This window comes from Haliotis cracherodii, unplaced genomic scaffold, assembly GCF_022045235.1.
Source record: "Haliotis cracherodii isolate W230 unplaced genomic scaffold, xgHalCrac1.p SCAF_4, whole genome shotgun sequence".
Lineage (NCBI taxonomy): Eukaryota > Metazoa > Mollusca > Gastropoda > Lepetellida > Haliotidae > Haliotis > Haliotis cracherodii.
In genome coordinates, this window is record NW_027266297.1 from 473,153 (window position 1) to 545,241 (window position 72,089).

Below are 72,089 nucleotides of genomic sequence, written 5' to 3' on the forward strand. Positions count from 1 at the left end.
CTCCAGTGGAAGTGGTCCAGAACCCCTATTACCTATACTACTTTAGAGTAACCTCCCTTTAAGAAAAGTGGGATCGCGAAACACATAATTCTAGTAGGGGAGTAAGGTTTATTTGGTGTGCAGATATTTTCGTTCTGCAATGTGGTACGTTTGGAAAATAGTATTTTTACCAAATGAAGGTGTTCTGGTATATAACTCAATATTGTTTAATGCTAAATGAGGTATTATCCTTGTCCTACGTGACGATATGAACTGGATCAAACTAGCTACCACCCCCTCTGTCAACAGACAAGTCCCAACGCGGGAACTTGTGTCCAAACACGTGGTTATGTCCCTTTCTCAGAAGAAAATGTCAGGGTGCATATTATAAAAGTTCGGGTAAGTCGACAACTGTGAAAGAGGAATGATTGTTTTTGAGTATTTGTCTGTCTCGATATATTTTTGTAAAATGTATGTTTGCAAGTTGGCGTTAGTTTGAGGGTCCCAGTGTCATTGTCACGTGTCTAAAAGTGTGATATCAACACATGAATGCCAAGATAAACAGGGGTAGGCACAGTTGATTAACTCCACACGTCATCAGCAAGATGTGAAGCTGAATGAAAATATTGACCTCTTCAAGTTATTGGACCAGCATACTCAAAATCATTCACGGTAATCTGAAGTACACGTATTGCCTTGTTAAAACATTGCTGATGTGTGAGGAAGTAGTTATTAGATCTAAATGTATTCAGTTTTACCAGGCTCAAAGAAATTACCTTTGCCAACGCATGGGAGAGAATTCCATTGCAGTTCTACAGAAGGAGAGGTAAAACTTGAAATCAAAATACACCTTGGACAATGTGTTACAGTAAATGTCTCTCAGAGGAATCCAAAAATAAATCAGTTGTAAACTTTAGAGGATATAAGATTTCCTGATATTTATGAGTCTGTCTTGAATTGTTTGAAACAGGAAGGTATTTTTGTTTTTATGAATATGTTCAGTGATTAGTAACAGACTTACTATAATAGCCAGATTCAGGTCAGACAAATGTGCTAAAAATAGTTATTAAATCGCAAATACTGGTAACTTTATCCCCTAATGAAGTCATGTATGTTACATAAACACCTGGCACTGACTTATGGAATAGTTCACTATATAGCTCACAGTGTCACCTCCTGGATCCTGAAAACTGACCCTAGTATATTCGTTCAATGTTGGTTTTGTGTGGGACAGTTCGTTCTAGTGTGCCGGTGTAAGTTTTGTGTGGGACAGTTCGTTCTAGTGTGCCGGTGTAAGTTTTGTGTGGGACAGTTCGTGCTAGTGTGCCGGTGTAAGTTTTGTGTGGGACAGTTCGTTCTAGTGTGCCGGTGTAAGTTTTGTGTGGGACAGTTCGTGCTAGTGTGCCGGTGTAAGTTTTGTGAGGGACAGTTCGTTCTAGTGTGCCGGTGTAAGTTTTGTGTCCTATGCATGCATGATGGGTCACGTCATGCCAAGTTTGATGTTGCTAGAATAAACTCCTCGATGATACCGAGTCATCCTGTCACCTTGCTTGCTCCATCCTAGGTCAGTACAGACATTGAAGGAATATATGAATATCATTGGTTATAGATTTCGTTAGTGATTCCTTGAAATCTGAAAACAACAAATCGTCAATGAAATCAATCAGTTGCAAAATGACTACGAGAGACAGCAATGAATATATCAGCAGTTATCCATTAGGAAGATGTCTCGTCCAGGGTCAGCTGGTGTATCACAATTGTCTACTGGCCCCAGGTTGTTCCTGGTAGTCAAGATATGGACAGTATGTTGGACAGCTTGGCCAAGTGTCAGGGTTGATCCAGGCCTTCTTGGAGGCTGATATTCTGCCTAAACATTGCCCAACTTTCAGTTAACAGTGGTTAAAGATGTCCTCATTCAGGCTATTATAAATTCCATCTTTATGTTTTATTGCCTTGCAGACGTGACGTAGTTTGACATTATTGAGTGCAAAGCAAGAATTTGAACCTCACCAAAATAAGAGCATGATTTCAGAGCATGTGTTTACACACGCATATACTTGTGTTATTGACGGCTATATACAGTAAAACTTGTGGTATTGACGGCTATATACGGCAAAACTTGTGTTATTGACGGCCATATACAGCAATACTTGTGTTATTGATGGATATATACAGTAATAATCGTCACAATGGCAGCTTGGGCCAGCACTGAGTAAGAATCTGCACTCTTCCAATTCAGAGAGTAAGCACTTCTAAGTATGCTTCAGGGTTGATGATGTTGGAACAATTGATGGATGGTTGACATCTTAATAATCTCGATTTAACATTGAGCTGTGCAGTGTAAGCACAGGGCAGTCCTGAGATGGGCACTAAGGCTGTTTATGACTTCCAAGACTAGTTGCCTCACCATTCTCAGTCTTAGACTGCCCTCCGCGTCTCTCATACTGACAGCTCCCTGACTGCTATGATGTACGTGCATCTCTCATATTGACAGCTCCCTGACTGCTATGATGTACGTGCATCTCTCATATTGACAGCTCTCTGACTGCTATGATGTACGTGCATCTCTCATATTGACAGCTCCCTGACTGCTATGATGTACGTGCATCTCTCATATTGACAGCTCCCTGACTGCTATGATGTACGTGCATCTCTCATATTGACAGCTCCCTGACTGCTATGATGTACGTGCATCTCTCATATTGACAGCTCCCTGACTGCTATGATGTACGTGCATCTCTCATATTGACAGCTCTCTGACTGCTATGATGTACGTGCATCTCTCATATTGACAGCTCCCTGACTGCTATGATGTACGTGCATCTCTCATATTGACAGCTCCCTGACTGCTATGATGTACGTGCATCTCTCATACTGACAGCTCCCTGACTGCTATGATGTACTTTCATAAATCTGTTTTATTTACGAGTGTTTCATGCAAAAGAAAATTGTTGAACATCTACAAATGTCTTTGAATTTTGAGTCCTTGGCCTTGTGTCACAAAGTGACATTACTATTGCTAGAATAATATTTCTGACTGACCAAGAGTGCTGTCTGAACTGGGCCGGTCTATGCAAGTCCGCTTTCAATAAATTCCACTGTATATTAGATCCCTGTTGGTTAGGGCTGTGTATTGACCTGGATTTTGTGTTGCAATATATTGCCATACTTTAGCCTGTATTGCATTACGTATTGCAATATATTGGCAATTTACATTTTCATGAGTTAGTCAGAGTTATAACTTATACCCTGTATCCTTCCCAGCGCATGACACCTTCGTTATATTATACTCTTGGTATAGAGAGCTCGGCGGACGGGCTATCGCTGTGAGCAGATGATGAGTGCCCCTTGTACAAGTTGGCTGCAGGCATGAGCGAAACTGTCTAGGGGGGTTTCAGTGTTTGCATCGGTCTCCCAGATTATGGGGGCCCCTTGTACAAGTTGGCTGCAGGCATGAGCGAAACTGTCTAGGGGGGTTTCAGTGTTTGCATCGGTCTCCCAGATAATGGGGGCCCCTTGTACAAGTTGGCTGCAGGCATGAGCGAAACTGTCTAGGGGGGTTTAAGTGTTTGCACTGGGGGGTTGGAGCATGCCCCCTCGTGTAATCTTTTCAAATGTAGAACTTAAATGGTGTATTTTAAGCCATTCTGAGCACAAATGAAGTGTCTGGTTGAAATGTTGAAGTGTCTGTGTATCACATGATTATTAGGAGGCGAGAGAACCTGGAAATAAAACAATGATAAATAAGAGTAAAGTAAACATTTTTTCAAAATGTAAAACACATGTGGGTTTCTTTTTTTGCTTCCCATACTTTTTCAGTGCATATTTTTGTATATGGGACGCCATTAACCGAACACTGGATTTGTTTACACAGATGAGTAGACATATTTTATGATAATCATGCAGGAAATGCTATTTCATGTGACTTGTATCTGTTTGTAGTTTTTCTCTTAAACTCGCAACAGAGAAACACATGGCTAATTAACAATAAGCCGGATGAAGCACCTTTTTCATGCATTATTCACAACGGTAGACATGGTAGAGTTCTGGTATGTGTGTTACCTATGCTAAAGATCTGTAAGAAGTACAGGTACCCAAGTTGATAAGATTCATGGGGTAATGACGTAGTGTTGTTATACTGTTGGGTTTTTTAGTTTTCCTTCATATGCAACACAAAGTTAATGAGGTAATTCTGTGTGATGCGCATATTTGCAGAGCTAATCTGAAGCTCTAAAAAACATAAAGCAACACAACTATATTTTATGTGTCGTTTCCGGAACACCATTTTTGAAAACTATGAAATACTTTTCATCCAAATCTGGTACATGTATTGACCAATGGCTGAAGTGGTGCCTTTTGTTATTTAGGAATTTTTGAAAATTTGATTTTTCCTGTTTCCATGGAAACAAGTTAGACTTTGACTCTGTTCACAGTGGTGTGTATGTCTGGACCATATCTCTAAATCCAATAGATATTCTTTCTTGAAACTGTGCACACACAGTGACCAGGTTGTCAGCTTATGTCTTTTGCTATTTAAGGATTTTTAGAATTTTTCTGTTTCCATGGCAGCAAGTTTGATGATTTTGACACTGTTCATAGTGTTGTGTACCTGACAGAGAAATACAAACTTCACAATCCTGATTCCATGGTATTGTTTTGAAAAGTCAGTAACTACTCTTGTATACGGACAGACATATTCAAGAAATTCTCTCATCAAGTTGGACTTAAGTAAGTCAGATGATTCGTTCTTTCGAATTTGTGGGGGCTGGGGCGATTTGTCATGTTCTGATGGATCTTGTTTAGATTGGGCAAAATTGTTTTTTGAAGCTGATAACTGATTGGCTCAAGAGACCATCAGTTTAGATTGTGTTAGAGTTTGCACGGGTTCACTGTGTACGTAGAGAGTATTGTATCAGAGTAAGACCTTGATGTGTTTAGTGCACGGCGCCATGCACCATTTGTTTTTGGTTGGAGAAAGTTACATGGTCATGAGCAATTGTGGAAAAGATGTAAGACCACATTTTTGTTTGTATCTTGGTTTATGGATGTGCCGCTCTTTCAAAGTCCAAATGTTGAATAAAAGCAAAGGGAAGTTACTCTGATATTTCTTGCTGGGATCCTTCTGTAATGCCATCAGGGCGTGTCACTGCAGAGCCAGAATGGTGGCGTCTTAAAACATTTCACCATGACATGAATATTGTTATATTGTCATTTGTGCACTAACTTTGTGCCAGGGATATAATAAAATGTTCTTGAAAAATTGAGTTTTACTATTGTTCTCCAGAATATTTTTTTTATATACCTACCGTATTCGACGTAATAAGCGCCCACTGTGATATTTGCTAATATATTGGCTCGTGAACAATCCCAATTGGCACCCTTTCCGACTGATCAATGTACACAATACTTATTTATTAGCGTATAATACGCACTTGTGTGTTCTATGCACCCTTAATTACGGGCAATTAAATTCTGGAAAAATATATCTCTCGTATATAAACATTTCAGGCTGTCAGCATAAGCCACAGAATTTATCTTTGAACGCTGTTTTTTTTCTGACAAAATAATATTCTAATAAGAGCCCCCTATTTCTTATTTTGGGAGCGCCCTGGGCGCTTATTACGTCGAATACGGTACCTAACTTTTTAGGACAAACAATCTGAGAGTTTTTGTTTGTTTGTTTATTTTGATTTGCCTATCTCACTTTTGAAATGAGTTATAAATCCGTAAACCAAGAAATAAAAAAAATGTCACCTAAACAATCTTTTATAAGAAACACTCAGCTTGAATAATTGACGTGTCAGGCTACAGGAGTAAACATATAGTACACTAAGCATAGGGAGGTAACTCTCAGAGAGAAGTGTGATTCATGGTTATATAAAAAGCACGCACTCAGAACAATGTGGGTTTCAATTTTAACAATATCTGCATGTCTCTTCTGATCTACTTCATTATGAAATAATATTATAACAATGTAACTATTACTTTGAAAAGATTAATAAGGAATTTTTTTTAATAACTTTAAAACATTTTAGTCCCATTCCGGTTCCGTGTCACTGCCTAAATTGTTCGTTTAGTTCTAAACAAGACTTCATATGTTGCTAACATAAAATGTGCCAACAAGAGAGTTGTTATGTCATTCCATTCAGTTAATATTTAAAAGGCATTGATCACCCATGCCACTACATGATTGTGTCAATTTAATACCTCTTGTACCTCTTAATACCTCTGAAAACAGTTGGGGCATTGGTGGCCCAGTCGTCTAAGGCGCCGCGATTTGCTGTGCAGAGTTGCGTCTCTTGGGCACACCAGAAACCTATATTTTTTACTTATCCTGCATTACTCCTTAATGCATTCACTGCTTAGCTTGCAACTAAAAAACTGGGTGAAGATGGTCCTGGGTGAAGAATCCCTCTTTTATACCACGCCATCGCCATCCCTGTGACTTCACGTGACCTAAGTCACCTCTTCACATCACTGCCTGTCGCGCTACAGCTAGGACGTGTACCAGCAGAGATCTCATTTTCGATTTATTTAGACCTTCAGTTTTCGTCAACTATTCTAAAATTCATCTGTGATGGGTGATGTATTCCTTTCATATTACTTTTAACGTTGTGAAGTTGTATGTGATTTATTTAGGCGTAAAAAGACTTCGTCTTTTTTCCCCGCAAATTACTATCTGTTCACCGCCATTTTGAATTGTGTTACAATTGTTTGCCTGCCAGGGTAGTCAATTTGTTTACAGTTCTCAGCTCTGTACATATGACATATTTTATGTGTTTTTGAATTCTACTAGCTTAGATGTTTCATTGAGTCGCGTATATACAAATCATTGACTACACTTTCAACTCCTTACTAATCAATCAATCAGTTTATTCATATATAACTGTAAGGCCACAGGCCCATAGTGCAGAATACATGACAATGTGGAAGCGGTTAGGAATGTTACAAGGATTCATTTCTTAATAACATGGCATGATATATAAAGAGAGAGAGATTTTATACAGCCGTTTTGCTCACATGTGAAATTAAAGAGATAAACTTGTATTTATTTGGATGTACATAGTATTTCTTTTCAATATATTTTTTCCTTAAATTATCATATTTACAACATACAAGTAGAAAATGAAATTCATCTTCGACAACATTGAAAGAACATTGTTTACATAATCTTAAACATTTGGGTATTTTGGTGTGCCTGCCAACTTCAACCATTAACTTGTGTGAGCTGCATCTAAATTGTGTTAATGATATTCTGCATTTTCTTATATTTACATCAGTTAAATATTTTTCTGCGCATATTTGCATTTTAAAATATCTATAATATTCGCATTTGCTAGAAACATCTACAGTAGATCTCCATATTTGAAAGTACATGTCAAAAAGCGTCTGCCTTATTTTCGATATAAACATGGCATGATTCTCTGAGAAACATTGGTTCTCCCAGATGTAACCATACCCACATTTATACAGTAGACTTTTAACATTGTATGCCCAATTTTGATCTCCATTCTTTTCATACAATAGCATCATATTATAACATTTTTTGGGCAATCTACTTACTGGCATTTTTAGTAATTTTGACCAGTATCTTATGATTTTTAAGTAGTGATATATATACAAGGGCATGCGACCACATTCACCATAAACCATTACGTTAGACGTACTATGTTTAACACCAAGAAATCTTTTGCATGCGTATAAATGTACGGATTCAATTTCTTTAGCCTCTGCAAAACCCCGTATTTCTGAACCATAGGAAAGAATAGGAGCTATTTTCGTGTCAAAGATTTTGAAAAAAGATTTATAAGCACACTCGCTAAAATGTTCAAACGTTTGTAAAATGCCCAATAGCATCTTTTTAGCTTGGATTGCTGCATTACATATATGTCAGTTCCATGATAATTTACTTGAAAATATTACACCAAGATATTTATATGAGGTTTCAGTTTGGAGTAATTGTCCCCGAAAGTACCACTTTTCGTTTTTTGACAGCGTATTTCCTTTGCTAAATACAACAATTTTTGTCTTATCTAGATTAACATTAAGTTTCCACGTATCACAGTACAATTCTAGCTGATTTATCAAAGTTTGTAAACCTTTTACAGTACTTGAGAACATGATTATATCATCTGCAAATAGTAACATAAATATTTTAATAAGTTCAGGATGTAATTGTATACCATCATCATAATTTCTTTTGATTTGGGCTGCAAGCTCATTAATAAAAAAACAGAACAAAAAAGGGCTTAATACACATCCTTGGCGTACACCAGTATGACATATAAAAGAATCTGAATACATGCCATTTTGTTTAACACATGATTTAACTTCCTTATAAATACCACAAAACAATTTACCCAATTTATTACTGACACCATGTGAATTAAATAGATACCATAACTTATCTCTACAGACTAAATCGAATGCTTTAGAAAAATCTACAAATATAGCATACAATTTTCCACGTTTACGTTGAATATACCTATCTATAAGAGCCTGGAGAATAAACATATTATCAGTGGTTGAGTAACCTTGTCGAAAACCTGCTTGCTCTTCCTCAATCTTATCAAGTGCTTCCGACCACAATACCAAGCGTTTATTAATAATGCTAAGAAATATCTTACTGAATATACTGGTAAGTGTAATCCCCCTATAATTTTCAACATCAGTCACTGAGCCTTTTTTGTGAATTGGAACGATAGTTCCAAGTGTCCAACCTTTTGGAATGTAAGAGGTATCCATTTTAGTGTTGAATAATATTTCCAAATACGACGGGGTATTATCAAGAGAGTATTTAAAGAATTCTGTTATAAGTTTATCAAATCCCGGGCTTTTCAAGATTTTCAGATTTTGAATAACAGATTTAATTTCTTCTTTTGAGATTGGGGAATCTAATATTTCCGTTGCAAAATTGATTTCATCATTATCAAAAGAGTTCAACTGGAAGTTATTTGTGGAATCATCACCGCTGAAAAGATTTTTGAAGTAATTAAACCACTCATGCATTTCTATGTTACTTTTAGTTTCCTTCTTTTTGCTGATGTTTTTCAAGGTCGTCCAAAACTGTTTTGAAGAGCTGATACTTTCTTCAAGTTTTTCTCTGCTTCTATCCATGAAATTTTGTTTCTTTTTTCTGCAAGTAGCTTTATACTTATTTTTCGAATCAGTGTACTTAGCAAGTGAGTCTTTATCCTTTAATTTTCTGAAATGGTTTAAAAGAGTGCATCTTTCCTTTTTTAACAACTCACATTCCCAGTCAAACCACTGTTTACTTTCTCTGTTAGGGGTTACTTCCCTTTTCAGTACATTCCCTGCATATGTAATAGCTTCTGTAAATAACAATACACTTTCATCAATATTTGGAAAAACAGAATCAATAGCTTCTCTTAGGAGGCATGCAAAGGTGTTTGATAACAGTCGTTCTTGGAAAATATCTGCTTTGCTGTTATCCCACTTAGACATTGAATGACTATGGTAGGCGTTTTCAAATGATGTTTTTCCACCTGAATGAAGCGCTCGTAATGACATTGTGACAGGCAGGTGCTGTGATTCGTGGCGTGACTCAATATCAAAATTTTGGCACAAGTCAAATATATCTATGGTGCTAATAATGTAATCGATAACACTTGCTCCAGCATTGCCAACAAATGTAAAATCACCTTTCTCGGAATCACTTCCACAGCCGCCATTCATAATGTGTACATTTAAAACAGCACATAAATTGATAAAACATTTTCCAAAGTTATTAAGAATAGTATCGTTTGAATATCTACACAGATTAAAACTGTCTAAGAGGAAGTCCCAGTATGAAGTATCCTGGCCATGGAGATATTCAAGTATATCATCCTCTACATAATCTGGCTCTTTGCCAGTTCTTGCATTAAAGTCACCCCCTAAAATGCACGAAACGTCACCAACATCACCTAGGATGTCAAGCAGTTCATCCTGAAATAGCACTATACCGTTTTTAGATCCAACATTACTGTCGTACCATGTAGATCCTTCTGGGTGGATATACACACAGCAGTATAACACGTGTTTTCCAAGTCCAAACAGTGACCTGTCTAGTAATAGATATACACCATTTGCTGTGATCCATGAGTTTTTAACATAAGCTAAAAGATGCTTTTTTACGAAGACACAAATTCCACCTGAAGGTCTTCCAAAATTTGCTATCTTGTCTGCTGTCTTAATAAAGTCGGTATATTCGCAGAACGTATCATCAAAATTTAGTTTCTGGGTCCATGTCTCTGTCAAACCAATTATGTCAAATGTTTTTAAAAATGATAGACACTCACAGTCTGATAACTTTGAGAGCAACCCTGAGATATTCCAAAACACTAGTTTCACAGCATTAATGATACTACAAGTAGGTTCAGACGACGCCCCCTGTATATCCGGGCCCTGGCCACACCCCTATCTCTTCTGTGTCGGTCTCCCACCCCTGCCTGCGTTACCTCTGTCGGCCCGACGTGGGTTGTTTCCGTCACGTGACTCGGATCAAGTCACCTCTGTATCTGCACGTGAAGCGTACGTATCACGTACAGGAGCAGACGACAGTTTACCACCTTTATAGAAATAATGTTTGCTTGGATCTTGTTCTTTGCATTGTTTTATTTCTTGTCTCTGGTTCCTCGTCAGATCGTTTGCTATACCGTAGCCTCTGGACTTAAGAGAACCTCTCAAGTTCAGAGTCTTTATTTTATCATCCCAATGAACCATTTTTGCAATAACTGGGCGTGGTTTATCGGACGTCGTGCATCCTATCCTGTGTGCCCTCTCGATATCCCTCCGAGTTAGTAGTTCATTGTCATCAGTTCTAGCAGAGTTCAGAACATCCAGAGTTTTATTTTTGCAAACAGAATAAGATTCGTTTGCGCTCTCTGGGATACCATAGATAATAATGTTGTTCCTTCTGCTACGCCTCTCAAGATCCTCTATGCGTGAATCAATAGCATCAAAACCATTATGGATCTCACCAACATTATCATTGACAGCATCAATATCCAACCTCATGATGTTATTTTCTTCTTTGATCTCATTGAGTTGTTTTTCAAGATCTGTGACGTCACCACGTAACAACTGAATGTTAAATTGTTTGATAGGCATTACTTAGAAGTTGACGGATGACAAGATAGACACAATTTTTATGGATAACAACTTCTTTAATACTGTAAAAGGCAACGTTTCGGTATAGATCCTTATACCGTTGTCAAGCAAGACTGAATGAGGGTACTTACTTACTTACTTACTTTGGAGATTTAACGTGCGCTTTCCGACTGATGCGTATTTCGCACACGGGCCCGGCCAGGCCATTTAATGTGTATCCGAAAGGGGCGAGGGTGGTCTGTGCAACCCAAGAGGGGGCTTTAGGGGTTGCTTATATATAATTTGGGAATTTTGAGATTTGGAATAGATGCCGATGGGGTTGGGGAGGAGAACTAAGGGAGCTGGGTATGGTGGATGTTTGTTTGTTTATGTGATTTTGATTTGGTAGGTTATTATGGTTTTAGATGCGTTTTATTAGTTCCGTTTTTATTAAGAATACGCCTAAGGCCTTGAAGTTTTCTAGTTTATTTTGTGGGTTTAGTATTGCTTCTAGAGTGAGAGCCTTGTTTAGATTGAGGGTGGTTTGTAGTGCGGTTCGATGTGTTAGGTAGTGTGTGCAGTGGATGAGTGCGTGTTCTGGGGTTTCTGGTTGTTTGCAGTGTGGGCAGTTACCTGTAGTGTGTTTTTTAAGTTTTTTTAGGTGGTTATTTAGGTTGGTGTGTCCTGTTTGGAGTTTAGTGATTACTCTGTCGATTTTTTTTGATGGATGGAGAATTTTTGGTTTTGTTAGTGGTTTGCTGAGCACTCTTTTGATTTGGCTATTTGAGTTTAGATATAGGTTATGCCATTTTTTTGTGATTTTTTGTTTGTTTACACTTTTAATTTCTGATTTTGAGATGGGTAAGTTTAAGCTTATTTCTGGGATTTTGAGTGATAGTTTAGCTGCTTTATCGGCGTTTTCATTACCGTATATTCCTACGTGGGCGGGTATCCACAAGAAGGTTATTTGTTTGCCTGCTTTTGTTAGGTCGTTGGAGCTTTTAAGTATTTGATTTATTAATTTAGGTCGGTTTTTGGTATTTTTGTTTTGGAGGGCTTGTAGTCCACTTAGGGAGTCAGTAAGTATTAGGATTTTTTGGTTGTTTTTGGATTCTTGATTGTGGAGGGCTGAGGCCATGCCCATTAGTTCGGCCGTGAATATTGATTGGTTATTTGGGAGTCGGAAGGATTGTGTGGTTTTAGTTGGTTGTGTGGTATGGACTCCGAAACCCGTGTGTTTGGAGGTCGGATCTGAGGATCCGTCCGTGTAAATGTGACACCAATTTGGCCAATTTTTGTGTATGTATGCTAGTGTGGTAGTTTTAGCTATGTTTGGGTCGGTTTGTTTATTTATTTGGCTAGCTAGTGTTGTGTCTATTTTGGGTATTTTAAGTTTAGGGGTGAAGATATTTGATTGTTTGCAGTTTTGTTTAAGATTTTTAATTTGGTGTTCATTTAGGTAGTTTGTTATTCTTTGGGATATTGGGGTAAGTAAGGGGTGTTTACGAGCTAGAGCTTGGTTTTTGGGGCTGATGTTTTGGTTTATTAAGTTTTGGATGAGAGGGTTTGATTGGGACGCGGCCCAGAAATTTAAGCTTAGCTGTTCCCTGCGTAGACTTAGTGGCATTTCTCCTGTTAAGGCCTGAAGTGAGGTGTAGGAGGTGCCATGTTGGGTGCGTGTAATGAGTTTGAGAGCCTGATATTGTATTGAGTCAAGTTTTTTAGATAGAGAGTTGTTTAGGGTGTTGTATATGGCGCAGCCGTAGTCTAGTTTTGATCTAATTAGGGATATGTAGAGAGAGAGGAGAGTATCTTTGGAGGCTCCCCAGTTAGAGCCAGTTAGGCATCTTAGGGTGTTTAGGTCTTTACTGCATTTAGTTGTTAGGTTTTGGATGTGAGCATCCCAGGTGAGATGTTCATCGAAAATAAGTCCTAAGAATTTGGTTTGTTTTTGAAATTTGATTGTTTGATTGTTTAGCTGGAGGATTGGGGAGGCGGGTTTCATGTTTTTATGTTTGAATACTATTCCTGTTGTTTTTTCTGTATTAAGGGAGAAGCCCCATTTGTCAGCCCATTGTTGTATTTTATTAAGAGATTTTTGGAGTAGATTTTTGGCCATTTTCATGCTTTTAGTGCGGATCCAGATGGCTCCATCATCCGCGAATTTTGATGTGTTTACTTTAGGGGATAGACCCTCGAATAGATCGTTTATCATTATATTGAAGAGGGTGGGGCTGAGGATACTGCCCTGTGGAGTGCCATTTTCTAGGGGACATTGGTCCGATAGAGTTTGGTCTATACCCACGGTTATTTTACGATTGTTTAAGAAGTCCTGGATGTAGTTTATTATCTGACCTTTGAGCCCTATTTTTTTAAGTTTTTGTATTAGCCCATCGTGCCATACCATGTCGAAAGCTTTAGAGAAGTCTAAGAAGATGCCTGTGGTATATTGTTTATTTAGTTGTCCTGTCTTAATATCTTGTTCTAGTCGGGCGAGGTTATCTAGGGTTGAGCGGCCAGGAGTGAAACCGCTTTGATCTGGGTTTATGATTTTATTTTGGGTTAGGTAATGTTGTAATCTATTTTTAGCCATTGATTCCATTACTTTACATAAGTTTGAAGTTAGGGATATTGGTCTATATGAGTTAGCTTGATTAGCTGGTTTATTAGGTTTAGGGATTGGTATGACTAGGGCCTGTTTCCAGGGAGTAGGAACCTGTCCGTTTAGGTAGATGAGATTGTATAGTTTGAGTAGTGTCTGGAGTAGTTTTAGGGGGAGTTTTTTAATTATTTGGTAAGAGGTTAGGTCTAATCCTGGGGCTGTGCCCTTTTTCCTGTTTTGGATTACGTAGAGGAGCTCCTCCATTGTGTAGGGTTGATTTATTTCTAGATTGTTATTGTTTGGTTCTTTTGTGGGTTTGTTTTCTGTTTTAAGTTTATCTTGGAATTTTTGGCTGAAGTTGCTGTTACTGCTAACGGCCGAAAAGTGGTTGGCGAGATTATTTGCTTTTTGGGCGGGGTTGGTTGAGTTGTTAATGTTAGGGTTTTTTTTATGTCGTTTTAAGCCTCTAATGGCGTGGATTTTGCGCCAGACCGTTCTGGCATCTGTACGGTTATTTATACCTTCGCAGAATTTTTTCCAGTCTCTACTTTTGGCTATTTGGACTAGTTTTTGAACCTGGTGGTTTAGTTCGTGGGCTATGTTTAAATATTTGTAGTCGCGTTTTGCTTTATTGAAGGCTGATTTACGTTTTCGTCTGGTCTGTTCTATTTCCTCATTCCACCATGGTACCGTCGGTTTGCCTGTCTTAGATGTTTTGAAGGGGATGGAGGTTTTGGCTGCGTTTATTATATAGTCTGTTAGGTTTTTACAATAGGTTTCTGGATCATTATTTTCTATTTCGTTTAAGTTAGCTTCGTTGCAGATATCTTGGAATTGGTCCCAGTTAGCTTTATTGTAATGGAATTTTGGTTCTTGGTTTTCTGTTTGGATTGGTACGTTTGTATTTCCTATGGTTATGTTTATGGGGAAGTGGTCGCTACCTAGCGGGACGTCGTGCACTTCCCATTGAGTGCTTTGGGCTAGATCTGCGGTGCATATGGTTAGGTCGATAGCCGACATTTTTTGGTTTATCTTATCGTACCTCGTGGGTTGGTTGCTATTAAGGAGTACTAGGTCGTTTGTTTCTATCCATTCGGAGATTAATTTGCCATGATTATCTATTTTATCATCTATGCTCCATGTAGGATGGTGAGCGTTAAAGTCTCCTAGGAATATAGTAGATTTATCGCTTATTTTGAGTAGTTTGTTTAGATCCTCAGGTTGGACTTTTTGTTCCGCCCAGTGGTAAATATTTATGATGTTTATGTTTCGGTTATTTAATGTGATTTTAATGCCGTTGGCTTCTAGGTTTGGCGTGTCTATTTTTATTTCTTCGTAATTTATATCTTCCCTGATAAATATGATTAGTCCTCCTGCGGCTCTTCTTGTTTTCGGTTTAGCTCTGTCAGTTCTAACTGAGTTGTAGTTAGGTAGTGTGAATTTCGATTTTTTTGAGAATTTGGTTTCCTGTATACAAGCAATGTGAGGGCCTTTATTTAGTTTAAATTTAGTTTTTAGTTCATGGCCGTGGGAGGTGAGTCCGTTGGCGTTCCACTGAAAAATATTTAGTCCTTCCATTATTGGTTTCGGGTGATTGGTGATTTAGTTTTTAGTTTTTATTTTATTCGGTGAGTTCTTTTAGATGGAGGTTAAAGAGGTAGAAGGGAAGATCGGTTAATTTTAGATTGAAAGCTACTTTGTGGAAGGATTCCATACTAGCTTTTGGTGAGTTTTGACTATGCATATATGCTAGGAGTAAGGTGAGGGACATAGTGTAGAATATATATAGCAAGTGGATGATAACAATAGAGGATTAACAGTAACAACAAGGGCATACATGAGTGGGATAACAGGTAGGTGTGACAACAAAGGGATTATGCTGTCACAACACGATGGGCAGAAAACACATAGCTAGAAGCCAATAGGGGCATGAAGCCAATAAACAGGTGATTATTGGTTGATGAGTTCATAGTAGGCGGATGGGATGAAATAGCCTTGATCTCTGTTGATTGATGGCTTGTGGCGGCGAATATGGACTGCTTCTGTTAGTTTTCTTTTGGTGAAGTCATGGAGGTTGTTGGCGAGGATTTGGACGTTGTCCCAGTTGATGATGTGATTGGGACAGTTGATGATATGGTCCGAGATGGCTGATTTGCTGTCGGATTTGGTGGTGGAGGTTTTATGCTCTTTGATTCTGGTGTTGATTGGGCGGGATGTTTCACCTACGTAAGATTGCCCACAGTTGCAGTCAATTTTGTAGACTACACCTTTAGCCTCTTGGGGTTTAGATGTGTTCCTGCCGTTGGCTCTTAACAGGGTGTTGAGGGAGTTGGAGCTGGTGAAGTGGGTGTCGATGTTGGCTTGCTGTTTGAGGAGGCGGCTGATGATGTGGGAGGCTTTTCCTATGAACGGGAGCGCGATGCGGAAGGGCGCTGATTCAGGTTTAAGGGTTACAGGTCTGGGTGTGGGATGGAGTACAGAGGCGATGATTTTGTCGACTAGTTTGGCTGGATAATTGTTGAGGTGGGTGAAGACTTGGCGGAGGTGAGCGATCTCAGGTTTGGGGTCAGCAGAGGAAAGGTTGATGGCACGTTTGGTAAGGGTGGAGATGATGCCAGTCTTGGTTCTAAGAGGGTGGTTTGAGTTGAAGTGGATATACTGGTCGGTGTGGGTGGGCTTCCGGTAGACACTGGTTTGGATTCTGTTAGCTGAGTTTCTACAGACGAGGACATCTAGGAAGGGTAGTTGGTTGTCCTTTTCTGAATGTTGTTCCTCATCGAACTGATCTCGTTTGTTAGTTTATCCTCCGAATCTTTTATTTGCTGAATGATTGCTAATTTCATGTCTTCTATGTCTTTATTTAATGGCCCAGGGTTTAACTCTATGTTTCCTGACAGATATATAAGAGTACATGCACATGGATTACACATCCAACTGTCTCGAGAGTAGTCTGTTTTTTCAAATGTAAACAAAGGGGTGTGATTGTACTCACATATATGAAAGTTTATTCTGGTGTCGAACATACTCAGATAAGAACACACGTAGCTTGCGTTGTTTGCAATGGTCATACCTGAAGTGTAGATCGACAGTAATAACACTGTGCAAAGTAGTATCCGATATGCCATGTCTGTTCCTGGTATCCATTGCGATGTTGATCGATACGGTTGCATTTTTTCAGTCCGTTCGTGACCCCTTGGCTGCTGAAAACATCCGATCCGGGCTCTCCATATATTTATCGGAACACCCATGCTTACTGAGTAGGATTTTGTCACTTATATTCCTTCTTTTCAAATCCTTTTCTTCAATGTTTGTGGGAGCTATGATAACAATAACCGCTTCCAACGGGAGGTAACTCTTAACCTACTTCAACCCCTTACAAAATTTGCTGATAGATTACTAATTGTCTATGGCAGTTTTTCCAGTCTCTGTTCATCAAAATATCTATATTGCGTAACTTATGCTTGTCATTGTACTAATTGTCGTGGTAAAATATCTGTTAAAGACCCTCACCCACGTTGTTTGACATGCACGCAAACTTGTGCACCAAATTCTAAATGTGTTTTTTGTGTAAATCTCTCTCCAACAAGTTTTACGAGGTATAGGCAGGTCACTCACAAACGTATTATAACCAGGGTATTTTGGAAAAAGGGTTTTTAATATTTACTTAAAATATAGTTTACTAAATTAAGCTTTTGGGTAAAATATAGACGCATATGAGAGAATTGACTGTACAGGGTGTGGGCATCACCCCCAGGGCAAATGATTATTGATTTTGCTTCTCTTAAGTGATGGAGATAACTTTTCATTAGTTCGATGAAATTAGTAGAATCCGGTCTTGTAGTATAAGGGTCAGAAGGGAAATGAATGGATGGAACAAAAATTGTTAGTCTTGATGTGATCAAATATTTCTTAAGTGTTACTACGTGATTGGAATGTCTAAATAACAAGCTTGGGTATCTTTTCGGCGCCTTCCAGTCTGACAGAGTATTGGGTTTTCATCTAGGGTTGTTTGAAGTTGTGGATATGTTCGGTTGACCAATTATTTGACCATTAATTTAGGAAATTAGTTGAGTGTTTGGTTAAGAGGAACTTGATAGAAAGACTGATTGAAATGGGAATTGGGGTTCATAGAGAAGTGAGTGTTATGACTCATTTCTCATGATGTCAAAAATGATTTTGGTGGGAGGAGCTAAAATTATCATCGATAGTATTTTGTTAGTTGTCCGAGAGTGGTGCGGGGAGTCGGGAGCATACAGCTGAACAGAGAGGTTTGCTGTAGATTGGGATCCCAGATCAGAAAAGAAGTAGAGTTAACGTTGATCAGAAAAACTGTCAGGCTCTTCAACGCATCATCTAGGTATGTGTTGTACTTAAGTAATACAGGCAACAACAAGAACTTATCTGAGGACCATGTGTGTATATTTATGATTATTTCTATCATAAATAAAAAGGGACTGGAGCAAACCATCTGACTTGTGATTTTGAGAGAGCTACATCATCCCTAGAACCAAGGAGTGGTTGATAAGTACAAGTGACCAAAGGTAGAAGGGTAAAGTACCCGGAACCTAAGGTTACAGTATTTTGCAGCAATTCTGTAGAGGGACTAGGAAGATGTCACAATCGCAAATTAGCGAGGGACAGGGTTTGGTCATTACAGCGAAACCTTTATCTTCGATGTGTAATATGTCGGCCATTACTGTCACTGCGGAAGTGCACGTTCCGCCGAAATCCTCTAATCCAGAAGATGTTGTGAGTATTATAATTGACCCTAATTTGCAGTCATCTGAGAATTCTACATCTGCTAGATCTGCACCAGCGTCTCAAGATGCTTTGTTGGGGGTATCGCAAACCCAAGCCACGCACAAGTCTACACCATTGAGCTTTGCATCTCATATGCCTGCGCCGAGCGCAGCCCTGCCTACTATACAAGCGCATCTACAATGACGCCAACCCCAGGGCTATCAGCGTAAACTATTATTACGCAAGCAGCACATGATCAGCTTAGCGCTGTACCAACGTATCCAGCGCAGCAGATGCAAGCTCAGGCGCCTGTGCCAATACAGAACACTAATTGGATGCAAACTTTTTTACAATCCATGTGGCAGCAATCCATGACACAATTGTGTCCTGCTCCTGCTCCTACACCTATGTATCAGACACCTGCGTCAGTTACATCTAAGGCACCTATGTATCAGACACCTGCGTCAGTTACATCCACGGCAGCTATGTATCAGACACCTGCGTCAGTTACATCTACGGCACCTATGTATCAGACACCTGCGTCAGTTACATCTACGGCACCTATGTATCAGACACCTGCGTCAGTTACATCTACGGCACCTATGTATCAGACACCTGCGTCAGTTACATAGATCTACGGCACCTATGTATCAGACACCTGCGTCAGTTACATAGATCTACGGCACCTATGTATCAGACACCTGCGTCAGTTACATCTACGGCAGAGATTTTACCACCTACTCCAGTACCTAATGTATATAATACTTCCATTGTGAGTCATAATACAGTGCATTCTTCGTTGAGTTGTACCAGTACACCTGCACACACCTGGACATCAACTCGTGACTCCTTTTCACCAGGCAGTTCATCTAAGCCCTCGGGTCAAAGGTAGCACTACACATCGGAGTAGAAGTTGTTCACTGTCTAGACGCACACGTCAACATCGTTCTGATTCGTCAGATTATTCTAATGGAGATTCCGTTACTGAATGGACTACTCACCTTGGCCTGGCACAAGTACCTGATTGGGGAGCTGACCGCCTCATTTCAATACCTTCCCCGGGTAGCTGACGTCTCATTTCAGTACCTTCCCCGGGTAGCGGGGTGGATAAAAAAGATAATATTTAAACACATCGGTTGATTCCGATCAACCCTATGATGTCAGTGAGATATGATTAAATCTTTGGATGAGGACTTTTCCAGGCTGACACTTATGCCGCCATTCAAGCCTCCCAGGTTTAGAAAGGATGAATTTCCTATTCATGGCTTTGAGGCAGCAGACCAGGCACATAGTTTGGATGAGGATATACTGAGAATGGCAGGCTCGTCAAGGCCTACTACTCTTAAGGTTCAGGATACCAGAGTTGCGTTTATTAAAACTGAAATTCAAAAATAATAAAAAAATAAGAAATAAATATCACACGGAGAGTTCGGTATTTAGCCCTATCCATTTGGGATTCAGAGTTTAAGTTCAGGTTATTACGTCATCTTGGTCTTCCACATCTCTGTTCAATGAACAAATTAGAACATGCATGCCAAAGTTCCCAGTTACGCTAGGGATGAAATGGCACTCAAGGCTTTGGAGCACGTTTCTCAGAGTTTATCCCAACGATCAGGCAGGTCAGGTAATTACAGGCCTAGACGCTAGTCTCTCAAGCAAGGACAGGCGCAAGATCCCTTTTGTGGTAGAGGGCGTGGCAGAGGGAAACCTCAAGGTTCTTATCAATCCCGACGTGGTAAATACAACACTAAGTGAGGGGATAGGAGGGGCAAACATTGAAATGTTGGACAGTCACGACGGATCTCCCAGCCCCTGGGTGTCCCAATAGTCGATACCCCCGTAGGCGGGAGACTGAAACAATTTTTGAAGAACTGGAGCATCCTCAAGGACGTTATCAACATTCTACGTCACGGTTACCAACTAGATGTAGAGGTATTTCCACTGTTGACCACGGCGCCTCTCCCTTGGAATTTTCCAAGAAAGCAACGTCTGCTATTATAGGCCAACATAGACTTGCTGTTGGAAAAGAGATCCGTAGAGATTATACACACACCAGCGTTAACACCAGGGATTTATTCTCACATCTTCCTGGTACCCAAGAAGGGCTCAGACAATATGTGAATGATACACAATCTCTCTGTTTTCAACGAATGTTACCTGAAGGGTCCACCCTATTTCTGCCTCATCAAATTGAGACGACTCAAAACCAGCATAAAAGTGTTCAATTCCTTGATCAGTCTCGATCTGCAGGATGCATATCTGCACATACCGATCCATCCCAACGGACGCAGTTTCCTCAGGTTCCAGTTCAATGGGGTTCACTACCAGTGGGCAGTATTCCCATTTTGCATTTCAGTGGGCCCCGTGGCTTTTACACGAGTAATGAAGCCCATAACTGCGTTTCTACACCTGAAGAACATTTGGTTCGAGTCAAAATAGACGACTGTCTCCTGTGTCATCAACACCGGATTAGTTTGCAACCGGATCTCTCCAGAAGGCTACTGTATCAACTGGGATGGATGATCAGTGAGGTGAAGTCGGAGTTAACTCCATCATTTCGACTCCAATCAGGCTTGGGCAGTGGACGCGTTCAGTATCCCTTGGGAAGGGCTAAAAGCATACGCTTTTCCGCCACCTGTTTTACTTCCCAGGGTAATGCAAAAGATGAAGGAGACAAGGATACTTGCTCTGACTTTGGTCGCGACCTGGTGGCTGGCGAGAGGGTGGTTCATCGAGCTCAGAAATCTAGCAGAAAACGATACACTACCCCTCTCACAGTGGTCCAACCTACTTAACCACCCTCACAGCTAATTGCCTGATCCAGCACCAGACAGATATCTTCTGCACGGTTGGTTCGTCTTAAAAAGGCGTTAAGTGCAAAGGGCTACTCGGCACGGGCAGCAAAGGCGGTAACGTTAGCTCATCGCTCCTCTACTAGAGACCTTTACGATGACAAGTGGGGATCATTTGAAACATTTTGCAAGGCAAATAGTCAAGACCCTACTACTGCGTCACCTCAGTTTGTAGCTGAATACCTCCTACATTTGCATACCCAAAGACACTTGAAAGGTAGCACCATTACTACGTATTTGGTTGCACTTAACTCTGTATTGGCTGTTCCTGAAAAACGTAAGATGACTAAGGTCCCGGAACTACAGGCCCTACTACCCTCATTCAGGCCTGAGGATCAGAACGCCAACTTCCGCCAACCTGCATGGGATTTGAAGATGGTACTTCGAGGTTTGCGAGGGCCCCCCCTTTTCATCTGCTGTTCCAAGACTAAGCGTGGTTCAAGGAAGGGGTTATTTATACCCGTGTCTACTACGTCCACAACCAAAGTCACTCGCAACACCATATCTCTATTGTTACACGCAGTCATCCTTCAGGCCTATTCGATCGCCAATTTGGATCCACCAAGAGCGAATAATCCTCATGAGATCAGGGCATTAGCCTCTACCATGGCCTTACACAGCAATTGTACTATTAAGACAATCATGGAAGGATGTTTTTGGAGGTCTGACACAGTTTTTGCCAGTCATTATCTTCGCGATGTGACTCTTGAGGACGTTGAAGGTGTACAGAGTTTTGGGCCGTTGGTTGTAGCTCAGCAAGTTACCAACCCTCGACGCAAATAATGAACTCGCCCTATACAGAGCCTTTCCGGTACAGTCGATCAGATTTCGCCAGTGAAAGAATATTAGACAAGCAATTGTCTGCAGGGCTCCATTTTTCTAGTAAGTAAAGATTTGGCTGATGAGCTATTTGTTTTTATTACTAAAGATGTATAGGGAACTACTCTTTAATTCCTATGTTCAATGTTTTTTTGCACATTGATAGAACCCTACTGTAACAGCGTTTTTCTGAACTTTACCACTTCACGGTTTACCGACCAATCAGTGTCGTACCCTTCAGGGTGTGAATTATTGAGGATTCTGTATTCTGAGAGTTCTGACTTCCAAACTGTACGATACAGGTGCATTAAGGAGTAATGCAGGATAAGTAAAAAAATTTAGTAAAATCTAAATATTTTTTAAATTTGTATACTTATCCTGCATTACTACGTTTAAGGCCCACCCGTTGCAGACTTGCCTCCCCACTTTGGCTTCAGAACCTCAAAAGTATGTTTTTTAATCTCGGGTAACAGGCAGTGATGTGAAGAGGTGACCTAGGTCATGTGAGGTCACAGGGACAGCGACGGCGATGTGGTATGAAAGGGGGATTCAGGAACAGTATAATTATCTTCACCAAGGACCATCGCCGGTACGCTGTCCCAGTTTTTTTGTCGCAAGGGAAGCAGTGAATGCATTAAGGAGTAATGCAGGATAAGTATATAAATGGAAAAAATATTTAGATTTTACTAAGATTGTGAGTTCGAATCCCAGTTCACCCAAATTGTGTTTCTAGGTTTGTCAGCACCATACCCGTGCTTGTGGGTTTCACTGAAGTGGTAAATGTCGGAGATCTGCATCACTTCAGGCTTTCCTCCCACATTAAGCTGACACAGTGTGATATAACTGAAATACTGTTAAAAGCGACGTTAAACCCAATTTTCTCTCTCTCACTCACTCACTCACTGAAAACAGTTATCTTGTACAGCACACATATATTTCTTGCAGGGACTTCGGTCATTCAGCGTGTTCAAATGGCCAGACAATGTCAGCTGACTGTGTGTTTTAAGCCCCCTGTGATACTGTGGTTAATTATGCAGTAAACTACATTTATGACGAACACGCTTATAACAGACTGACGGATATAACGAACATGCCTTTGGTCCCGGCCATTTGATGTATATATGCTTATTACGAACTATGCTTATATCAAACTAAAATCAGTGATCTGTGAGTTCGTTATAACCGTAGTTTACTGTAATCCTAATACTGAAGATATGCATCAAGGTTTTATGCAACGCACAAGTGTTGAGTTTGAGGAATATGCTACGCACTATAATATTCTTTGTACCTTCAGGGCACCCAGAGCTGTTGTTGGTATGTCATGTCATATGTCGATCATGACCACTGTCCCCAGGATCATTGATTCCTAAAGTAATTATGTGATCGTACACTACCCAACACCATTTCACCACTTTACAGGACCCTCACATTGCCTGCAAGGACCCTTATAATCAATTACTGGGGGTCCCCACTTCTGTAAGTCAAGGTAAGATCCCCATACATACAGTAACCATGGTAACATGGTATACAGTTGTTTGCTTGGTGTTCCAGATGGGAGATGTGAGCTGGTAACGTGTGGAAGACGTCCGGCCGACTCACCACAATCAGATAACGATGTCACGATTCACACAAGGGTAGGTACCGTCTTTACAACAAACTGCATAGTTCTGTCACAGTGATCATGGGGCTTGTCCCAGCCTCGTCAGTGGTTCAGGAGTGGGCTGACCTATATCATGCCAGTAACAAATTCCCTGTAGATTCTGTATGTCAGAACTGATGGCCATGGTTTCGGCCTGCACAGGTGACTTATATTTCACTGGTAACAGCAATCTCGCCAAACTGCCTGCAACTTGTTTAAGAGTCCTACATGGATCCCAGATGTGCCTGCATCCCCAGCCAGCTGCAACGTTCTGACTCATACAGCATTGGCAAGATGAACACACTGAATATTTTCTTATGTTATGATAGAAATCTCTCCATATTTAAGATTTTGCCTTGTCCTGATTCATACTTATTGCTCATCCTGTCTCATTTCCAAAAGGTAGTGGAAACTTCCTATACCGTGTTCCTGGAGAACTGAAACCTTCTAACCTTTATGTATCATAGCTAATGATTATTTTTTTGTATTTTGCTTAAATGTTTTCATGTTTTTTTACTCGACCTCCACACAGCTGACCACTTCATATGATGACTTAGGACTCCAAGCAGCCTTCCCCTTCGATGTCATTCTCTAAAGACAGGATATGTTCGATCCTGTATTTGAAGAGGATCACCCCTCCATTTCCGAGGACTATGAGCTATTAGCTTGGATCACATATGGACTTCATCGCTTCACTTTCCAGTGATTCTTCTCCCTCTGATACTTAGTGTATCAATGGTGAATATATCGACACTTTAACTATTCCATGTATCAACTCATTTTCACAAGGTGCAAAGTGGTTGGGTAGCCTAGTGGTTAAAGCGTTCACTCATCACGTCAAAGACCCAGGTTCGATTCCCGGCATGGGTACAATGTGTGAAGCCCATTACTGGAGTCCCCTGCCGTGACATTGCTGTGATGCTAAAAGCGGCGTAAAACAATACTCACTCCCTCACTCAGACCAGGACATGGCTTAATGGCCAGCTCCCACTGGGACGCTTCAACCATAATCCACAGCCCCATCAGAAGTGACAACAGTGATGTCATACAGGATTCTAAATACCACATTCTAATTAAGTTTATCATCTTAAACTGGCTCCCACAGGAGATATCGCTTGGGTGAGATCAAACAATATCTACATTGTAGATGGCTGTGCTACTGAAGCTGTTAGCAGCACTTTTTATACTGCTGATTACTGTCTTCAAACTGAAAAACTTGAAGAATGATCTTGGATGATAACTAAAATCTCACCCGAGTTCCTTTTGATGTCCAATATATCAACTCTGGTTGATAAAAGTGGAGTGTTGATATATTTCATTATATATTCTCTATATGTACAAACAATCCATGCAGAGGATCCACAGCTCAGAAGCAGATTTTCTGGAATCCAGAAAGCTGAAGACAAGCGAGCTACTTACCTGAGGAAAAAAGGCTTCTGACTTTCATAGGCCACAAGATAGATCATGTGATCAGTCTGTCCGAGGCCGAGGATCTAGGGGATGCCGTGCCTACCAATGAAGGGAAGCTGACGAACGACTGGGAACTTCCACCCCCCAACCGTTCGTGGAAGGCTGATGACAAGATATTGAAAGAATTGGGACGTCCTGGATGACCCATACTCAAGAAGGGTTACAAGCCAAATCTACGCGAGGAACCTCCTCTCTCACTCAACCCACTGATTATACAATACTCAGAAATTCTGCGACCTAAGTTAACAGGAGCAATCGACACACTTCTCGTACAGCAAGATGTCATAACCACAGGCTTCTATTCACCAATCTTCTTGGTCCCCAAAAAGAATTAACCAAAAGTTTCGTTTAATCTACAATATGAAGGCATTCGAGAAAAAGTATCTTCAAGAGCCAGACGAGTTCAGAATGCTTCATCTAAGCCCAGCTAAGGCAACACGACCATCTCTTAAGCATAGATCTATAGGAAGATTACCTGCATGTCACATTCATCCAGCCTTCAGGAAATCTGTTTCCTGTATCAAGGACATCACTTAAAATTATCTTTAGAATTTCTGCATCCCTGTGGTTGTTCACACAGTTCACCAAACCAATTCCTTCACAACAAGAGGATCCATTGCTCCCTCTACCTGGACAACCAACTAGCTTGGTGAATCCATTATCAGAAGACGACCTTCAACCATCCAAGGACCTCCAATTCCTAGGGATCAGATTTCTTGCAAAGCAGAATCTGATTCAAGTACCAGAAGATTGGTGGACAAGGATTCCAAGCTTTCTTCCAGCAGCTGTTCAAAGACAGACCTCTGTCAACCGATGGCAAGTGCTGCTAGGACTACTCACCTCTGCCCAAGCGTTGACAGTAGAAGGCAGACTGCAACTTCATCCCATTTAGAGATTCTTTAGACAGTTCCTCGATCATCCACATCTCAGACTTTTAACCACCACAACAGCTGAAGAAATACCTTCATTGGTGGACAATCAAGTGGAATGTCTGCAGAGGAACCTTTTTGAATGATCCAGATTACAACCAGCATCTGTTCGTAGACGCCTGTCTACAAGGATGGGGCACTCACCTCTACTCAGTAGTAGCATCAGGACTATGGTCAGTAGCGGAGAGTTCTTCCACATCAAGCACCTCGAGTTGGAGGCAGTCATCCAAACTATTGCCCATTGGCTGCCACAGTTGAGAGACAAATTTCTGAAGATAACAGACAACTTAACTGTGGCTTTCTACATAGATCTCCAAGGAACAACAAGACCGCAGCCCTTCTGAGATTAACATTTCAACTCTACAATCTCACAGACAACCTCAACCTTAGAATAAAGGCAGTCCACATCCCAGGAGTGTCAAAGGCATTAGCGGACGCCCTGTCAAGGCCATCAAAACCATCGCAAAAATTTCAGAATTGAAAGCCTTATTGAGATCGTACAGACTTGAAAGATCAACAAAAGAAACTCAGATCTCCAGCTTGTGATCGTAGTGCTTAAACATCTTACCACCTCAACAACAAGCTGAACTTCTACTGGCTTTAGCCAAGGCAGCCAGGAGGTCATGTGATCGATTTCACCTGTACAAGATTCGACAACGGCGAAAACACATCAGTTCATCTCCCCCTTAGATGGGATTTCCTCATCTACTGGGACAACCAATCAGACAATTTCACCTCCCTCCACTCTCATCCATTCTTGGATCAGAAGACACATTGAGTTGTCTTTGTGCCCAGCTAGAGCACTACACATCTACCTGCAGAGGACAAGCTCCAGAAGACAAAGCTTGAGAGGACCATTTATTCCGTTATCTAGGAATACTACAGCAGAAGTCTCCAGAACAATATATATCGGTATATCGAGCAAGTGATCAGACGCCACGTTGTTCCACATCAACAACACATTTTCCAGCAGGACAACGCTCGTCCCCCTGTTGCCAGAGCTACCATGGCCTTTCTGCAACAACACAACATCCGTGTTCTACCGTGGCCAGCCCTCAGCCCTGATCTGAACCCCATCGATCACTTGTGGGATGAGGTTCAAAGATGTCTGCACAATGTGCGCCCAGTCCCTACAACTGCCGATGAACTACGCACAGCTGCTCTGGATGTGTGCAGGAGGATCCCTAGGGCCTTCACAAATCGTCTGATCCACTCAATGTACAAGGGATGTGTGGCAGTGGTCAATGCTAATGGTGGTCACACCATATGTCAGTTATTGACTGACATTTTGGGTATTGACCCGAAACTGTGTAAGCCCTTAACATTTGAAAAAAACGATTATGTCATCTGCCTTTTAATCCATTAAACTGTCTTCAGTCAAATTTTTGTCAATCTTGCCCTATTAGTATTTCTTGTCTTTACTGTTGAAAATAAATAACATGTATACTGCATACTCGACTTTTGCGTGTGCGTATAATTCAGAACATAACTGACAAAGATTGTGTTAAGTTAACAACCTTTTCTTAAAACCATTGTCATTTAAAGTAAGAGAGAAAATCTTTCCTGAGCTTTTTTTATTATGTCCACAATATCCAAAAGATTAACTCCTCTCTTTCACCACGAAGGAGATGGTACCTGACAAGAAGAATTATGACAGTATCATGCTCCACACTGACTGACCCTGCCGTCCCCACTTTCCCTCTGGAGTGTTTTGGCCGCTAGGCAAGAGGAGGAGAGAGTGACGCGTAACCGGTCTTATCACATGCTTCTGGTGCACCTGCGTGGCTCAGGGGTGCATTCGGGTGTGCTGTTTTACTGTTCTCCAGGAACACAGGACAGGAAGTTTCCACTGCCTGTCAGAAATGCGTTGAGAAAAGCAATTAGTATGAGTCGGATAAGGATCAATGATCTTTTTACTCCATTTCAACTACAATGTTTTTACTACATTTGAGATCAATAATAGTAGCTATTCCAACTTGCACTTGTCCAATCTGAGGTATGTTCACCTGGTTTACTCCACGTGTTCAGTGACACAGTCAAGCAGTCAAACAAACTTCTAAGTACATGCCATCATTTTTGCTATGCGTTATGGTCAGGGACAACTTGTCCAATATCTGCATTTTCTGCACTGGTATATTTCTAATGTGCAGTTGGTTATGTGTGGTGCAAGTCTAGAGTAAATCATGAAGTTCAAGGATGTTTCTTTCAGAGCTTCGAGTCGGGGCATGATGAGGTCACCCGTGGAGTTCAAGCAAGTGGAGATAACTCCGGGTACACAAGAGGAGGTGTTCGTGTCCCACATCACAGACCCAGAGCACTTCTGTGTCCAGCTGGCAAGATGGAATGCCGACCTTGAGAGCCTCATGGAGGACCTTCACCATCAGTACAGCAGTCTAGAAGGCAGCGCCGGCACCATGGCGCCTCCAATCCTGGGAAGTGCATGTGTGGCCCAGTTCACTGAAGACGAGGAATGGTATCGAGCGGTCATCACAGGTACCGAGGGAGACATCGTTCTGATAAGACTCGCCTCCATCAAAGCTTGTCAACGCTAAGCGCAGTGGTGACCAGTTTAACTCTTTCAACACTGTTGGCCGGTACACCGGCCAAGAAGCCATGAGTCACCAGACACCGCAGGGTAGACCTTCCAAGTTTTATTAACCTACTTGTCATAACATTCATTTATTAAATCTATCACATTTCACAGTGTCTGAAATATGTATTCCATTTGATTTTATCATTTTTTTATCAATAGATTCAAAAACTATTCACTATTTCCCGCAGTGTTATTGTAAACAAAATTCTCGGACACATTTTGACAACGGGTCCTCATCGAACATGTCGAACAGCAAAATAAAGACGTTTCAAGCAAATCTTTAAATATATTATGCAAAGTAATAAAATCAGCAAAAATATATCTAAAAGTTGCCAAAGTGACATCTAAGTTATTATTTTCATCTTTTCGTGCGATTGCGTTTAATGTAAGTCAAATGACATCTCGGCTTTCATTGCCTCGATTTCTCGGCTCGGACACGATGTCTTTAATGCCAAAATATATGCATAAGAAATCTTTGTCACAGCTCGTAACCCAGCACTATGCATCCATGAAGTTCCATATTTTTAAGATAGATAGAGATTTCATGCTTAAAACGTGGAGAATAACATGATTTAACCCAAACCTTTCGTCAAAGTCTAAAAATTATCATACACGAGGACAGTACCATTGCTGTAATTTGATTGGCTGCCTTAGGTCATGTGCTTAAATTTGACCAATCATGAATCTTGTAGCAGATTATGTCGGTGAAACAATGTTTTTTTAATGTATACTGACATGGCAGCCTTCAAGGTATGTGTTATTCATACAAAGCTTCGAAAACGGAGGTATTTCCTCATGTTAGTGAGCGGACAGCTACTATCGTCGGGAAACGAGTGATGACAGATATTATTTTTAATTATTTTTGAAATAATGTTCCGACTACGTAAATAAATGAAAATATAAAAGAAATAGGTACGTGGATTTTTTAAAATTTTATATTGGCCGAAAAATTGTTAAATTTTTGCTTCATTAGTCTTTAATCAGGACATTATGAATGTTTTAGCTTACATTATGTTTATTTAAAACAAACTTTATGAAGTTGTTCAAGAATTATTTAAATAATGTAATGCACATTACGTTCATATTTATAAACAATAGGATTAATTAGACCTTTCAAATAGTGTATGGCCAAAAATGTAGTAGCAAAGATCTTTTACTAGCAGATGATTTCCTTGATGATTGTTGGCTTCATCTATATTTATGATCAGTAATCTTCTGGTTGGCTGGTGTTGAAAGAGTTAAACGTCGCCCATGCTGCCAACATATCAGCGTCTTTCATGCATTTCCACCCATGACATGAATATTGTTATATTGCCATTTGTGCACAAGCTGAGTGCCAGGGATATGATAAAATGTTCTTGAAATATTGAGTTGTTTTAATTTTGTTACTCCGGAGTACCGTATATCGCTGTGTATAAGACGACCCCCCTGTACACGCCTTAAAAATCAACCCAAAATCCTATACTCCGTGTATAAGGCGACCTGGAATGAAACACATCACAAGTCTGACTGATATACCGGTAGAAGATTTAACGCGCTCTTGCCGACTGTAGCGTATTTCGCACACGGACATCACAAATTAGTTAGTTAGTTACTTTGGAGATTGAATGTGCGCTTTCCGACTGATGCGTATTTCGCACACATCACAAGTGCGCACACAAACCTTATATATGCAATAAAAATATGTTTATCTTGCGTTGTTTTTTTTTCTACAATGATAGGTCGCGTGTGTAACTCCGGCACACGTCGCCATTTTGTGTTTACACGGTACGACACCAAATTGGTGCCCGTAAAATAAAATTCATTTATGAAGTAATAACATATAAGAGACAATGGTGAGTAATTTAATCGCCAATTAACTATGTTGTAACTAACTAGGCTTATGTTTGCTTCACATTCAGCGTTTTTATTCCACAATCACTTGTACACACCGTCTCCAACACTTGTTAATACAACTGTAAAAACAGCAGGAATTGATTTCAGCTTCACCGGTTATCACATGTTAGGTCACATGTGCAATATGCAAATGCTTACCGGTACTTCCGGCTCTCTACTCACGGATATTGATTGTTTTACCGTGTCAGCTGGTTTGACAATCTGCATCGAGGAGAGGGTCATTTCAACTTTATTTGCAGAAATTATTAAACTTTATTCAAGGAAAAGAGATACAAATCATGTTTATGTATGGAAATAGTTATTTGAACAGTTATTTAGGACGAAATGCGAAGTTTTATTGTCAAATGCTGGGCTGGCTATCGGACGCCGGTTGACATCGCCAGTGGAAAAAAATGTGAGATCTTCGACTCCGTGTATAAGACGACCCCCCTTCTTAGCCCCCTCATTTTAGGTACGAAAAACTCGCCTTATACACAGCGATATACGGTATTCTATTTATACCTACCTAACTTTTAAGGACAAAATTCAAGTAAATAAATCTGAGGCTTTTTAAAAAAAAAAAAATTGGCCTACCTCACTTTTGACATGAGTTTGAAATCCATAAACTGTGATGGAGAAGCAGTACACAGGGAGACATTGTTCTGATTGGACTCGGCTCCACGGGAGGGATGGGGGAATGTAAACATGTGATGGAGAAGCAGTACAGAGGGAGACATTGTTCTGATAAGACTTGGCTCCACGGGAGGGATGGGGGAATATAAACATGTGATGGAGAAGCAGTACAGAGGGAGACATTGTTCTGATAAGACTCGGCTCCACGGGAGGGATGGGGAATATAAACATGTGATGGAGAAGCAGTACAGAGGGAGACATCGTCCTGATAAGACTCGGCTCCACGGGAGGGATGGGGAATATAAACATGTGATGGAGAAGCAGTACAGAGGGAGACATCGTCCTGATAAGACTCGGCTCCACGGGAGGGATGGGGGAATGTAAACATGTGATGGAGAAGCAGTACAGAGGGAGACATTGTTCTGATAAGACTCGGCTCCACGGGAGGGATGGGGAATGTAAACGTGTGATGGAGAAGCAGTACAGAGGGAGACATTGTTCTGATAAGACTTGGCTCAACGGGAGGGATGGGGGAATGTAAACGTGATGGAGAAGCAGTACAGAGGGAGACATCGTTCTGATAAGACTTGGCTCCACGGGAGGGATGGGAAATGTAAACGTGTGATGGAGAAGCAGTACAGAGGGAGACATTGTTCTGATAAGACTCGGCTCCACGGGAGGGATGGGGGAATGTAAACATGTGATGGAGAAGCAGTACAGAGGGAGACATCGTTCTGATAAGACTCGGCTCCACGGGAGGGATGGGAAATGTAAACGTGTGATGGAGAAGCAGTACAGAGGGAGACATTGTTCTGATAAGACTCGGCTCCACGGGAGGGATGGGGAATGTAAACGTGTGATGAAGGATGTTTACATTTCCAACCAAACAAAGGAGAAGGGTCTTATTTGATTTCTTTTAGGACGAAAAAACAGTACTTTTTGACAAGATACGTCAGCAAACAATGTTAAACAAAAATTTAAGAAGAAATACTCCATCAGTTCCACATGTGCAGTGTAAGTTCTCAAACACGAACGTTCAACTATCTATTGCGTTGAAACAAATTGACGATCAGCTTTTGATGTCTTTACGTCTATCATGTTGCAGGTGTTCTGAAAAGTGGGATGGTTGAAGTGCGGTTCGTAGACTATGGCAACTCTGAGTGCATCTCAGCAGAGAAGGTGAAGGACATCCGGCCAGCCTACCTGGCTCTGCAACCAATGGCAGTCAACTGTGGACTGAGTGGGGTCACCTCCACACAGGGCTTCTGGCCGCCCGAGTTCACTGCCCAGTTCGAGGACCTGGCCCTGGACCAGACGTTCACAGCCACATTCAGGGGGATGAAACCAGAGAAAGGAATTCTCTCCGTAGAACTGGTTAGTCCTGCAGGGAAGAACATCAATGTAGACTTTGGGGCAAGTACAAATACAACCTGCATCGAAGAGGTCTCGGCGGGCTGCACCAGGAAGATACACGTTGGTCAGGGGGACGCAGACATGCGGGTAACCTTGAACTCCAATGGCACTCCAGCTTCAATCCCAGTTGATGCAGGGGGAGCATCTTCTCAGGTTAGTAAGGGAAATCCCCCCACAGTGGAGCTGTACTCAGGCCATAATGAAGTCGTGGTGGTGTATGCGTACACTCCCGGTAGCTTCTGGTGCCAGCTTGTTAACTCTGCCAGTCGACTCGATGGTCTGACCACTCAGCTGAACAAGGAGTACAACCAGCTGGGTCCCGCAGAGCTCAGTCTTCAGACAGCTTCAGCGGGAATGTTGTGTGCAGCCAGATTCTCGGAAGACCTTCAGTGGTACAGAGGAGTGATTGAGACTGTGGACCGGGATGAGATGGAGGTGTATTTTATTGACTATGGCAACACGGAGAGGATTCCTCTGAGTTCTGTGAAGGATCTGAAACCTGTGTTTCGAAGTGAACCAGCTCAAGCTATCAAATGCATGTTATCCAATTTGAAGAGCAGCACTCAAGCCTGGAGTGATGCCTCGGCGGAGATGTTTGAATCTCTTACCCTTGACAAGCATCTGCTGGCTGTCCCGGATGGGAGGACTGTTGATGGAAGGGTTCCTGTGCGCTTGAAGGATCCTGTGGAGAGTTTTGACATTGCAGAGAAAATGGCAGAAGCCAGTCATGGGACCTTGATTAAAAGTAACATTCCGAGAGTGCCTGTGCATATAGCTAAGCAACTAACCTTTCCTAGGCCTGATATAACATTGACTAGTCAAGCAGAAGTGTTTGTGTCTTGGGTTGAAAATCCTGGACTATTTTGGGTTCAGTTAAGCAGCAGTCAGACACAGCTGGACAACCTTGTGGAGAAGGTGCAAGAGATCTACTCCGCTGAGGCAACGCCAGTCCGGAGCATCCTCCCTGGTATGGCGGTCGTCACCCAGTATTGTGAGGACGATGCGTGGTACCGTGCACTGGTCACCACAATGAGGGGCAAGAAGGTCGATGTCCTGTTTGTGGATTTTGGGAACAGTGACACTGTGAATGCAGACACCTTGAAGGAAGTGTCTCCCCACATTACCAACGTACCTGTGCAAGCCATTCAGTGCAGTCTTAATGGAGTCCGGCCACTCGCCTCGTCTCCAGCTTGGACAGACAATACCAAAAATGTCCTAGAGGACATTACTAAAGACGGTGCTGTGTGTACCTTCATGTCGCAACAGAATGGGTCCTACACAGTGAAACTGGAGGTGAAGGGTCAAGATGTGGGAGCAGAAATTGTGTCAGCAGGAGTTGCCCAACAAGTGAAAGAGAGTACGTCTGAATCGAAGAAGTCCCCTGCAGCCATGATGAAGTCCCCTGCTGTCATGAAGTCGTCTGCAGCCATGATGAAGTTCCCTAACACAGTGTCTGTGCGTGTGGGTCAGACCGAGACAGGGTTTGTGTCGCACATTGATTCCCTCGACAGTTTCTGGTTCCAGCTGTCAAACATGATGCCTCAGTTGGACCATCTGATGGAGGAACTGGAAGGCTTCTACAATCAGGGCAACGCCATCCAGCTGCCAAGCCCTCAGCCTTCCATGGCAGGAGTTGCCAAGTACAGCGAGGACTTGTCCTGGTACCGTGCTCAGGTGCAACACGTCGACAAAAGTGGTGTCAATGTTTTTTTTGTGGACTACGGCAATTCCGAGTTGGCAATTCCAAGTAATGTTTGTGCGATTGGTTCCCAGTTCCTTACACTCCCCACACAAGCCATTCACTGTAAGCTGGCCTTGACCTCTGGCGCCAGTGCGGAGATGATCGACACATTCCATGACCTTGTGACAGAGAAAGAAGTGCAGCTGACGGTGGCAGCAGTTGACAGGGATGCACATGTCGTTGATGTGGCACTGTCTGGACAATCCATCACAGAGACCATGAAGAAAATGTTTCCAGCCCTCCAAGATTCTCCACCAAAATCTGCCCGACCCTCGGCCTCCAGACGACTGGACTACCCGGCGCCTCATCGACCCGCTGGCAAGACACAGCAAGTGTTTGTATGCCTGACAGAAAGTCCGGGGCAGTTCTACGTTCATCTGTCTCACATTGACGGCGACCTGCAAGGACTGATGGAGAAACTGACTGGTATCTATGGAGACGGAGCGGGCACACTGCTGGATGAGCCACAGTGTGGTCAGCCATGTTGTGCTCGGTACTCCGAGGATGGACAGTGGTACCGAGGCAGGGTGACGTCTTCTCAAGGAAATAATGTAACCGTTCACTTTGTCGACTACGGCAATTCGGATGTCATAAAGGGGGAAGATATTAAGATCCTCTCTCCTAACATGCTCTCACCAGGACCCTATGCTCTTGAATGTGCCCTTGAACAGGCTGACCCAGTGACCGGAGTGTGGACAGAGGATGCTATTGCCTACTTTGAAACTTTAACAGCAGAGAAAGAAATCACATGTACCTTCAAGCAAGGCAAGGATGTTGTGTTGTTAGTTGATGGTGTAGATGTGGTGCAGAAGTTGCAGGAGAAAGGCTTCCTAAAGACCGAGATGAATGGGCCAGAGAATAGCGAGTTGTCCCTGATTTACAACCCCCAGACCGTCCCCTCCCAGCCCAACTCAGCCTACGTGACGCACGTGGAAGAGAACGGGATCTTCTATGTGCAGCTGTCGTCTGCGGAAGACCTGGTCACCGAGCTCTCAGAGAGACTTCAGGAGCTGTATAACTCCGACGGGGTGAGTGCACTGACCTCCAGTGTCAAGGGGACGCCATGTTGTGCCAAGTTCACGGTGGATGCTGCCTGGTACCGAGCAGTCATAGAGAGTGTACAAGGGGGAACAGTGCGTGTTCGGTTTGTAGACTTCGGCAACTCTGATACCATCAGTAAAGAAAGTGTAAAGTCTCTAGAAGTGGACTTTTTCACAGTTCCACCACTAGCGTTTCAGTGCAGGCTGCAGGGCATAGCAACATGGCAGGGAGACCAGAAGCAGAAGTTCTCTGAAGTCACAGAAGACAAGGAGCTCACTGTCCGATTTGTCACCAAGACGGCACCATACACAGTGGAACTGAGCCATGGCTCTCAGAATCTCATGAAGCATCTGATGCCAGATCTTACGTCACCCCCCAGGAGGTCTGTTAGCTCCCCCTCTCCCCCTAGAAATAACTTCACGTCACCCCCTAAAAATAACTTAACATCTCCCCCCAGATCTGATCATGCTTTTCCAAAGATGGCATTTTCACCCCCTCAATCGCGGGACAGTCCAAGAAAGACGCAGTCTCCCAAGAAATCATTTGGATCTCCTTCGTCAAATGTTCATTCTGAGAGAACACCTTTTGGTTCTCCACCACCAAGGGAAGAGCCTCGCAAAGAAACCAGATCCTTTGGGTCACCTCCATCAAGGCAGGAATCTAGAGGAAACCAAAGGAGACCTTTTGGATCACCTCCAGAGAAGGCAGCGCAGACACTAGAGAAGATTCCCCCTGGGGAACAAGTCTATGTACCCCAAACTGTCCCAGGTGAGGAAATTGTTACCTGCATCTCCCACGTGGAAGGAAGTGATGTATATCTGCAGCAGACCAAGGTCCTGAATACCGTCCTGGCCTTCAGCAACAAGATTGAGAAGTTGCCCATTAACGCTGTGTTGCCAGCTGTAGGTCTCGCTTGTGGGGCATTGTTCTCGGACGATGGCACATGGTACCGTGCACAAGTTACACAGGTGGTAGGCGACAAGGTGTCTGTGGTGTTTGTGGATTTTGGAAACTCAGATGTTGTTGCTCCATCGAAGTTGAAACAGCTGAGCAGAGAGCTGTTAGGTGTGGCTCCCATGGCCTACTGCTGCCGCCTCCAAGGCGTCGGAACTCTCACGTCGGAGCTCCAGCATGTGCTGGGAGAAGAAGCTGCTGATAAAGAAATCAGTGCCAAGTTTGTTTCTCAGGAAATCCCTTACACTGCTGTGATGAAGATTCAGCGGGGAAAGGATCTAGCGGAGATCCTCTGTCCGAGTCGGCCCCCGGCGCAGAAAACACCAAGTCAGGTACAACCCGGAGTCGTGTCCAACATCTCCTCCGATGGTACCTTCTATGTACAGCTCCTCAAGGACGAAGCAGACTTGAGGAAAATTGAAGAGGACCTGAAATCTGTCTATGCAAAAGGTACAATTGATAAGCTTGATGCTCTGCAGAATGGACAGCCATGTTGTGCCAGGTTCCCGGAGGACCAGTCCTGGCAGAGGGGTATGGTGAAGGACATCGAGGGAAGCAGTGTTCAGGTGGACTTCATTGATGTCGGTTTTTCCAAGAGAGTGAACTCAGCCTATGTACAAGCGATTCCTAGGAAGTTCATGCTCATTGCTCCCTATGCTTATCAATGTATCCTCAAGGATTTCACCAGCTGGACGGATGAGCAGAGGGACAAGTTTGTCAGCATGACCGATGGGAAAACAATGAATGTCCAGTTTTTGTCACAGACAGCTCCCTATAAAGTCGAGTTAACGAGAAGTGTGGGGCTGGAACTGTTAGACGAAGAACCCGCCATGCGGAGAGTGTCGGTCACCAGTTCCCCAGACACAGGAGACACACCAGCACCTCCCAGTTTCCCTGACCAAAACGTTAGTGGGACTCACACTGGGTTCCTGGCGTACATGGAAGTGGATGGGTCGTTCTACCTTCAGTTGTCCAGTGAAGAAGACAAGCTGACAGAGTTGACAGAAGCTCTACAAGCAGAATATTCAGAAACTGGTGGAGAGAGGATCTTTGGATTGAAACCTGGCATTACGTGCTGCGCCAAGTTCACTGAAGATGACGCTTGGTACAGAGCGGTCGTGGAGTCGACTGCTGAAGAGCAGGTCACAGTACGCTTTGTGGACTACGGTAACACAGATGTTCTGATGATGGAGAGACTGGCTGTGCTGACAGCTGGCAACATGTCAACCCATCCTCTAGCTTATCACTGCACGCTGGCCGGAGTGAAGGCCTGGTCACAGTCGCTAGTGGAGACATTTGACGAGGCTGTGAAGGAGAAGAGGCTGACAGTGACGTTCAAGACGTGGGCCCCGGCGTACAGTGTGGAGGTGAAGCTGGAGGACGAAAATGTCGGCGTTCTGCAGCTGCTTCAGGAGGAGATCACAGAGGCGGCCAACAGTAAGGGGCAGACGGCATACATAGATGCAGAATAATGCCAAATTAGTAGTTGATGGCCATTTATCAATTGTTTTTTCATAAAATAGGATTTATTTAGATCAACAACGACATATATAGTACATAAATACTTAAATAGGATTTAATTAGATCAACAACGACATATATATAGTACATAAATACGTAAAATAGGATTTAATTAGATCAACAACGACATATATTGTACATAAAAACTTAAAATAGGATTTAATTAGATCAACGACACATATAGTACATAAGTACTTTAATAGGATTTAATTAGATCGACATATATTGTACATAAATACTTTAAATAGGATTTAATTAGATCAAAGACATATATAGTACATAAATGCTTTAAATAGGATTTAATTAGATCAATGACATATATAGTACATAAATACTTTAAATAGGATTTAATTAGATCAACGACATATATAGTACATAAATACTTTAAATAGGATTTAATTAGTACAACCATGACATATATAAAACAAATGTTATGTTTGGGATAACACTTTCTTAGAAAAGTACAGATTCTCAATTTTTGGGGGGTTATGTCCTTTCCCGGGATTCGAACCCACACTTGCCAGAGTGAGGCACCTAATCGTAGGGTTGCGACCGGGTACGAAAACTGAACTCGGGTACCCGGCAGACAATACCCAAACCGGACTCTAGTACCCGTAGTTCAATGTTGTCCCATTTGTTTGTAATGCTTTTGCGAATAAAAGGTCATCAAACATCTATTGATCTATTCTAAGGTATTGTGTTTTTTATTAAATGCCTGCATGGCTTACCTAATACATTTGAACGTTTGTCCGCTTTGTCGTCCATTTTGAAGTGACTTACGAGTTACGAAAGGCGATTGGAGTTATCTCCCCTGAACGGGTACTCGAGTCCTGAAAATTGGACTTGAGTCCTAAGCTACCCGACCCGTTATCGGGTACTGGAGTACCCATTGCAACCCTACCAGTACCTAATCACCAGCACACAAAGTCAGCGATCTAACCCACTCAGCCACCGAGGCTTCCACAAAAATGAAACAATTTACACTTGTCAGATCTAACTACCAGTTGTCAGACTTTCATTTTTGTGGAAGCCTCGTTGGAGTGGATTAGATTGCTGACTTTGTGTGCTGGCGATTAGGTGCCTCACTCTGGCAAGTGTGGGTTCGAATCCCGGACAGGAAGTATGAGAATCTGTACTTTACTAAGAAAGTGTTATCCCAAATATAACATTTGTTACATTTGACCACTTTCTAAATGGCACTGTGTATTCAACGACATATATATTACATAAATACTTTAAATAGGATTTAATTAGATCAACAGCAACATACATAGTACATGAATACATAAAATAGGATTTAAAGAGAGGGTCAGTGGAAGAAGATATTTTATTTATTAAAAACATACATCTCCAGGGTGTCGGCTTAATGTGGGAGGAAAGCATTAAGTGATGCAGGTCTCGACTTTCACCACTTTGGTGAAAGCGACAAGCGCAGGTATGTGCAGACAAACCTAGAAACACAAATGGGGCAAACATGTCTTCAAATCCAGTTATAGGTACTTTATTATGAAATACGACATCAGTCAACATTGTGTAAACATGACCCCCAACAAAGGCCCATTAGGCCATGTATCTCAGCAAGGGGGTCATAATGGCCCCGAGGGCAAACCTTGCGTCATCTGAAACAAAATTGGAAGAAATCTAATTTTGGAAATACCAAATTAGCTTGTTGCCTAGTTTGCTATGCTAGTATGAATGTAATGCTGTATACATATACTACTCGGATGAAGTTAAGAACATCCCATCATTTCATATTACTATTGTCAATTGTTAACTTCCCTTGAGTAGCTCACACACAGTTGCATTGGGGCCATGGGAATTGATGACATTACATTACAGACGTTTAAACATTGATTTGTTTCGAGACCTGAGATAGTTTGTGACTATGTTGTTGAGTGAATTAAAGTAGCTGTCAATTCCAGTGGCCCTGATGCAACTTCAAAAGAAGTTAAAGAATGACAATGGTAATATGGAAAGATTTGGTCTTAAACCTCTTTTTGAGTAGTATATCTACACATCTGTCGTTGAGTGTAAGTTTTATCTACATTGTAGATACCGCTGCAGAACTGGCTTTATCATCCAGAACTGGCTCTCACAGGAGATATCGCTTGGGTGACTTCAAGTGATATCTACATTGTAGACATCACTAATGGCTCTGCTACTGAAGCTGTTAACAGTACTTTTTACACTTAAGACACTGCTTATTACTGTCTACAAACTGAAGAAGATGGGAGAATGATGTTGGAGGATAAATAAAATCTCACCCTTTTGTCTTTTGATATCAGCAGGTGGCTTCCGGCAGATGAAGCTGGTCCCAGGGGAGAGAGTGCAGGTCTACGTCAGCCACGTGGACTCTGTCCTCAACTTCTGGGTGCAGACGGTCACAGCGGAGCACAGCCTCGCAGAAGTAGCAGCAGCAATAAGTGAAGGCTATGAGACTCCACAAGCCACACAGGGCTGGCTGAAGGAGGGATGTGCTGTGATTGCCCAGTACGCTGAAGACGAGCAGTGGTACCGCGGCACGGTCAAGACTGTTGGCCAGGAGACATGCAGTGTGCAGTTTGTGGATTATGGCAACTCGGATGTAGTGGTCAAGGCAAACATCTACGCCATCAAGCCGGAGCACCTGAAGCTACCGGTGCAGGCCGTGAGCTGCAGGCTGTGTTGTCTGGCCGTGGTCGACGGCAAGGAAGATGCCGCCATGGATACCCTGTTCGAGGTCACCAATGAGAAGGCGTTGTCGCTGGAGGTGGTGCAGAAGTTGAGAGACGGGGATGTTCGGTACAGTGTGGAGTTGTATGATGGTGATGTCGATGTGAAGAAGAAGCTGCTTAATGATGGGCTGTGCTGTGTCACAGAGGGTGGTGGTGGAAGTTGTGTAGATAGCAAGGGGGTTGAAGCAGTCACAGAGGGTGGTGGTGGAAGTTGTGTAGATAGCAAGGGGGTTGAAGCAGTCACAGAGGGTGGTGGTGGAAGTTGTGTAGATAGCAAGGGGGTTGAAGCAGTCACAGAGGGTGGTGGTGGAAGTTGTGTAGATAGCAAGGGGGTTGAAGCAGTCACAGAGGGTGGTGGTGGAAGTTGTGTAGATAGTGTCGTTTCTGATAATTCCCCAAAAGACCAAATTTTAACTGACATTGAAGAATTGGACACAAGTCCATATCCATACACTGTCATGGAACTTCAAGAGGGCCAGAGAATCTCGATCCACATCATCCACACTGTCACACCGAGTGAGTTCTACATCCGATCTGAAAGCTCGAAACATGGTGTGGACGAGTTGATGGAAAATATGTTTGAATTTTACAATGATCTGGCTGAAGGTGACATGGTAATAGAAGCTCTGCAGTCAGGACAGATGTGTGCGTGTGCATGCGGTGATGACGAGGCCTGGTGTCGAGGCAAGGTGTGCTGGGTGAAGGAAGGACAGTGTCGGGTGTTCTGCGTGGACTTCGGCACATCAGACACTGTGGCGTGTTCTGCTGTGAGGCAGCTCCCGGAACAGTTCCAGACGCTGCCAGCTCAGACTGTACTGTGCTCCTTGGCCGGGGTCCGCGCTGCGGAGGGTGTCTGGAGCCCAGCAGCCATCGAGTTGTTCGGAGAGCTGACTGCAGACAAGTGAGTTCTTTACAATCAGGTAACGGGATCGGGTGGTCAGGCTTCCTTACAATCAGGTAACGGGATCGGGTGGTCAGGCTTCCTAACTTGATTGATGCATGTCATCGTATCCCAATTGCTTAAATCGATGCTCGTTATATCAATCACTAATCGCCTGGTCCAGACTCAATTATTTACAGACAGCTGGAATATTGCTGAGTGCGGCGTGAAACAACAAACAAACAAACAGGTACAGATGCTGGGAGGGGCTATGAAGGTGTACAATACTTTTTGTGGTTCACAGATAAATTGGTAATTGTTTTCACGGGTTCGCAAAATGATCTGCTACAGAGTTGCCATGTACCTCAGGGAAAAGGGGGGTAGTCTCAGACTAGTGGACTTATGTTAGTTTAGATCACTGGTTCTCATTTAAGAATTGACTGCAGTATTTTGTGTGATATTTGCATATAAAAGTAAACTCTGTAAGTCCATTAACACTAAACATTTTGAAGTCAATTGTTATAAATAAGTAAATAAATAATTATCACTTCACAGACTATATATTTTAATCATCACCGCAAAAATAACTGTAGACAACAGTACGAAATTTGTGACATAATGCAACACGACCTCCTCCCATTCTGTTATCAGCCAATCAGGAAGCAGTAGACTGTTATATGGATAGTTGATGTGGCTTAATTATCCTCCGCCACTAAGTGGAAGGGGGAAATAGGAATAGGTGCTGTACGTCCATCCTTCTGTCCGTCCGTCACATTTTGTTTCCGGAGCAGAACACAAAACCATGAGAGATATCTTAACCAAACTTGGCACATAGATAGGTTTAGTGGTGGACTGGTGCCTTTTGATAGTTTGTGATTTAAAAAAATTATTTTTCGAGTTTCCATGGCAACGACTTCCACTGAGACTGAAAATGGTGGTAGTCCTGGTTTCCGGAGCAGATCTTGAAAACCGTACCATATTTCTTCACCAAACTTGGCACATAATGTCATCTCTCAGTATTGAATACATTTCCTTTCTTGTTGGTAAGTTGTGCATTGCTTGTGTGTTCCTCCAGCAGTGTCCTGGACACGGTTGTTGCATTCACTGACTAACTTCATGCAGAAACTTCAGGATCTCTCAAAGCAGCATGAATGTGAACATGTCCTAGTTACTGGGGACATCAACTGTCTTCTGAGTGAAAAACTGAAACTTGAAGAGTTCTTTAATGTGTGGAAAATGACTCACTCAACTCGTTCACTCTCCAACTCACTGTCTTGGAGCTACACTGGACTTGTTCTTTACTGATCATGCCAATGCTGTAGCATTCCAGACTCCAATCTACTACTCAGATCATCAGATGATTGGTGCTGTACTTCTCAGTACACCTCATGCTGACCCCTGCTCTCATTGAACTCCCTGATTATTGTTTAAGTAATAACACAACTCATTACAAATACAACAGTGTAACTGATCTTAAACCCACCCAACTGTATAAACACTGCCTCCTGTCCTGTATATATTGTTGTCAACGATACTCTGTACTTCACTTGCTTCATAACGGTGTTAGAACCTACACCGAAACATAGCTCCTAATTGTAATAAAGAAGTTGTTCTTCCCAATGTCTCATCCTTACTCATTACAAATACAGTTATATATTCTATTATAAACTGCAGATGGCAAAACAACCCCAGTAATAACTTTTTTTAGTGCTGGAATCAGGCCTTTTACAAAAAGGTCCAATGAACATAGTTCACAGGAGCTAATGCATTGCACACAACCAGACATGTCATATTGGCGGGGGATATGAGTATTTCATGCTTGTTTTCTTTTGGTTTATGGAAACTAAATGGATTATATGGAGGTCCCCGCAGCCGAAGCTGGTCATAAGAGGCGACCAGACAGGTCGGCTGGTTGATGGAGTGGCTTAGATTGTTCCCACTATCAATCAGACACCACACTTGATTATTTATCTGACATACTGCTGAGTGAGGCGTCAAACAAAAAATGTTCTTTGTCCTAGGATGCTGATCATGGACATCTTGAAGGTTGGGGAAGACGGCAGCTGCGTCGTCCATCTGCTGCACATGGGGCTGGCGGTGAACCAGGTGCTACTGGAGAAGAGCCTTGGCGTGGACGCCGCCACACCTGTCACTGTGAGCCGCAAAGTGAAGCGTATCTTCTCGGACTCACTGGACACCCCGGTCAAGCTGGTACTGGAGCCGCCCCCAGAGGGGCGGCCAGACACAAGGCAAACGGGGGAATCAGCGGAGGAAGTCATCAAGTATGTTCTGCTGATGTTAAATGTGTGAGGTTGTTGAGCAGATGGTAGATGTGTGAGGTTGTTGAGTAGATGGTAGATGTTTGAGGCTGTTGAGTAGATGGTAGATGTGTGAGGTTGTTGAGTAGATGATAGACGTGAGAGTGTTGAGTAGATGATAAACGTTTGAGATTTTGTGTGTACTAGGATATAACTGAAAAAAAGGCATTGAGCCTAAAACACTATTTACCCCACTTTCATGAACATTTCATTACAGGCCGACAGTCTTGGATGTAGGAGAAGAGTATAAGGTGATAGTCAGCCATGTTGTGTCTCCAGACCACTTCTTCTGTCAGCTGAGCATCTCCGTGGCCAAACTTCACCTTATCACAGAGCAACTGCAGACTTCCTGCACTGACATGTCTGAGGTGGTGGGTGTGGAACACCTGACTGCCGGCCATGTTGGCGTGGCACGAGTAGGGGGACAGTGTTACCGTGCAAGGTTGGTGTCCGTGAGGCAATCAGACTGTGATGTTCAGATGGTGGACTGGGGTAGGTCAGAAACCATCTCAGTGTCGGATTTCCTCGTCTTGAAGCCGGAGTACTCTCAACTCCCCTGTCAGGCCTTCCACTGTTGTTTGACCGAAGTCAGTCATGATGGTGAAGGCTGGACAGAAGAGAGCTGTTCTCGCTTTCAGAAGCTTCTAGAGGACAAGGAAGTTACTTTGAGGGTCATTTCTGATCTGGACAGCAGCTGTGTTGAAGTGGATCTGGTTTGTGATCAGAAGTCAGTCGGTCAAACACTGGTGCAAGAACAGCTAGCAATAATCAAGGAGGATGACGAAGATGTTATTTTACAGCGTATTGAAGCGTTTATAGACCCCTTCCCCATCACAGAGTTGCGGGATGCAGCTGACAAGGTGATGACTGCTGAGAGGGAGGACGGCTTCCAGTACCTGCAGCTGGGGATGGAGAAGGACTACAGCATTGAGTTGGGCCAGGACTCCATCTTGGACAAGTTTGTCCTTGACCTTACAGAGGTCACCAAGCAGGTGGAAGTCATGATGGAGGGTATTCGGAAGTACATTGACAGTGAGGAGGCAGTAGAGGGGGATGGGGACTGGGAGCCGGTGTGTGACAAGCCCTGTCTGGTGGAGAAGCAGGGAGAGAAGGCCTGGTACAGGGGGAAGATGGTGGCGGTGGAGGGCACCGTCTACAAGGTGGGTTCAGGTCTCAGGTGCTGGCCTCAGGCATCGCGTGAAAACTAATTTGAATCAAATCCCCCATTTTCATGTGTGTCTGATCACCAGGTGTAGGAATTCCCCACTTTCTTGTGTGTCTGGTCTCAAGTGTAGGAATTCCCCACTTTCATGTGTGTCTGATCTCAAGTGTAGGAAACCCCCACATCCATGTGTGTCTGATCTCAAGTGTAGGAATTCCCCACTTTCATGTGTGTCTGATCTCAAGGTGTAGGAAAACCCCACATCCATTTGTGTCTGATCTCAAGTGTAGGAATTCCCCACTTTCATGTGTGTCTGATCTCAAGGTGTAGGAAACCCCCACATCCATGTGTGTCTGATCTCAAGTGTAGGAATTCCCCACTTTCTTGTGTGTCTGGTCTCAAGTGTAGGAATTCCCCACTTTCATGTGTGTCTGATCTCAAGTGTAGGAAACCCCCACATCCATGTGTGTCTGATCTCAAGTGTAGGAATTCCCCACTTTCATGTGTGTCTGATCTCAAGGTGTAGGAAACCCCCACATCCATTTGTGTCTGATCGCAAGTGTAGGAATTCCCCACATTCATGTGTGTCTGATCTCAAGGTGTAGGAAACCCCCACATCCATGTGTGTCTGATCTCAAGTGTAGGAATTCCCCACTTTCATGTGTGTCTGATCTCAAGGTGTAGAACCCCCCACTTTCATGTGTGTCTGATCTCAAGTGTAGGAACCCCCCACATCCATGTGTGTCTGATCTCAAGTGTAGGAATTCCCCACTTTCATGTGTGTCTGATCTCAAGTGTAAAAATTCCCCACATTCATGTGTGTCTGGTCTCCAGGTGTAGGAAACCCCCACATCCATGTGAGTCTGATTTCAAGGTGTAGAACCCCCCACTTTCATGTGTGTCTGATCTCCAGGTGTAGAAACCCCCACTTTCATGTGTGTCTGATCTCAAGTGTAGGAATTCCGCACTTTCATGTGTGTCTGGTCTCCAGGTGTAGAAACCCCCACTTTCATGTGTGTCTGATCTCAAGTGTAGGAATTCCCCACTTTCATGTGTGTCTGGTCTCCAGGTGTAGAAACCCCCACTTTCATGTGTGTCTGGTCTCCAGGTGTAGGAAACCCCCACTTTCATGTGTGTCTGATCTCAAGTGTAGGAATTCCCCACTTTCATGTGTGTCTGGTCTCCAGGTGTAGAAACCCCCACTTTCATGTGTGTCTGATCTCAAGTGTAGGAATTCCCCACTTTCATGTGTGTCTGGTCTCAATGTGTAGAAACCCCCACTTTCATGTGTGTCTGATCTCAAGTGTAGGAATTCCCCACTTTCATGTGTGTCTGGTCCCCAGGTGTAGGAATTCCCCACTTTCATGTGTGTCTGATCTCAAGTGTAGGAATTCCCCACTTTCATGTGTGTCTGGTCTCCAGGTATAGAAACCCCCACTTTCATGTGTGTCTGATCTCAAGTGTAGGAATTCCCCACTTTCATGTATGTCTGGTCTCCAGGTGTAGAAACCCCCACTTTCATGTGTGTCTGATCTCAAGTGTAGGAATTCCCCACTTTCATGTGTGTCTGGTCCCCAGGTGTAGGAATTCCCCACTTTCATGTGTGTCTGGTCTCCAGGTATAGAAACCCCCACTTTCATGTGTGTCTGGTCTCCAGGTGTAGAAACCCCCACTTTTATGTGTGTTTGATCTCAAGTGTAGGAATTCCCCACATTCATGTGTGTCTGGTGTCGAGGTGTGGGAAACCCCCACTTTCATGTGTGTCTGGTCTCCAGGTGTAGAAACCCCCACTTTCATGTGTGTCTGGTCTCCAGGTGTAGGAAACCCCCACTTTCATGTGTGTCTGATCTCAAGTGTAGGAATTCCCCACATTCATGTGTGTCTGGTCTCCAGGTGTAGAAACCCCCACTTTCATGTGTGTCTGATCTCAAGTGTAGGAACCCCCACTTTCATGTGTGTCTGATCTCAAGTGTAGGAATTCCCCACTTTCATGTGTGTCTGGTCTCCAGGTGTAGGAAACCCCCACTTTCATGTGTGTCTGGTCTCCAGGTATAGGAAACCCCCACTTTCATGTGTGTCTGATCTCAAGTGTAGGAATTCCCCACATTCATGTGTGTCTGGTCTCCAGGTGTAGGAATTCCCCACTTTCATGTGTGTCTGGTCTCCAGGTGTACCTGGTGGATTACCGAGAGACGCTAAGCTGTGTGCGGGGGGAGCTACGGAGAATGCCTCCCCAGTTCCTCAAGGTCCCTGTGAATGGCTTCGAGTGTCAGCTTGCGGACGTGGCACCTGTCGATGGGGCGTGGTCACAGGATGCCATCACCCACTTCAATGGTAACAGTCTTTCATTTATTTGCCTTTTTGCAAAATATTGAGACCACCATATTACTTTTTTTGTGGGTGTTTTTTTGTGGAAGATTAAACAAACATGGACATGTTCATTGACAGTAACAATAACAATTTACTGAAAGCTATTTGCTTCACAGTCCCATTCCAGGACCCAAGGATGCCACAATTGACTGAGAGTGGTATTGCAACCTCACCCTGTATCCATTAGCAGGACATGTTAGGTGGGAGGAATATTCTGGACATGCTATTTTCTCATGGTATATTAGGATGGACAACTTGTTTAAGGCGCTTCATTTCGCCCTGCAGAGTTCAGTCCCTTGCCCGTTTATTATCTCCCTAGATCTGGTCGTAGGTTTGTGGGAACATGTTAGTACTGGTATTCATAATGTGCAGTATATGCTTATAAAACACAAACACTTACCATCACCTCACATGCCATTACTGTTTCCCCTTCCAGACATCGCAAGTGACTCTGTGCTGGCTGCGTTTCTGGTTTCCCAGTCGGAGGGTGTGCACTACGTGCGTCTCCATGACAGCGAGGACCTCGGCAGCTCCACGATCAACCGGCAGCTGGTGGACCTGGGGTGTGCGCTGCCACTGCCAGGGTCGCTGGTGGAGATGGAGCTGGAGATGGAGGAGGCGAACGCTGACATCATGGAGGAGATGGGTGGGTGGACAGCTTCACTGTGGGACTCTTTCTCTGTGTGTGTCTGAACTTAAAACTCATAATCATCATCATGTGCACCAAAGGTACTTATCTGAAACCCTAGTTCAAACATTCCCTCGAAGTGAAACCCTATTTCAAACATTTCCTTGTGGATCTAAAACCCTTGTTAAAACATTCCCTTGAAGTGGAACCCTAGTTCAAACATTCCCTTGTGAATCTAAAACCCTTTTTAAAACAATCCCTTGAAGTGAAACCCTAGTTCAAACATTTCCTTGTAGATCTAAAACCCCTGTTCAAACATTCCTTTGTGGATCTAAAACCCTTGTTCAAACATTCCCTTGTTGATCTAAAACCGGAGTTCAAGCATTGCCTTGTGGATCTAAAACCCTTGTTCAAGCATTTAGTTGTCGATCTGAAGTCTTGATTTTTGTATCCATGTTCTGAATTCCTGAACTGTGATGGATGATGGGTACATGGTCGTCAAGGTGATGTTGGGCACAAGGTTGTCAACAAGGTGATGTTGGGTACATGGTTGTCAAGGTGATATTGGGCACAAGGTTGTCAACAAGGTGATGTTAGGTACATGGTCGTCAAGGTGATGTTGGGCTCAAGGTTGTCAACAAGGTGATGTTGGGTTCATGGTCGTCAAAGTGATGTTAGGTACAAGGTTGTCAACAAGGTGATGTTGGGTACATGGTCGTCAAGGTGATGTTGGGCACAAGGTTGTCAACAAGGTGACGTTGGGTACATGGTCGTCAAGGTGATGTTGGGCACAAGGTTGTCAACAAGGTGATGTTAGGTACATGGTCGTCAAGGTGATGTTGGGCACAAGGATGTCAACAAGGTGATGTTGGGTACATGGTCATCAAAGTGAAGTTAGGTACAAGGTAGTCAACAAGGTGATGTTGGGTACATGGTCGTCAAGGTGATGTTGGGCACATTGTCATCAAGGTGATGTTGGGCACATGGTTGCCAACAAGGTGATGTTGGGCACATGGTCGTCAAGGTGATGTTGGGCACATTGTCGCCAAGGTGATGTTGGGCACATGGTCGTCAAGGTGATGTTGGAAAAGGATGAATCTTATTTGTTTTCCATTTGCATGAACAACTGTCCTACTGGTTTCAGAGCAGTCCTTCAATGACGTGTCCTACCATCGGGAAAACTCTCTCGGGGAGGAATGTGACTCGGATCATGGTGAGCTTAGCTTTAACACAAAACAACAGATTTTGAGATGCATGGAAGTTTACGGCCGTTAATGATTCTGTGTTCCACCGACCTGTATGACTGACCTGTATTAATAATAAAGAATTAATCTGGTTACTTCCCAGCTCAGTCACAGCTCTCAGCAATGTCATATTTTATTTTGAAAACAGTTGACTCCAATGACCTTGGGCTGACCTTCAACACCACTGGGCACTCCATGCTTGACCAGACCGCCGACACCACACATGAAGCTGACACCACTCTCGAGCTAGGTAAGCCGACATCATCCTGGAGCTAGGTAAGCAGACACCACCCTGGATCTTGGTAAGCCGACTCCACCTTAGAGCTAGGTAAGCCAACACCACCCTGGATCCTGGTAAGCCGACACCACACTGGAGCTAGGTAAACCAACACCACCCTGGATCTTGGTAAGCCGACTCCACCCTAGAGCTAGGTAAGCTGATACCATCCTGGATCTTGGTAAGCCGACTCCACCTTAGAGCTAGGTAAGCCGACACCACCCTGGATCTTGGTAAGCTGACACCAACCTGGATCTTGGTAAGCTGACACCACCCTTGAGCTAGGTAAGCCGACACCACCCTGAATCTTGGTAAGCCGACACCACCCTGGATCTTGGTAAGCTGACACCACCCTGGAGCTAGGTAAGCCGACACCACCCTGGATCTTGGTAAGCCGACTCCACCCTGGAGCTAGGTAAGCCGACTCCACCCTGGATCTTGGCAAGCTGACACTACCCTGGATCTTGGTAAGCGGACACAACCCTGGAGCTAGGTAAGCCAATTCAACCCTGAATCTTGGTAAGCCGACACCACCCTGGATCTTGGCAAGCTGACACCAACTTGGAGCTAGGTAAGCTGACACCACCCTAGATTTTAATAAGCCGACACCACCCTGGATCTTGGCTAGCCCACAGCGCCCTGGAGTTAGGTAAGCTGACTCAACCCTGGAGTGAGGTTAGCCAACACAATCCTGTATCTTGGTAAGCCGACTCCACCCTGGAGCTAGGTAAGCCGACTCCACCCTGGATCTTGGCAAGCTGACACCACCCTGGATCTTGATAAGCCGACACCACCCTGGATCTTGGTAAGCCGACTCCACCCTGGATCTTGGTAAGCCGACTCCACGCTGGATCTTGGTAAGCCGACTCCACGCTGGATCTTGGTAAGCCGACACCACCCTGGATCTTGGTAAGCCGACACCACCCTGGATCGTGATAAGCCGACACCACCCTGCATCTTGGTAAGCCGACTCCACCCTGGATCTTGGTAAGCCGACTCCACGCTGGATCTTGGTAAGCCGACACCACCCTGGATCTTGGTAAGCCGACACCACCCTGGATCTTGGTAAGCCGACACCACCCTGGATCTTGATAAGCCTACACCACCCTGGACCTAGGAACGCTGACACCACCCTGGACCTAGGTAAGCTGACACCACACATGAACCCAACACCACCCTTGAGCTAGGTAAGCCTACACCACACATGAACACATGAACCCAACACCACCCTGGATCTTGATAAGCCAACACCACCCTGGACCTAGGTAAGCTGACACCACCCTTGAGCTAGGTAAGCCGACACCACACATGAACACATGAACCCAACACCAGACAAGTTGAACCAGATTTCCCTCTGTTGTCCACCGCAGATGTTAACAACTGTAAGGTGCTGCATCTCACAGTACAGAGTTATGTCCCTTAACTGTGCCAGGATCAGCTCATGGCGGGTCCTATGCCCACCCTTACATGATCGTTGTGTTAGACCGGAGAAACTCAAGTTTTGTTTGTTTGTTGTTTAACACCCTACTCAGCAATAGTCTAGCTTTATGAAGGTTGTCTGTAAAATAATCGCGTCTGGACCAGACAGTCCAGTGATGGACATCATGGGCATCGATCCACGCCATTGGGATCGACAACCTGATCCCGTTATTCGCCTTTTACGTCAAGCATAGTCGCCTTTTACGGCAAGTATGGTTTGCTGAAGACCTATTCTACCCTGGAATCTTCACGGGTCGAGTAACTCAAGTACTGTTACTACCAAATCCTGGACTGTGGCATTAAAACCGGGGACTGTAAAACTTCCATGTTCAGGAATTATTAATGCCGACATTAGATGGCTGATCCTGACAAGTATGTTTTTGTTATTTCAGTTGGAGGACACGTCATGCTTGATTCAGACCAGGAAACGGAAACTCCGAAACCAGGAGCTTCAGATGACAGTGTTCGTATGTGTGGAGAAATAGTCGGTCAGCTTATGGAGCAGAGCAAGGACATCGCAGAGGCTGCCAGACACAGTATTTGTCAGGGCATAGTTGAGGACCTAGTGACTGTGAGTGAGGCTTGTTGTGACGAAAGTGAGGCTGAAGCTGTTAAAACACGGAGCGATGATACAAGCGAGAACGACAGGGAAGAGGCTGACAAGGCCGAGTCTGAGCAGCAGCAGCCTGAGGAGCATGAAGCACAGGCCCCACAGGCCCGACAGGAGCAGGGGGACTTCTACGAATGTGACATGGCGCCAGCCAGGGAGGGAAGACCAGAGTCGGACTCCGCTTTCGGAACAGGGGAGAAGACAGAGTCAGAAGATAATGTTTTGGAAGAACGGACTGAATCAGATTCTTTCAAGGGTTCAGCACAGCCTGCAGACAGTGTTGTGGAAGACAGAACTGAGTCTGACTCGGCCCAGCAAGGATCAGATGAGGCTGCAGAAGACTGTCCTGAGTGTGAGAAGGAGGAGGACGAGGAGTTCTGTGATGCGGAGGGTGGTGGGGCAGAAGAGGACAATGATGCGGTTCGTGGTGGGGTTAAGGACAATGATGCGGTGGGCGGTGGGGCCGAGGAGGACAATGATGCAGTGGGCGGTGGGGCCGAGGAGGACAATGATGCGGTGGGTGGTGGGGCCGAGGAGGACAATGATGCGGTTTGTGGTGGAGCAGAGGAGGACAATGATGCGGAGGCCGGTGGGGCTGAGGAGGACAATGATGCGGTGGGTGGTGGGGCCGAGGACAATGATGCGGTGGGTGGTGGGGCCAAGGAGGACAATGATGCGGTTCGCGGTGGGGCCAAGGAGGACAATGATGCGGTTCGTGGTGGGGCCGAGGACAATGATGCGGTGGGTGGTGGGGCCAAGGAGGACATGTGATGATGAAGAAAAACAAAAGGGTTATTTTGATAGATCTTGTTGTGAATCTGTCTTTTTTAACATTATCTAAGGAAAAATATTTGTGGTAATTCTAGTCCTTTACTGAAGGTGATCTGTTTGTGAAGATGACAACATCACTGCTCTATTCACCCTCCATCACGTCAGAGTCACTCCAACTCCCGGTTGTCCACATGCATGGACTGTGCCTCTCTCGTCTTCTAATTTAAACTATCAACAGTCTGTCAAAAGAATTGAAATATTAGGAGATGCAGATGTTTGGAAATGTCATTTTTGTTCCTTGTTCCTTTGGATGGTAGTTGGGTAGCTAGGATTACCTACCTTAACAGAGGAAGATCTTTCCCTTGGCTAAATATCACCTTGCACTGTGAGAAAGGTATTGGTTTTACTCTACAAGCTGAAGTAACAAAGTACCTCAGTATTAGCTGATGGAGAAAGTCGACATTGCATATAAGACTTGTTGTATAATCAGGATTCCATTGAAATATTTAGGAATGTTTTGAAATATTTTTTTTGTTTTTATTTGAAAGCATTGGATGAATGAATATAGATTGAAGAATCCCTTCATTAGACAATTCTTGTTGCAATAAGACCACTGTAAACAGTTCTTTCCCATACATTTAGTGTTAATTTGAAATTACAATATTTGAAACTTTCAATAAATTTCTCAACACTAATACATATTGACATAAAATTTTCTTCAGTTAAGGCACAGCCATATTTGATATTTTGGCACAGACCCTAGATGGCAGGTTAGAGTTTATACATAGTGGTACTGCATGCAGCCTCCAGTTGATGAGGATGTCATGTTACAATGGAGTGAGAGACTCAAACAGACAGAATGTCATGTTTTTTGTATAGTATGGGTTTAAGCATTAGGGATCAGATTTCTTTGGCGTTCGAAGTTTTTTAGTTTCATGTTTTGAGTGGTTGTCATAACGATCACTGGAGATGGAAAACCTGTTTGGAGATTCAAAGACTCTCTGGTTTCTCTATTTTCGATGATTTTGATTCACAGAAATCTACTAAAAGATCGGAAACACTATTGTGAGGTTTATTGGGGAGTAAAATGACACTTTTGAGAAGACTAAGAATTGTGAAAAGTATTTGGCAAGATCTAACAACATAACTGTAGCAGAGTACGTTTGTGTGTGTGATATCACACAAGTAAACACTTGACAGCGTCGTTTCATATACCAGTAAACACTGGACAGTGTGTGATATCATGCCAGTAAACACTGGACAGTGTGTGATATCACACAAGTAAACACTCGACAATGAATGATGTCATACCAGTAAACACTGGACAGTGTGTGATGTCATACCAGTAAACACTGGACAGTGTGATGTCACACCATTAAACACTGGACAGTGTGTGATGTCATGCCAGTAAACACTGGACAGTGTGTGATATCACACAAGTAAACACTGGACAGTGTGTGATATCACACAAGTAAACACTCGACAATGAATGATGTCATACCAGTAAACACTGGACAGTGTGTGATGTCATCAACACTTGACAGTGTGTGTGTGTGTGTGTGTGTGTGTGTGTGTGTGTGTGTGTGCATGTATCATCTATTGTACCAGCAAGCACATAATGTCATATTGTGTTGCTCCAGACAAGCAGTAGACTATGGGCATTAAATGGGCATTGACGATTGAATGTTTACTTTGCTATTGCAACAATTGTTTCATTTCTTCCTTAGTTAGAAACATATATTTCCATTCATGAATACTAGATAATGTTTGCCACGATTACCACTGGATGAAGTCTAGATCATGTTTGCCATTACAGTTTACAGGAGAAATGATCTGAACGTTGGTGTGATTAGGAGGCTAGTCCACTTGATGATGTGATGCCATGTTGAAGTGGTGGGCGTGTGATTCAGCCAGTGTCAGAGAAGGCTCAGGCTAAGGGATGCGCAAGGTTTGTCATGTCTAAGACTCAAAATACACAATGCGGTAGATGGAACATGTTTAATGGAAGAAACAAGTTTTGTTTGTCAAAAGACAATTTCTGAAATATTTACTCTATTCTTTTATTTATTTTTTTACCAAACCTGAAAGAAGATCAAGACAATTTTATTCATTTTAACAATATTACTTCTTGACACTTGTATACAGTTGAAGTCCATGCTTGTTGTAGTCCGACTCCACCTGTCTCCTGAGGTCAAGGTAGTAAGTTACAGGATGCACGAATGGAGGACAGACTAGAGTCTCCTTGTACACATTCCCAGTGGTGTTTGTCCGGAGTACAGGATGTCCACAGGGGTCAGGACTAACAAGCTGTCACTGAATATGTACTGTTTAATGGGGGCTGACTTTCTAAGACAAAGTAGTGTTAGAAGTTATATCCTACCTTGGCTGGAGTCCCGGAGCTATATCCCGGCATGGGTCTGAAGCTGAAACCACGGTCCATGCACGATGTTGCCAATGGCATCTGTTCCAGTCTCATGTGGTTGTAATGGGATCGGGCGGCCGGGTAGCCTACTGGTTAAAGCGTTTGCTCGTCACACCTAAGACCCGGGTTCGATTCCCGACATGGGTACAATGTGTAGAGCCCATTTCTGGTGTGCCCCGCCATTATATTGCTGGAATATTGCTAAAAGCGTCGTAAAAACATATTCACTCCCTTGTAATAGGACCACCTACACTATGGAAACCCAACACATTGGCCGGTTGTCCCGACTGCCACATGCAGAGTGTCTGGAGTATCTGTACCATGGGGTGGGATACAGTGTTTAGATTCCGGATTTAAGGAATTCTTTCAGGATATATATGTTTACACACACAAAAATGTGTTGTGAAAGTAAAATGTGTAGATCCGGTCCCGTCAGAAGTAAAAAATAAAGATCGGCTCACGTCAGAGAAGTAAAATATGTGTCCTGAAGCAGTGACCGAAAATTTAACGAAAGTATCTTTACAAAACATCCCCCAAATTAATATGGTCTGTCCTTTTGCTATTCCTAGTTTCAAACGGGACACTGGAGACCCTGTCGTCTAAGGCGCGGTACTTCGTCCCTTGTTCACACCAGAAACCTGTGATTGTGGCTCGACCGGATTATATTTCTTGGTTTGTCAGCACCATACCCGTCCTGTGGGTTTCACCAAAGTGCTTAACGTCTAAGACGTGCTACTCCGGGCTCTCCTCTGACATTAAGCTGAAACGCCGTGATATAACTGTAATAATGTTCACAGTGGTGTTAAACCCCAATCACTCTTCTTATTTCATAAACAAAAGAATTTCAAAACTTTTTAGTGCGATTTCAAACCTGAATACGACCCGAAACGATTTTATGAATTTGAATGATCTGTTTTGAAATGCCATCTTAAGACCATCTTATGTTTCAATTCTTGGTCACGTGTCACCTGTGCGATACCTTTGGGCGGTATGCTAATATGTCCTATTCCACACGGCAACAAGTGAGTTGGCCTCACATGGCGGAGAAGCCGTATCCTGTTCAAATGATGGCCAAATTATCGAAATGATTGTGAAATGACAAGGTAGATCATGGGATCGTCGTCTAACGACCAGCTTTTCATGACAAGCGTGAAACAATTCCTTCAATGCAGGGGAGTTTCCCAGTGCGTATCCCGGGACGTAGCTCTGGGACAAAAACAAATGTGTGCCTCCTCTGAGAATGGGCTCCCGAGTGTGAGCTCGGCCGCTGTAGTTAGGACAGATCCACACGGTTGTTCCACTGTAAGAGGCATCTGTTGTATACTACAGGCCTGCAAGGTTGAATTCCTTTGTGTTGATTGAGAACTATTGACTGCTGTATGTTGCTTTTATGTTAGTGCTGAAGTTTACAATTACATTTGTCATTGACCGTTCATGTCAATAAATTACAGAATAACGCTATTGTTATGTTGGTTTCGTTGTTAATAATATCAGTCACTGGTTTGTGGGGCACAAGGCGCCGTTCTATGTCTGGAATATTGATGACGCGTTATACTAACATCAAGTACGTTAAGTACGTTACTGATGCGGTTGGTCCAGTCATCTAAAGCACCGCAATTCGCTGCGTCCCTTGTGGGTTCGAATCCCGGTTCGCCCGTCCCACATTAAGTTGATACGCCGTGATATAACTGGAATACTGTTCAAAGCGGCGATAAACCAAACTCTCTCATTCGTGATAATGTATGATAACTGACTCGGACGACCCTGAACACAATCAGCGTGTGCCATGGACCTGTTCTGCCCCGGGATCCCGCTGAGAGACACGAAGTCGGTACTTGGTCTAACACGGCTTTGAAGACCGGGCCTCAACCGCTGTGTCCATTTCTAAACAATCACTGGAGCCTAGTTTCCGTTTGAATGTGTCTGCTGTCGGCTCCATCATGAAAGGGACGATTTCTTTACACACCAAACCCCACCACACACAGCCATGTGCATGAATGTGCGACCCTCGCTGAAAGAAAACTGCAATATAATATGGGCGATCTTTCTATAGATGGTGACCACAGAGTGATATTAAGCCAGGCTTCAAGTGAACTTGGTATGTCGATTACTCCTTGAAACATGTCTGTCAGTTTGAGGAAGTTCTTTCCTATTTTGGTTATATGGATTGGCGTAAGTTCGGTTGTAATCTGGAGCTTGACGAACTTGTGTACAAGCGGATTACAGTAAGGTCATGTACAAGTCATTACTGGCATCTTGGGCCTCACTGAAGATCCGGGGTAGAAGAGGTCGACTATGCTTGTCGTAAGAGGCGACTAACAGGATCGGGTGTACATGCTCGTTGACTTGGTTGATGCATGTCTTCGATCCCAATTGCGTGGATCGATGTTCTTGATGTCAATCACTGGATTGTCTGGTCCAGACTCGATTATTTACAGACCGCCGTCATATAGCTGGAATCTTGCTGAGTGCGGCGTTAAACAACAAACAAGGACAACAACACTGAAGGTAGCTCCGAAACAGGAAGATATTTACTCTTCCATATATTGCTTTATTCTTCTGTTTAAACAACAGCAGGTATTCTTTTTGCGTAAGGGTAACATTATCCCTTGCACCAAGGGTATTCCAGGTGAGAATAGGTCCCAAGCAACCTGTGCTGTAGTAACCTGAGAACAAGCGGATCGGGTGGCCAGACTCGGTGACCTGGTTAATTGGGTGTCATCGTACCCCGATGGCTTGGGTCGATGCTCATAATATCAATCTCTGGATTGTCTGGTACAGGCGCCATTGTTAACACGCCGCCGCCCTTGGGCTGGAATCCTGCTCGGACATGCAACATTTCCTGCACTCAAGCTCCAATTGTACTTTGTTTTAAGCATGCATCTGTGGTCAGTCATTCTGTTGTTCAAACGTTCCTATATTTTTCATGAATGGAGAGTTGTTTATCAATTATACATTATTTTGATCAAACGTTTCAATTAATTTACACTTGAAACAGACGGAACTGGGCTTTTATTTATTTTGAAAGGGAATGATTTCAAATTTTGTCGGAAAACCTGTATCGCCAGCAGGGTTTGTACGCGGCCTGAAATCAACTTTTAATTTTTTCAAATATTTGCACAATCCTTAGAAGCTAACGTGATTTCCAGACTTTACACGCTGATCCTGCACGATACAAATGGTGCAACTCGAGTCCTGGATCAATATTGACAGCAGCGGTTGACCTGGCCCAGGTGAACACTAACAAGCTTCGAGCATCATGGAATTTGCTCCTGTGAGGCACTGTCTTCATCAGCTGATGAACGTCAAGAAATACAACTTCAATCCTTAACTCTTTCAACACCAGTCAACCAGAAGTGTTTACTGCTGGGACACCGAGTTCCCAGAGACTCTTGTGTGATAGATGAAGCCAACATTTATCAAAGAAAATATCTGCTTGTAAAATATATTTGCTACTACATGTTATACACCATTTGAAAGGTCTGATCCTATGGTTTATAAATATGAAAGTTATGTTTTTCACATTATTTAAAATAATGCATTTAGAACTTATTTAAGTTTGTTGTAAATAAAAAATGTAAGCTAACACGTTGTTAACGTCCAGATTAGGGACCAAGGAAGCGAAAACTTGACTATTTTCGGCAAATATAAGATTTCATAAAATCCACTTACCTATTTCTGTTTTATTTTCATTGTTTACGTGATTGAAAATCATTTTAAAAATAATTATAAACAGTATCTATATCATCACCCATTTCCCGATAACAGCGGCTGTCCGCTCAGTAACATGAAGAAATACCCCCGTTTTCGAGGCTTCGTATGAAAAGCACGTTCGTCGAAGAATGGCATGTGACACATCGCTGGAAAGCTTATTCCTTCATCTACATGCTCGTAACATCGCCTGGTTTTTTTCGTAGTTATAACAAGCGATTTCATTGGATTAAAATTGGTTTCTAATGACGCTTTCTTGCTGAAATCTGCAACAAGTTTCGTGATTGGTCTATTTTGAGCACGTGACCTAAGGCAGCCAATCAAATTACAGCTGTGATACCAAGCTCGTGTTTGATAAATTTCACAAGTTGGCGAAAGATTTTTGTTAAATCGTGTTATTCTGAACGTTTTAAGCAGGAAATCACGATATATATTAAAAATATGGAACTTCGTGAATGTATCGTGCTAGGTTACGAGCTGTGACAAAGATTTTTCATGCATATATTTTTGCATTAAACATCGTGTCCGAGCCGAGAATTCGAGGCGACGAAAGCCGAGATGTCATTTGACTTACATTACACGCGATCGCACGAAAAGATGGAAATAATAACTTAGATGTAAGTTTGATTACTTTTAGATATATTTTTGTTGATTTCATTTAATACTTTGTATAATATATTTAAAGACTTGTTTAAAACGTCTTTATTTTGCTCTTTGACATGTTCGATGTGGACCCGTTGTCGAAATGTGTGTCCGAGAATTTTATTTTCAATAACATCGCGGGAAATAGTGAATAATTTTTTAATTTATCGATAAAAAATGATAAATTGAAATGGAATACGTATTTCAGACATTGTGAAATGTGATAGATTTAATAAATGAATGATATCACAGGTAGGTCCATAAAAATATATTCTGTTTTGACGTGACTACGGCTTGGCCGGATAACCGGCCTGCGGTGTCTGGGGACTCGATGCTTCTTGGCCGGATAACCGGCCTGCGGTGTTGAAAGAGTTAAATGACGTCACATGTGATGCATTCATGAGCGTCGGTTCACACAACATACCAGTGTGTCCGTTTGTGCATCGAACCAATCCCTATATCTCTTGAATATTAGTTATTCTCCATATATTAACCAACATGTTAGGATAGATAGATAGATAGATCATCTTTATTCCCTCCAGTCGATGAACATACATTGATATGAGATATTACGGTGTTCTACAAATGTATATATATAACAGCTGATATATTGTATGTACAGGCAGTTTCACATCGTTATCAAATAATGTTTCTTAGTAGGTTGTTCCACATTTTAACAGTTTTACATACACGGAGCATTATATTTGCCCATAGATTGTATTCAACTGCCATACTACTTTCTGTTGGCAAACCGCCAAGTAAAAAGGACAGAAAGGTATCGTCATCATCGTTCCAGATACTAGAAAAAGTTGTCACATCTAGTAAATCAATATTAGACTCAACAAGAATATTTCTTTGTTGAGTCTTTTTACAATACATAAACACGTTTGATAATATCATAAGCAAATGTGCCGCATAAACATTCATTAGATTGTATACTGTAGGTGCTAAGACATCATAGATATGCTAAATCCTAGAAGTGTTCCGGCCTTTCAAGTGTTAGTAACCAAAGTCTGTGTACCTTAGGTGATCGTATAAGAGAGTATCGTTTTAGGTTTTCTCTTGAATGAATCTCTGCATGAATTACGTTATGGTCACATACGCTTATTTGTTCTTTAACTCGACTCGCCCATGCATGTTTTTTTGTTTGTTGTTGTTGGTTGTTGTGTTTTTTTTGTTTTTGTTGCTTTGTTTTTTGTTGTTGTTGTTTTGTTTGTTGTTTTTTTTTGGGGGGGGGGGGGGAATGAGAATAGGTGGTATATGTGTTAATATCATTATTGAGTTCATATTTGTATACAAGTGAAAGCATGTGGTATACGGGTGACATTTTACATTTATCATCTTTTTCTTTAATTGTATCGAGTTCATACTGAACAAGTCTGTGCTGCAATAGTCTTTTAAATGCAAAGTTAATGGCACTATTACATAGTCTTCCAAGAAATAAGAGAGCTCGTTGATCAATGTACGCCTGGAGAGAAATTAAACCCAGACAATCTCTGGTGATGACGGAAGGAGTGCGTCTAGACAGTCCTTGAATCTTTTTACAAAAATAACGTTGAATAATTTCAAGCATTTCGTATTCCTTCGGTGACAGTTTACCCCATACACTACAAGCAAATAGTCCACATGGTAAAATTACCCTTTCCCATATACCAACAGCTGGGATAGGATTTAAGCCACCAAGGTATAGTCCATGATTATAATTTATATTGACTAACATTCTGAGTTTTTCACATATTAGATGGGTACGTTCTAAGGTTTTCTTTGATGTACTTAGAAGCAATCCAGCATAAGTTACATTTTCCTTTTTAGGAAGTACTTGTGAACCAATGTAGACACACTGACAGACAGATTTGCGAATATTCCCAAACAGTAGAAATGCACTTTTACTGGCATTATATTTCAAATGCCATCTATTAGCATAGGTGTATATATCATTCAGTAGACATTGCAGTCCGTGCTTAACGCGACCTTGCTTAACGTGAAACACATTTGAGGTAAACCTCCAAAGCTTACACATGACTGCATTGAAGTATATATTGTGCGTAAAAGTCGCCATAATTTTCCATTAATACCAAAGTTATACAGTTTGAAAAAAAGACCATTAAGCCAGACTCTGTCAAAAGCTTTCTCGTTGTCGAGAAAAGCGCAATAAACTGGAGACTGTCTTTCGTTATAATAAGCTATGCTTTCCATTAATGTAAACAGGGCAGTTTCTGCCCCAGCCCCTCTCCTAAATCCAAATTGAAAGGGATGGGGGAAGCCTTTAGATTTGTTTGCCCACTCTTCAATTCTATTCAGCAGAAGTCTTTCGAACAGTTTACTTAATACTGGAGTGAGGGTAATACCTCTGTAGTTAGTGGGGTCGTCTTTACGTTTACCATGGCCTTTATGGATAGGTAAAATCTTTCCAACGTTAAACATTTTAGGTACATATTCATGAGAAACAATTTTATTATAGAATATAACAAGGTGATTGATAATAGATCTACCAGAGTATTTGATGTGTTCATTAGCTATGCCATCGGGACCAGGCGATTTTCAACTTTTTAGACGTTTTATAGTTGTCAATAACTCATCAGATGTGAAAGGACAAATCAACGTGGAATTAACGTCACTGTTCCCTTGGTCATTATTCGAATCATTTTCAATCTGTTCCATGCGAATATTCACATAATCAGTAAAATCTGAGTCAAAATTGATATCATGATTTGGCATTGATAAATCCTTGAAATATTTGGAAAACAGATTACAAGTTCCTTCCTGTGTATTACAGGACTCTTCATTATACACAAGCATCTGGGTTTGTTCCTTCTTTCTTTTATATTTCTTGGTTACTCTAAAGTACTCTGTTATATCAACCTCAGCTGCTTCATATATTTCCTGAAACTTTTCGTCTTTCGGCTTTTGTTTGGAACGGTGATGCTGCTTCCTAAAGATACGTTTTGCTCTTTTATACTCAATGTAATTTGCATCCTCTTTATCATGAGATTTACCATTTACCATTCACTACGGCGTTGTCGCATTGTACGATGCAACGTATGTAAATTATCTTTTTTCCAGTATGGTTTTAAATGAGATTGGAATTTTGAAGATGGTATACTTAGTTTAGCTGCAGCATGTAACGTTTGTAGGATATAGTCGTGATAACTTTCGATGTATTCATGAGGAGATGCGTACTGAGTTTCGTCAAACTGAGCACATCTAAAATAGTTTTCAGTTTCATATCGGTATAACATAAAGTCTACGTCATTAGCTTTACGCCAGTTAAGATGTTCACCGCCATAGGGGCGTGGCTGGGAATCAGTACTCGGACATAGGAATATCGGACAATGGTCTGATACTGAGTATTGAACACCAGTATCCAAAGTATAACCAAGAACGTTACTAACATGTTGGAGTTTAATGAACACAGAATCTATCATACTTCTTATAGTTTTACATTTACTTGTGAAGGTAAAAATAGCATTATCATCAAGGGGTACGACAGAAATTAGATTCCGTTCAGTGAGCACGCAGGTCTGCATTGAAATCACCTAGAAGAAGTTCTATGAACAGATCAGTAGAAATCACTGATGACACTAGGTGTTTGCGAAAAGGGTCAGTATGTCCTGTCGTACCGGTAGCACCAGTCAACTCACACCATTTGCATAAATTGGTATGTATTTGATGCCCGAAGCCGCAAAAACAGTAGCAGCTGTGTCTACTGGCCAGCATTAAGACGTCACATCTGTGTCTACTACTGGCCAGCATTACGACGTCACATCTTTGTCTACTGGCCAGCATTACGACGTCACATCTGTGTCTACTGGCCAGCATCAAGACGTCACATCTGTGTCTACTGGCCAGCATCAAGACGTCACATCAGTGTCTACTACTGGCCAGCATTACGACGTCACATCTTTGTCTACTGGCCAGCATTACGACGTCACATCTGTGTCCACTACTGGCCAGCATTAAGACGTCACATCTGTGTCTACTGGTCAGTATTAGGACGTCACATCTGTGTCTACTGGCCAGCATTAGGACGTCACATCTGTGTCTACTGGCCAGCATTACGACGTCACATCTGTGTCTACTGGCTAGCATTACGACGTCACATCTGTGTCTACTGGCCAGCATTACGACGTCACATCTGTGTCTACTACTGGCCAGCATTACGACGTCACATCTGTGTCCACTACTTGCCAGCATTAAGACGTCACATCAGTGTCTACTGGCCAGCATTACGACGTCACATCTGTGTCTACTGGTCAGCATTACGACGTCACATCTGTGTCTACTGGCCAGCATTACGACGTCACATCTGTGTCTACTGGCCAGCATTACGACGTCATACATATGTCTACTGGCCAGCATTACGACGTCACATCTGTGTCTACTTGCCAGCATTACGACGTCACATCTGTGTCTACTGGCCAGCATTACGACGTCACATCTGTGTCTACTGGCCAGCATTACGACTTCCGATAACCAGACTTTGATGGTCTCTTCCTTGTGTATGCTGGCCAGCATTAAGACGTCCGATAGCCCGACTTTGACAGTCTCTTCCCAGCGTATGCTGACCAGCATTAAGACGTCCGATAGCCCGGCTTTGATGGTCTCTTCCTAGCGTATGCTGACCAGCATTACGACTTCCGATAGCCCGACTTTGATAGTTTCTTCCTTGTGTATGCTGGCCAGCATTTAGACGTCCGATAGCCCGACTTTGACAGTCTCTTCCTAGCGTATGCTGGCCAGCATTAAGACGTCCGATAGCCCGGCTTTGATGGTCTCTTCCTTGTGGATACTGGCCAGCATCCCGAGCGAGACTGATCCACTGAGCACCACTGAGCGTGATGACCACGGATACAGGTCATATACATCTCCATCTTCAGAGGTTCAGGACAATTTTGTCAAACATGAAAGCAAATGCATCTAAAGTGTCCTGAGAAACCAATATATGTGAAATGCTGGAGTTCCTCATCGATAACATCTGTGTAAAGGGTGGGCGCAAGAAGTAGGCATCCCTATTGGCGCCAACTGTGCTCCCCTTCTTGCGGGAGTGTCTCCTTATGCATGCAAAAAAGAATTTCTGCTCGGTTTGGCCGAGTCAAAACAAGGGGATTTGCACAGGAAGTTTAATTTAAGCTGCAGGAATATCGATGATCTGATATCGTCCAGTGGGGGCCAAGTAGCCCTTCCCCTGATTAACCACCTGAACTAGAAATAAAAGGGACCAGAGAGAGCGCCTCCTCTGTTTCATAGTTAGATCTACGCACAAAGATTCAGAGTGACACAAACTATCCACAAGATTGTATGACAAGAGGAATGACTTCCACTGTCAAATGGTCAATTTTCCCTTTATGTCAAGTAATATGCCAGTAGCTCCAGCCTTTGCTGTCGCCTTTCCGAGACGTTTGGGTTACAATCGAGTTTTCTCTTTCTACTATTCTTGATCTGTGTTTGATCCGGGTTACAACATCTCGGGGCTTGGTAAAGCTTTCAAAAACGTTTTATGTAGACATGTGCAGGACGTTTCATAATGTGACGCACTAGTGATCAAAATTGTCTACGGCGCCGCGATTCGCCGCTGTACAGAGTTGCGTCCCTCGGGCACGGCAGAAGCCTATGATTGTGGGTTCGAATCCAGGTTCGCCCCGATTATGTTTCTAGGTTTGTAAGCACCATACCCGTGCTTGTGGGTTTCACCGAAGTGGTAAACGTCTCAGACCTGCATCACTTCGGGCTTTCCACCCACATTAAGCTGGCACGCCGTGATATGACTGGAATACCGTTAAAAGCGGCGTTAAACCCAAATCACTCACTTATACACCACACACTGGAACCAAACCAGTAACTGTACTTCAAAGAGGTTTATGTTATGTTATTGGAAATGACAAAATGATATTTGGTCATTCGTCTGATCAATGTTTCCTTATAACCAACCCGTACCTGAGAACATCAGACGGGGCGACACACCCTCAAAGAGGGAGTTAGTTAGTGAGTGAGTGAGGTTTCATGCCGCTTTTAGCAATATTCCAGCAATATCACGGCGGGGAACACCAGAAATGGGCTTTACACATTGTACCCATGTCGGGAATCGAACCCGGGTTTTCGGCGTGACGAGAGAAACGCTTTAACCACTAGGCTACCCTACTAAAAGAGGGCTGGTGTAAGAAATCAACTGACATTGTCAATATCGGGTGTGGCCAGCATTTGCGTTGATACATACGGTGGCAGCGGTGCCGCACCAGAAGACAGCCGGGAGGATGTTGTTCCAAAGATTGACCCAGCTGAGGCCGCGTTACCGGTCCTGTCGTAGGCGTCCTGCTATCTCAGCCCAGGCATGTTCTGTGAGGGAGAGGCCTGGAGAAACAGCCGGCCATGGCATTACAGCAATGTAATGCTGCCTGATGAAGTCGGTTACAACACGTATATTATCTTGCTGCAACGTGACGTTACGGCCCTGCATTTGCACAAGGGAAGAATGATCTCGAGCGATGTCGTCCCGATATCACGACCATCAGACCTGTCCAGATGAAACCAGGACTCATCTGTGAACAGCATTTATCATCCAAAACTGGCTCCCACAGGAGATATCGCATGGATGAGATCAAGCGATATGTACACTGTAGATATTGCTGCAATGACATTACATCACAATGCTTTGCATCACAATCAAATGACATCACTAATGGCTCTGCTACTGAAGCTGTTTGCAATACTTTTTACACTGAAGACACTGCTAATTAATGTCTACAAACTGAAAAAGTTTAAAGAATGATGTTGGATCATAAATAAAATCTCACCCTCGTGTCTTTTGATATCAAATATATCAACACTCGTTGATAAAAGTGGCAAAAATCCTCGGCAAGCCTCGGAAATTTTCCACTTTTATCAACTCGTGTTGATATATTTGATATCAAAAGACACTCGGGTGAGATTCTCTATATTGCCCCTGTCTTGCTTTCTGAGCCGCAGCTGCTAGGTGTGTCTTGAGGGTGATGTGGAGGCAAAATTGGGCAAAATTGGACGTGTCGCTGGACATTGGGGCCGGATGTTTTGCTCACTCACCCGGTTATGCGCGGTTCTCACACGAAGAGGTCTCAACCCAGGAATTGCCCGAATTGTTGTGGAAGTTTGGTATCGATCCCGTATATGCATTAACCGAATATGTTAGTCTTGTTGACGTCACACGTGGACGACCGGCCTGTGGCAAATCGCGACTGTTGCCGTGTTGTAGACAACGTCTCCAAAGAGATGATATTGTGTTTCGATGAACACTAAAATGTCCGTCAACTTCGTTTTGTGTCATTTCTGTTTGCAGCATAACACAGAAGTGTGTTCAGGAGAACCTGACAGCTGAACAATCGCTGTGTGCTGTTCATAGTGAAAACACGTGAGTATCGCGCTCCCAACAAACAAATTGAATTTCAAAATATATTCATTTTTTTAAAACTATATATGAAGCAGAGTTACTTTTTGGAAGCAAATGGTTACTATAATAAAAATTTCAAACATAAATGTGTTAGTATTTTGCCAGGTTGACAGTTTGACAAGTTGAGGTCATTATCTTAATTATTCAAGACAACCGTTTGGACTGTTACTGATTATATTTTTCTGTTTACAAGAATTATTCAATAAACTTCTTACGCAAAAACATTGCATATATTGGAGTGAGTATTGTTTTACGCCGCTTTTAGCAATATTCCAGCAACAGCATGGCGGGGGACACCAGAAATGGGCTTCACACATTGTACCCATGTGAGGAATCGAACCCCGCTCTTTGGCGTGACGAGCGAACGTGTGTGACCCCTGCTCCCAGTTACCCCCCTCAGCCATTGTACCCCTGCTCCCCCCCCCCCCTCCCCAGAGATTGTAACCCCTGCTCCAAGTTACCCCCCTCAGCCATTGTAACCCCTGCTCCAAGTTAACCCCCTCAGCCATTGTAACCCCTGCCCCTGCTCCAAGTTACCCCCCTCAGCCATTGTAACCCTTTCTCCCAGTTAACCCCCTCAACCATTGTAACCCCTGCTCCCAGTTAACCCCCTCAACCATTGTAACCCTTTCTCCCAGTTAACCCCCTCAACCATTGTAACCCCTGCTCCCAATTATCCCGCTTAGCCATTGTAACACCTTCTGACAGTTCCTCTCTCCCCCCCCCCCCCCCCCCCCCCCACCCTCAACCATTGTAACCCCTGCTCCCAGTTACCCCATCTCAACCGTTGTAACCCCTCCAGTAACCTCACTCAACCATTGTACGCCCTGCTCCCAGAAACGTCCCTCGACCATTATAACCCCTCCAGTAACCTCTCTCTACCATTAAAACCCTTCCAGCAACCTCACTCAACCATTGTACGCCCTACTCCCAGAAACCTCTCAACCATCATAACCCCTCCAGTGACCTCATTAAGCCATTATAACCCCTCCAGTTACCCCCCTCAACCATTGTAACCCCTGCTCCCAGTCCCCCCACCCCCAGCCATTGTAACCATTGCTCCCAGTTAACCCCCTCAACCATTGTAACCCCTGCTCCCTGTTACCCCCCCCAGAAATTGTAACCCCTGCTCCCAGTTACCCCATCTCAACCGTTGTAACCCCTCCAGTAACCTCACTCAACCATTGTACGCCCTGCTCCCAGTAACGTCCCTCGACCATTATAACCCCTCCAGTAACCTCTCTCTACCATTAAAACCCTTCCAGCAACCTCACTCAACCATTGTAACCCCTCCAGTAACCTCACTCAACCATTGTACGCCCTACTCCCAGAAACTTCACTCAACCATTGTGACCCCTCCAGTAACCTAACTCAACCATTGTACGCCCTACTCCCAGAAACTTCACTCAAACATTATAACCCCTCCAGTAACCTCACTCGACCATTGTACGCCCTACTCCCAGAAACCTCTCAACCATCATAACCCCTCCAGTGACCTCATTAAGCCATTATAACCCCTCCAGTAACCTCACTCAACCATTGTACGCCCTGCTCCCAGAAACATCACTCTACCATTATAACCCCTCCAGTAACCTCACTCAACCATTGTAACCCTTCCATTAACCTCACTCAACCATTGTACGCCCTGCTCCCAGAAACATCACTCAACCATTATAACCCCTCCAGCAACCTCACTCAACCATTGTAACCCCTCCAGTAACCTCACTCAACCATTGTACGCCCTGCTCCAAGAAACCTCACTCAACCATTATAACCCCTCCAGTAACCTTACTCAGCCATTGTAACCCCTCCAGTAACCTCACTCAACCATTTTAACCCCTCCAGGAACCTTACTCAACCATTGCATGCCCTGCTCCCAGAAACTTCACTCAACCATTGTCACCCCTCCAGTAACCTCACTCAACCATTGTAATCCCTCTAGTAACCTCACTCAACCATTGTTAACTCTCCAGTAACCTCCCCCAACCATTGTAACCCCTCCAGTGACCTCACCCAACTGTTCTTACCACTGCTCCCAGTTGTGTTGTGCACGGTGTTGTGAACGGTACACCTCAACCCTGTTTATCCAGACCATTTCCACTAACATCTTCCAGATAAAACAAATATTTGGATTAATGACTCATGATTCAGAGTGAAGCGCCTTTAAGTACCCCTGTCCTAAAACAGCCGTCCGGAAGGGGGGTGGGGGGGAGTGTCAGGCCTCACAGGGGTTTGCTATAAGGTTTACCAATCTGAAGCTGACGTGGTGAACCAGCCTCCTTCTTTCAGACGCTCCAACTGCCTGTTCCTGGGGTGGCAGCAGCAGCAGCAGCAGCAGCTACATCAATGACAAATATTCACGCCAACATCTTGGGTACCTCTACGCCATCTCTCATGGCGCCACAACCATTTACGACAGCCATGATTATCATGCTTTGGTGGAGAAAGTGTTCATTTTCACCCCGACTTGTGATGGGCTCGTGGCCAACACGTCCGGGCTGTTCAACCCCTACTCCCACTTTGGTCAGCCGCTCCTGTGGTCGTTAGGCTACCCTCTGTCGTCCATAGGAGAGCCCGGCACAGTGGAGTATCTACTTGACCAGACAACTCCAGACATTCAGCATGCACTGAAGAACGGCGACCCACAAGTACTGACTGTGTTGCGGAAACAGGGATCAAATACAACATTCGACTGGAAGAACCCATCAGTGTTTTTGCCGCCTGGGGTTATATCACCAAACATCTAGGACAACACTGTGTTCCGGTACAATGCATTGTGGGCGTTGTTTAAAGTATCACTATCAGACGTGAACGAGGTATGGTGAGTGTACTGGTCTCAAAGATTACTATGGGAAATTAATGGCCATATGGGATTTTTACCATCAAAGCTTTACCAGACAAATGTATCATACAGCTCGGACGACCTAGCATCTTACAGTACATGTATAACGAAAAAAATAATGCAGGTCATAAATAACTGGAAATGCACAAGACGGCCTTTCTTTCTTCGCCTGCGTCAGAGAACTGTCAGCCAAGATGGTTAATCTGAAACTGTGGCAAGAAGACGACTTAACCTTCTTGATGGCTTGGCTCCGGGATCTAGCAGACATTGGTTACAATGAACCTACAAGTGCAGCGTGGGGCGCTCAGCACCCTTGGATACTCAGCAGAGCAGGACGAACACCAGTGAAGGCTCAAGTGAACTTCATGCCCCTCCTTCCCCCAACACACCCCTCCCCAGTTCACGGTCAGCAGAGGATTACAGTAATATCGCTTCTATTGAAAAAACTGTACAGACTGCATTTCCCAAAGATTGTATACTGTGGTGATGATAATGGCAAGTTTCGTCAGGCGACATGTCTGCTCCCGCACCCATTGACCTTCATCCATGCATTCGTGTACAAAGGCGTGCTGGGACAGATCTGCCTGACTCACGCTATGAGGATGAACTGTGACATGGCTGGCTATCTGCATCTGCCTGACTCACGCTATGCGGATGAACTGTGACATGGCTGGCTATCTGCATCTGCCTGACTCACGCTATGCGGATGAACTGTGACATGGCTGGCTATCTGCATCTGCCTGACTCACGCTGTGCGGATGAACTGTGACATGGCTGGCTATCTGTATCTGCCTGACTCACGCTATGCGGATGAACTGTGACATGGCTGGCTATCTGCATCTGCCTGACTCACGCTATGCGGATGAACTGTGACATGGCTGGCTATCTGCATCTGCCTGACTGACGCTATGTGGATGAACTGTGACATGGCTGGCTATCTGCATCTGCCTGACTCACGCTATGCGGATGAACTGTGACATGGCTGGCTATCTGCATCTGCCTGACTCACGCTATGCGGATGAACTGTGACATGGCTGGCTATCTGCATCTGCCTGACTGACGCTATGCGGATGAACTGTGACTGGCTGGCTCTCTGCATCTGCCTGACTCACGCTATGCGGATGAACTGTGGCATGGCTGGCTATCTGCATCTGCCTGACTCACGCTATGGGGATGAACTGTGACTGGCTGGCTATCTGCATCTGCCTGACTGACGCTATGCGGATGAACTGTGACATGGCTGGCTATCTGCATCTGCCTGACTCACGCTATGCGGATGAACTGTGACATGGCTGGCTATCTGCATCTGCCTGACTCACGCTATGCAGATGAACTGTGGCATGGCTGGCTATCTGCATCTGCCTGACTGACGCTATGCGGATGAACTGTGACATGGCTGGCTATCTGCATCTGCCTGACTGACGCTATGCGGATGAACTGTGACATGGCTGGCTATCTGCATCTGCCTGACTCACGCTATGCGGATGAACTGTGACATGGCTGGCTATCTGCATCTGCCTGACTGACGCTATGCGGATGAACTGTGACATGGCTGGCTATCTGCATCTGCCTGACTGACGCTATGCGGATGAACTGTGACATGGCTGGCTATCTGCATCTGCCTGACTCACGCTATGCGGATGAACTGTGACTGGCTGGCTATCTGCATCTGCCTGACTCACGCTATGCGGATGAACTGTGACTGGCTGGCTCTCTGCATCTGCCTGACTCACGCTATGCGGATGAACTGTGGCATGGCTGGCTATCTGCATCTGCCTGACTCACGCTATGGGGATGAACTGTGACTGGCTGGCTATCTGCATCTGCCTGACTGACGCTATGCGGATGAACTGTGACATGGCTGGCTATCTGCATCTGCCTGACTCACGCTATGCGGATGAACTGTGACTGGCTGGCTATCTGCATCTGCCTGACTCACGCTATGCGGATGAACTGTGGCATGGCTGGCTATCTGCATCTGCCTGACTGACGCTATGCGGATGAACTGTGACTGGCTGGCTCTCTGCATCTGCCTGACTCACGCTATGCGGATGAACTGTGGCATGGCTGGCTATCTGCATCTGCCTGACTCACGCTATGGGGATGAACTGTGACTGGCTGGCTATCTGCATCTGCCTGACTCACGCTATGCGGATGAACTGTGACATGGCTGGCTATCTGCATCTGCCTGACTCACGCTATGCGGATGAACTGTGACTAGCTGGCTATCTGCATCTGCCTGACTCACGCTATGCGGATGAACTGTGACATGGCTGGCTATCTGCATCTGCCCGACTCACGCTATGCGGATGAACTGTGGCATGGCTGGCTATCTGCATCTGCCTGACTCACGCTATGCGGATGAACTGTGACTGGCTGGCTCTCTGTATCTGCCTGACTCACGCTATGCGGATGAACTGTGACATGGCTGGCTATCTGCATATGCCTGACTCACGCTATGCGGATGAACTGTGACATGGGAGGCTATCTGGCCTTGACAGATGTTGGACCGCGGAGTACTACCCTCTGCAGGCCTCAGTCGATAGTCACTGGACATGGCAGCTAACAGATTTTGGCCAAACTGCTCTCAACCGCGGACTCCAGGCTCTCCAGAAAACATATCATGGCATATGAGAAATTTATCAGAACTCTAGCAAAGAATACGGGGAAAAAAGACGGGTATTTTCGATCTATGTCAAACATTTTT

At 43.5% G+C, this 72,089-nt stretch overlaps 1 protein-coding gene across 1 annotated transcript; it reads left to right on the top strand.

Moving 5' to 3' along the window:
• Positions 1-301: 301 nt before the first annotated feature.
• Positions 302-52,345, top strand: LOC139478338 (uncharacterized). Its single transcript, XM_071260772.1, has 12 exons — positions 302-378; positions 23,635-23,717; positions 28,331-28,614; positions 32,328-37,808; positions 40,178-41,507; positions 43,508-43,768; positions 44,022-44,964; positions 47,135-47,300; positions 47,773-47,982; positions 49,109-49,177; positions 49,357-49,458; positions 51,357-52,345. The coding sequence occupies exons 2-12, from the start codon at positions 23,698-23,700 to the stop codon at positions 52,343-52,345; spliced, it is 9,855 nt and encodes a 3,284-aa protein (XP_071116873.1). The 5' UTR covers positions 302-378; positions 23,635-23,697.
• Positions 52,346-72,089: the final 19,744 nt, after the last annotated feature.

Coding starts and splice junctions, on each gene's coding strand:
- LOC139478338 (XM_071260772.1), top strand. CDS start 23,698: ATGTCACGATTCACACAAGG. Junction 44,965..47,134: donor TGGAGGGCACCGTCTACAAG/GTGGGTTCAGGT, acceptor TCTGGTCTCCAG/GTGTACCTGGTGGATTACCG. Junction 47,301..47,772: donor TGCCATCACCCACTTCAATG/GTAACAGTCTTT, acceptor TTCCCCTTCCAG/ACATCGCAAGTGACTCTGTG.